Here is a 72,089-nt window from a genome sequence, read left to right as displayed (position 1 = left end):
TGGCTAGATATTATAGGCGCTTTATTGAGAAATTCTCTAGGCTATTGGCCCCTATGACGAAGCTTACCAGGAAGGGAATCAAGTTTGAGTGGAATGAAGCTTGTGAAAAGAGTTTCCAAGAACTCAAGAAGAGGTTGACTAATGCTCCGGTGTTGACAATACCAGATGACTCTGGAGGTTTGACAATGTATACCGATGCCTCTAAATTTGGTTTGGGTTGTGTTCTAATGCAACATGGGAAGATAGTAGCATATGCTTCTAGGCAGTTGAAGAACTACGAGCATAACTATCCTACTCACGATTTGGAATTGGCCGCTGTGGTTTTTGCTCGAAGATCGACGTCACTACTTGTATGGTGAGAAGATAGAATTTTCATCGACCACAAAAGTCTCAAGTATTTCTTTACTCAGATGGAGTTGAATATGAGACAACGAAGATGGCTAGAACTGGTGAAGGACTATGATTGTGATATTCAATATGATCCAGGGAAAGCTAATGTGGTTGTTGATGCTTTGAGTAGAAAGAGCAATTGAGAAAGTGTGGATCTGGCATCTCTTAGTAAGCCTTTATTGTTCTCTATTATCAGATTTGGGCTTGAGATTGTGTTAGAAGATTCTGTTTTGTCGGCTATATCGGTTAGACCAAGTTTGAGAGACGGAATTGTTGCTTTGCAATCGATCGATCCGGAATTGAAGAAGAAGATTGATTTGATTACCACGAAGACTAAGGAAGTGGCAGATTTCTCCCTAGCCTTTGACGGTGCTCTTGTTTTTAGAGATAGAATTTGTGTTCCAGCGGTGGGAGACCTCAAAAATGAAATTTTAACTGATGCCCATCAGTCCATCTTCACCATTCATCCTGGAACTGTAAAGATGTATCGAGAATATTATGGGATATTTCCGGTGGCTTGTCATGAATAATGATGTGGAAGACTTCATTGCTAAGTGTGGAACTTGTCAACGGGTGAAAGCTGTTCAACAGCCTTTGTCTGGTCTTTTGCAACCTCTTCCTGTACCTAGTTGGAAGTGGGAGGATATTGCTATCGATTTTGTCATAGGTCTACCCCGAACTAGCAAAGGGAATGACTCAGTGTGGGTGGTAGTGGACTGACTGACCAAATTGGCTCACTTCATTTCGATGAAGATCACCTATACTATGGACAAATTGGCCCGACTGTATGTGGATAATGTGGTGAGACTGTATGTTGTGCCTGTTAGTATTGTGTCAGATAAAGATCCGAGGTTCACCTTCCATTTTTGGAATAGTCTAGAGAAAGCCTTGGGTACTCAGTTGAATTTGAGTATTGCTCATCATCCGCAAACCGATGAACAATTGGAAAGAACCATACAAATTTTGGAAGATATGCTTCGAGCGTGTGTCATTGATATGAGTGGTAATTGGGATGACCACCTAGCCTTGGTGGAGTTTTCATATAATAACAGTTATCAATCGACTATTGGAATGGCCCCGTTTAAGGCTTTGTATGGAAAGATTGCAGAACTCCTCTGTATTGGGATGAAGTTGGGGAAAGGCGTGTTCTTGGCCCTGATCTAATCGAAAACACAGATACTATGGTGGATATGATTAGAGAAAGGATCAAAACTTCTCAGTCTCGACAGAAGTCTTATACAGATAAAAGAAGGTCAAATCTGGAATTTCAAGTTGGTGAGCATGCGTTCTTGAAGGTTTCACCGATGAAGGGAGTCATGCGTTTCAATATTAAAGGAAAGCTCAACCCTAGGTATATTGGTCCCTTTGAGATTACTAAGAAGGTAGGACCAGTAGCTTATAGGTTGGCTCTGCCTCTGTCTCTTGCTGGTGTGCATGATGTATTCCATGTATCTATGCTAAGGCAATGCTTAGCAAGAACAGAACAGTTGCTCCAGCATGAACCGAAAGGTATGATTGTGGATTTGATGTATGATGAAGAACCGGCCGAAATCTTAGACCGAAAGGATAAGCAGTTGAGGAATCGGACCATACCTTTGGTAAAGATTAGATGGAAGAACCATTCATTTGAGGAAGCATCTTGGGAAAAAGAAGATGAGATGCAGACCAAGTACCCCCATCTTTTCGGACTTACAGGTACGTTGTAATTTCGGGGACAAAATTTCTTTAAGGGGGGAGGGATGTAACAACCCCCGTAATTCTAACCCAGAATCCGTATTGCAGGTTCGATAACCCAAAGGTCTAGCCAAGTTAATTTGTGGAGTGTCTGGATAGAAGTCCATGATCCCTACCCTAAACCCATGGATCTGGATTCTCTTGATGATGAACCTACCTTACTTGGAAGTTAGACCTCTGGTAGAAGGCAAGTAGTGTCTGGAGATGTTCGAAATGAAGGTAAGACCTCCCCCATGTGTTGATTAGGGTTAGGTTGTGTTTGGGTTTCAATCCCTTGAGCAAAGCACCCTTGTATAGAAATGTATTAAGGGGCAGTTGCTTGAGGCGGTTGATTGAACCAGCAACCGCCCCAAGCAGCTACCAGGTTCTGCTTGCGGGAAAATACCCTAATTTGCTCCCTGTTCATTATAAATAGCAACCCTCTCATTATTATATTCAGGATTGCTATTTTGGGCGATTAGGCGGCAATGGAGACATGCTAGAAGGTGGGCAAAGTGTTGTTAGTGATCTGGAACCTTTTCCCTCCTATTCTTGCTGATCTGGTTGAGGTATGTGAATCTCCATTCACTCAGTCTATTTCTTCAGCTATTGAATAGTGTAGTTTTGTTCCCTTTTTGGTTGTTTGTGATCCTTCTTGTTATGGTATTCCCTTTTTAACGTTCTTGATGGGATCCTGTCCGAAAATGAATCCCTTCATTCGTGGAAAGGATGGATCTATTAAAGGGGAGGATTTTGGGTGACAAATCTATGTTAATTTTAGGGTTTCATTTTACCCCTTGGTTAGGACTTGTTTGGTTTGAAATTTGGATTGAGAACATCCCAAAACCGGATTGAAATCAGATGATCAAAAGCCTGAGTTTCGGATTTGAGCATCTCCGTTTTTGGGACGGTTGCTCAAGACTGTTGCTTGAGCCAAGCGACCGACTGGGTTACAGTGAGTATGTGGCTATTGGCTTTTATTCAATTTGACTCATTTCTCTTGTATGATCTTGTAATGCTATATTTAGGAGGACTCTATCTTTGTTGAAAGTCTTATAATGATTTTTGGGCTACGTTCTAAAGGATTTCTACTTATTTATAGGTAAGGATATACATTCTTATCTTTATGCAATGACTTGAACATGCTAGATCAGTGTCTTTTCTTACTATACTTTAATTGTATTTCTTGTTGTAACTGTATAAAGCATGTTGATCTTATTGTATACTTGTTGTTTGTAATGTTTCTTGTGTGAATTGTATCAATTATAGTTATTGTATGATGGTGATTGATGGATTGGGGTTCTGATGGAAAGGGTATTCCATTGGGATATCTTGGCTTGAGATATCAGAGGGCTGTGGTATGGGACACATGCTCACTGATGCCTCTAGCACTATCATGACTACTGGAGACATACCTAGGAAGTCTAGAATTGCATGGCTAGGTACCCCACATACTACTACCCTTTCGGTAGGGGAATTGAAGCCGGATGACCCATGACGATGGTGATGTGACTCTGTTTCATCCTACAGTGGTAACCAGTCCGTGCGGAGATTCAATGGTCCACTTTTATTCATGCAATGGTAGGGTTGCATATGTTAGGGTTGGGCTCATGGACGTCCAAGGAGCGAATCGGGTGTCGTGAGGAGTCATGAGAGCATTCCGCCCCAACATATGTGGATGACCATAGGGTTACGGAGTGGAGTCCAATAGCGGTATCCAGTCCGTGAGGGTTATCATTCCTAGGTTGTGAAGGACACAGAATTGAGTTGGTTGGTGCCATTGGGGAAGAATCTCGACTTCATGTAATGTGTTACTAGTATGACTTGCATTGGATTAGAAACCCCGACATGCGCCAGTACTCATGCCAATGGTCGTGGTAAGAGAGTGTTGGCTTAAACCCCCAGCCATGGATTGTGCCAGGTCTGGACTTACCCCTTTACCCAGGATCCCAACAGAGGTAGACAGTCTATGAGGGATCAGAGTGACTAGACCTATCACATCCCCCCAGCCAGTACCCTAACTGGCATACCCGGGTGTGTGATCCACAACCCCGAAGATCAAGTATCGAGGAAATCATCCTCCTACATATGCAATAACATAATCATGAACAGAAAAATAAGCAAGTTTTAATATTATAAACAAAATATCTAAATCAGGAAATGAATATCACTATAATCAGAGTGCGAAAAATGATACCAGATGTAAGCACATCAAAAAGAAATAGAGTGAGGTAGAAACTCACTCCACAGTTACAGCGGAATGTAGCACGTAAGTCCAAAAAGAATTACAAGCGATTCTAAAGGAAAGCAAAGAAAGAAAGTCAAACTGAACTACGAGTTTTATATCCTATAGATAACATCTTTAAAATAGTGGACTTCATCAATCCAACATAGGTGTTCCAATTCTACTTTACATCTAATAGTAGTATGCAACTTGATCGCTCGAGGGATCATCAGTGTGATCTTCATTGTTGCCAGTACCTTGCGTGTAGTATGCTTCATCGGCTTGCGCTTCATCGTATTGTCCTTCATAATAGTTAATACCTATAGAATAATCTAACAAAAAGATTGCACAAAAGGAGTGAGTTCGAATGAACTCAGCAAGGCAAGTTAACTCATAACAACATAAATAACATACAACGAACATAACAAATGCAATGCAATATGAAACGAGATAATGTATGTATGCATCTAAACTCTATGTATGCTGGTCTCTATTGGCAGACATGCTTTAAGTCATAGCACCATACTTCTCTGGGTAAGTCTCAGTCACTCGGCTCTGGGTGGTAATGGGTCCGTCATCCCTCAGGACATTCCAAGGTTGGGGGTTAGGTCACCGCTCTCTCACATCACCATTGGTCTAAGTATTGGCGCATGTCAAGGTTAAGACTAGCAAAATGCAAGTCATCTACTTAGTCATATCAAGTCAGTTCCAGATACGTCCATTCCTCCCCTCTCGGGATCCTTTATGGTATCCTTCACACTGGAGTCCTCATAGTCCCGGACTACAGACTCATCAACCCTATTGGTTATCTACATATGGTAAACGGGAAGCTCTCATGTCCCCTCATGGGTTGGTTACCGATCTTGAGCGCCCATGAGCCCAAGTCTATCCATATGCAGCCCTCCCAATAAATGGCCCCCACAATGTGATTCCTGTCCTCTCACGGGTTGGTTACCGGTCTTGAGCACCCATGAATCCCCATTTCTACCACGAGTCTTTCGGTCTCAATACCCTTCCGACTAGGGTATGATATAACGGGGACGTCCTAGCCAAACACTGCTAGACAGCCCTAGGTATGACAACCAATGGTTCAGGAAGGTGTCAATGGGCAACCCCGGAAACATCCCATACTATTTCCGTTGATGTCCAAGGACAAAAGTGTCAAAAGGACACCTCTCAATCCCAAACCATACCTAATCAATCACATTCTCAGACCAGTCATGACATACAAAATCAACACTTCTTCATACAAAAGAGAATATAAAAGCATAATCTAATCATTAAACAATATATAGCAATAAGCATTTCATATAAACTTGAATAATGAAAAAGAATACATAAATGAAGTACTACTATACTTACAGTATTACATCAGAAGTATAAAATACAATAACAGTAGTTAAACTCAGAGTTTCTTAAAGTATAAACCAAAGAGTACGCGATCTATGTTATTATGAAATAACTGTCCTTACCTTAATTGTCGTTGAAGATAATCCAAAGATCAAAGAGAGAGGTTCCAAACTTAGCAATTAAACCCCTAACAATCATAGATACAACATTAGGAAAGAAGCCTAAAAGATTAGAGAGCAAACAAATCAAACAGAGCAAAAAATAGAACTTCTGACTTCATTGGTCGATTGATTGGTCTACTGACCCAGTCAACCAATCAATGGACCAACAGAGTCAGTAAGAAATAAATACGAAAATTCTGATCCAAAACTCAATCTACAGGGTTAACTTCATGAAACTTGGAGGAAAACTTTAGGATAGTATTCTAACACTAAGGGGGTAAAGATCGGGCACTAATAATGATTAAAAACATTACCTTCAAATTTAAAATCGTGGTTTCCCCAATTGGGTGAAAACCCTAGAATTTGATGAAAAATATACTATGGAAATCACAGGAAAGACAAGGGATGATTTAGATCTCATCCAAGAAAAAGGTAATCAGAATCAAATACAAGTGTGTTATGAAAATTAGATTCAGTCGGCTAAGAAATCAAATCCATAAGAAGAACTAGGGTTTCAAAGGATCTTACAAGAATTAGGGTTTAGTTCTCTATGCTGATCACAAACCCTAAAGAAAAGAGTGAGATTATGAAAGAGATGGTTGCAAGAATGTAGCATCTTCTTCCCAATCTCAAACAGAACAAGATCGAAGAATGATAAATCACCACACCGAAAGATTACTAACCTTGAATTTCCAGATTGGAGATGAGTGACTTCAGATCTTACGGAGAATTCTTCGAAATCATCGAAGAGAGTTTCAAACGAGTCTTCCCACGTTCTCAGAGTGTTTTGGAGGCAAAGGACACTAAGAAACACGAAGTGTGTTTAAATAGAGAGTGAAAAACCCTAAATTTGGAGTTTCTCGGATTTAACACACTATTGGTCGAATGCTTGGTCGACGGCCCGATCGACCAATCAGCTCAAACAAAGTTCAAATAGGGAATTGGAGGATCAAATGAACAAACCTAAAGGCTTTCACACACACATCAAGTGACATACCTAGGGTGTAGAAATGCCTTCAAACCAAGTCAGATAATACTCCAAGTCCTTCAACTAATCTCATCTTCAGTTAGGTACAGCTTTCTTTCCAGATCTGCACAAACTTCCCAGTATGGAACTCCATCATCAATCTCCATGGGTTCTAGGTCAAACACCATTTCTTCTACTGAGATGGCCCATAGTTGGCTTCTTCCTTTACTCTAGGTCTTTGGACCTATAAACAACCGGGTTTTTGGGTCAGGGTTAGGGCTAGGATAGGGCTGGATTTCACAAGACCTACCTAGAGGAGGGCTGGTGTATATCTTAAAGCATGTCAACTGTTAGAGACTTGCATAGTTAGATCTTAGTAGCATTCATACTTGTGAAATCCAGCCCTAACCTTGACCCGAAAACCCTGTTGTTTGTAGGTCCAAAGACCCGAAGTAAAGGAACATGTCAACTATGGGCCGTCTTAATGGAAGACATGGTGTTTGACCCAGAACCCATGGAAGTTGATGATGGTGTTCCATACTTGGAAGCTTTGACAGATTTGGAAATGAAACTGCACCTTGATGAAGATGAGATTAGTTGATGGACTTAAAACCTAGTTGGGCATGATTTGAAGGCATTCCTCTATACTAGGTAAGCCATATGTTGAGTTGGGAGAAGCCCATTGGATTTGGAATAAGTTTAGGCCCTCATTTCCCTGTTTAGGCCTTACTAACATGCTTGGTCGATTGGGTGGTCGATGGCAATTGACCAATAGGGACAGAATCTTCCAAGATCCTCTATTAGGTCTTTTGGTGCTCTATATAATAGAAGTACGTGTTTCTTAGCCTCCTTTGGTTCTAAAACCCTTAGAGAACGTGGAGAACCCCTCTTAAAGCCTCTTTTGTGATTGAAGAAGATCTACTTACAAGTTTTCAAGTTTTCATCGATTGTTCCTCAATCAAGGTTAGTAATCTCTCATACTTGTTGTTGATTTACTCTTGCATGATCTAATCTCCGTACTATGATTATGAAGAATGTATTGCATACTTGCAAACATGTCTTTTACAGTACTCAAGGTTTGGAATGAATCTCCATTCATTCCAATGATCTTCATACTTGATCATAGCTATGATTCTTATGATTTCTTTGAAGTCATGATCATTCTTTCGATTTGATTTCTCTAGCATGTTAGATCTGTTTTCATGTTAGACTCATGGATGATTGTTTGTGAAATAAAAATAACTGCAAGTGCACGGTATCGTGTACCTAACGGGTCGATCTCAAGGAGATATGTCACTTTAGAATTTAACCTCTTAATGATAATGCAAGAGTGCAATGATTCAAATTTGTTGACTAATTAATTAAACTAAACGAGCGGTCCTAATCCATATATCTAATGCGATTAAATTGAAACTAAAGATAATACAAATATAACCAACGCATAAAGAAAAGGCAGAAAGGAAATAATCAAAGCAATAAAAGGAAAAGGGAAACCTTAACCAAAGAGAGGCACAACTGTAGGCATCTCTAATAAAGGACTCAGGGGAAAGGGAGAACAATAAATAAATGCTGAAAGTAAATAACAAAGCAATAAAAGGAAAAGGGAAACCTTAACCAAAGAGAGGCACGACTGTAGGCATCTCTAATCAAGGACCCAGGGGAAGGGAGAACAAAAAATAAATGCTGAAAGTAAATAATAGAACAATAAAAGTGATGCGTCTCAGTTACAGATTTGGTTCCGACTAAGCCCCTTCCCACGATCGAGACGATGAGTCCTGCAAGAAAGGTCAGATACGGGTCGGCTCGTATACCGGGCAACCACCTCTGATGGCTAAGTCCGACGGTGAAAAAATTAAGATCTCGTACAAGAGCTACACAAGACTATGTTCCAAAAGTATTGGATGCTTACCGGAGCGGTGTATCCTTGTTTTTATATTGTATGTATTACCTTTTCCAGATTTGGTACGTTTTCTCAATGAGGGCTGTTGTTTCTCTTGAGATTGTGCTTCCCTATCGTTGGTCCCGCACAATCGTCCTCCTAGTTGACCTTCCATGTTGAGTATCACGTTCAAGCCCAGCCCGAGCTTAAGTTAGTCGGGTATAAACCTCCCGTATCACAGGCCCCCTATCCCGAATTATGTTTACACCATGTGGGATAGCCTTCGGGAGACTCTTTGCCGGGAGCATTTATTACCCTCGTATGAAGTGACTAGCCGTTATGCTAATGGTTTCCTCAAAGGTCACGTCCATCCTCGTATTGCCACGTCAAATGGCAGGTTTAATTGTCATAATTGCAACCTCAAGAAGATGAATCCTCCTCTCTTTTGGGCCGTCGATCTTGTAATCGTTGCAACCGTTCGATCAACACCAGTAACGCCTCTTCCGGTAGTATAAATAACCCCTTCCTTCTTTGTTTTGATCCATCGTTTTCGTTGCTCTTGACCAAGATTTGCTCCCGATTAAGTTTCGTGATTCTCTAATCTTTCAATAGTAAGTTCTTTCTCCCAACTTGGCTCCAAAGAAACCCAGGCCAAGTTTGAGAGGTTTTAGGCTTCAACCTCGTGTTCCTGTCCTGATCCATCATGAAAGAAAACATCGTCTGGATGAGGGTTACCTAAGTGAGGGTGATAGTGACCAAACAAGGGGTGTTAACTTAGTCGGCAATCATCTGAAGGACTTGCACGAGCAATCCTCAGATGATGAGTGTACTCATGATTCGAGTGAAAGTTCCCCTGATGACGACCTTAGAGTTTATGAGGAAATAGTGGAGATGGCCCACAAAGATCGAGCCAGTCGAGCCTAGCTAAAATGGTCCTGGATGTGGAGCCTCAGGATGCTTCTGACTCTACTGTCGCATCTGAATCCACTACTCCTTCTACGCAAAGCGTTCTGAGGCCAGAATCTACAGCTACTTCTCGTGATCCTCTTGCTTCGTCTTCCCGAGTCTTCCTGAGGCCGGAATCTACGGCAGCTTCTTATGATCCTCCCGCTTCATCTTCCTGGGTCATTCTTCCTTACAAGCCGAATAGAAGAACCTTAGATGAAGATGCCTTAGCCTTGGCAAAATCGCAGCCCCTAACTCCTTGGCATGTTGATTTTGTCCAGTCTTCCTCGGGACCTGAGTTTTACCCTTCTTCTCTTTCTTCTTGTCACATCCACCCAGCTGGTACCCTACTTGGCATACCCGGGTGTGTGATCCACAGCCCCGAGGATCAAGTATCAAGGAACCAACCTCCCACATATACAATAACATTATCATGAACAAGATAAAATCAATATAATATCATGTAAACAATGAGATCAAGATATGAATAAGAGAGACAATATAATCAGAGTGCGGAATTTAAATGATACCAGTTATGAAAATCACAAGTATGGAGTATATGGAGAAATCACTCCCCAAATTGCAACGGAAAAGTAGTTCGAATATCAATAAGATTACAAATCCAATCCTCAAAAGAGGGAAATAAAGGGATAAACATCTAAACTAATGTTTCTTCAGTCTTATACAAAATATCCTCGTAAACATAAACGAAAGACACGATACATGGCCGACTACGCTCCAGGGTGGGACTAATCCTGGTATGCAGCATAATCCATCGAGGGATCTTCAGAGTAATCTTCGTGATCGCTAGCACCTTGATGGTAGTATGCTTCATCAACGATTGTCTCATAGTAGGGGCCATCAAGCTCTTCTGTTCCTGTGGGATAGTCTAACAAAGCAATTGCACAAAAGGGAGTGAGTTCAAAAGAACTTAGCAAGGCAGTTATTCCACAATAACATACATAACATGATACAAGACATAGCATGATGCAATATGATATGAAACAGACGACGCATGTATGAATCTAACTCTAAGAATGCTAGTCTCTATAGGCAGACATGCTTTAAGTCATAGCACCATACTTCTTTGGGAAAAGTCCAATCACTCATCATTGGTTGGTAATGGGTTCTGCATCCCTCTCGGACAATCCATGGCTGGGGTTCCGGTCACCGCTCTCTCACATCACCATTTGGTCTAAGTATTAACGCATGTCAAGGTAAAGCCTAACCCAATGCAAGTCATCTACTCAGTCGTATCAAGTCAAATCCAGATACTTCCCCTATGGCACCAACCAACTCGATTCAATATCCTTCACACTAGAGTCATGTATCCTATGGCTACAACCAACTTGGAATACGGACTCATCAACCCTATTGGTCATCCACAAATAATAGACGGGAAACTCTCACGTCCTCTCACGGATATAACTCACCGGTCTCAAGCGCCCATGAACCCAAGTCTATTATTTGCAACCCTACCGATAAATGGCCTCTCACGAGTAACCACAATGTGATATATGACCTCTCACGGATATAACACACCGGTCTCGAGTGCCTTCAAATCCACATTGTCGGTTTTAGTTTCCATGTATGGCATTATCGTGCATTCCGAATTTGATGGGAGCACGTTCCCTTTTATAACCGTTGGGTTTCTTTGAGCTTACGCTACTTTCTGGTTTGACCCTTGAACAGGTCCCAACCGAGATCCTTAACCTAACAGTGATTGAATCCGTTCCCGAGCAGGATTACTGACTCGTCCGTGGTCGAACCTGGTTCAGTGTAATTTTATCCTTATCACTATTATACTAAGAGAAACACTATAAAATTACAAGAAATGATGAACGATTTAAGAATTATGAAATTATCTAACCATGACTTAATATGATTTTCTAACTAAATGTACTTGTATGTAAATTGATGAAACATTTTAACAGATAGTTATTAATTTGGTATAGTTTTGAGATGCTTGAGTTTTTCACTAATTTTCTAAGGATGTCCTTGAAATTTCTCTAATCTAATATTATTTTTTCGACCTTAAAAGATGGAAGCATGTGGACAGCGCCTAGCACTCAAACAAAACAAAACTATATATATATAACAGTTATTTTATTTTGAGAGTCGTTAGCTACGTGGTCTTTAACGTTATTCACATTTTTTTTAATTTATTGATATAAAGACTTATTCAACGAACTTAAAATCAACAAAATAGCAAAATTAATTAATGCCCATATGTAGATTGGACCTTCCTTTTTTTTTTTTTTATATGACTTCAAGTCTTCATTTTGTTGTATTTAGTGATCTTCTCTCGCAATAAGACCCCTCGACATTAATTTTTTAATTAACTATTATAATTATGAATAAGTTGAAAAGACGTAACTAATGGGAATACCACCTATTTAATGAAAGATTGCCAAGTCTACGTAAAGAGAAGTGAAAAATATTTAGCTTATATTATTGAGATCTAGATATAACCCCTATAATTAGCCTTTAGCCTAAATTTTATCTAAGTGCAAATTGTCATCAGTTTTTTTTTAATTAAATAAAATTTATTTTTATTATTTAATTGAGACTTCAGTTTTAGATCATGTTACACCCTTCCGGATTGGTTAATTAATATTTACCTTATGTAACAAAGTTTCTGTTTAAATTTTTTTGACTAAATATTCATTGAATAATCAAAGTAGGGGAACTATATGTTATTTGCCATATTTCTATCTAAAAATATAAATAGAACAACTCTAAAGAAATGTATGCAAATTATCCCTAATAACTTAATTAGCTTTAAGCTAAAGACTAAATATGAGGGTGTACCTAGATCTCAATGATATAAGCTAGGTGTTTTTCTCTTCTGATTAAGTAGACTTGGTAGTCTTTTGCTCAAATAGACCATATTCACAAGAAGTAACTATTTTCAATTTGTTAATAAAAAAATATTTTAATTAAAAAATAAGTGCCAACTTGCCCTTGTTTTAAGCTTAAGACAAAATGTGGAGGGTGTATCCCAGTGTTCTTCTCTTCTGTGTATGTAGACTTGGCAGTCTTTTATTGAAATAGGCCATATTCACTAGAGCTAACTCTTTTGAATTTATTAATAATAGCAATAATTAGTTCAAAATTAATTACAACTTGAGATTTATAGCTTAGTTTTAAGTAGGGGTGTTAATGGATAACTGAAATCCGCTCCCGAATTCGAATCCGCATCCGTTTAGTGGTATCCAAATCTATCAAATTACTAATAGGATGCGGATGTGGTATACCCATTTCTCACCGATTATTATTCATCTGATAGAATTATCCAATTAAGTTACTTATTTGGATTTATTTTTCTTGATTTTATAAACTTTTACTTGAGATATGTGAATAATTTTATAGACTTTCTACAAAAATAACTACTAAAGTTGTTAAATTCTTAAATTTCTAACCTAGCCTCACAAATAAATTGATAAAGATGTCAACAGGTAGTCAAAAACTTATATTTAATCTGTATATATACCCATTTAGAAGAATCTATTTAAGAAAATAATTATCCAATTATCATTCGAATTCGACTGAATTCGTCCAAAAACCGATAGGATATTATCCAAATCCGTCCGAATATAATAGGATGCGGATATGGTATACCACTATTCGATTCGAATCCGATCCGTTTACACCCCTAGTTTTAAGCTAAAGACAAAATATGGAGCGGGTAATTCTTAATTATATAAGCTAAGTGTTTTCCTTTTCTGTTAAGTAGACTTGGTAGTCTTTTAATAAAATAGAATATCGTATTCACATGAACTACAGTACCGAGGGATACCCATCCATCTATAAGAAGGAAACTAACTTAACTCCGAACCAGTCTCCTCTGGTGTATGGCCTTCTGGTTTACAAGACTCCAGGAGATACATTGATATTTCGAACTTTGACTCTCCTCTCTCTTTTTTTTCTTCTTCTTTCGGTAATGAACTCTCCTCTCTCTTATGGAAGGTCTTTTCTTCTATCGGTATCGTAAACTCTCAGCAAAATTGGATTGAAGCAGGATTTGGATGATGAATGATCATGTCAATTTGAGGTACATAGAGTGTTTTATCTTATCTTTCATTCATGCTAACTTAGTCTCATTGTTAGTCAATATCAATCTAATATCTTAGTATTTCACTTCAACAATATTTGCTTGATGTATTAGATTTCTCCTTGTTTGTTTCTGCTGATTTTATCTCTGCAACATATGGCTGATTTATTAGATTTCTCTTTGTTTCTTTCTGTTGATTTAATCTCAACAATAGATGGCTGATTTATTAGATTTCTCCACGTTTCTATTTGAATACTTTTTTCAATTTAAACATACTAGAAATATTTTCTTCTGATCTACTTCGTCTTCTCTTCCTGCACATACCCTTGACCACTGTTCTTTTATGCCCTTTCTCCGCGATACTCGAAATCATCTTAGACGGTTTCCTGTTGCCATGCCTCTGGAACTCTAAAATTCATTTGTCTGCTTTCCTTCCAATTAAGAACCCTATTCATGGCTTATTTTCTTCTGTTTTCTTCCTCTCTTCACAGCAGTATTACAATCAATGAGATCCCAAACCGAACACTGTATTGGCTTCCCTTCTGGTGTATATTTGTGATTCGTGAGGATCCATTTCAACATCTGAATTCGCAAGAACAGATTGAGACCCCCATCTTTGATACATAGTTGTGAGTTATTTTACCAAGCAACCTCTGGATGAAACCCCTATTAATTGCACATATATTTGTTGAACTTTGTATCATTTCTATACTTTGGGAGATCAAAGGGTGACAAAGGGCGAATTTTGCGAACACTTCGACCAATATTTCCCTTGTAATTTCGCCCGTTTCGCTCCTTTGTTTTACTAGTTCTATAGTCTTTCAAACATGGGTTTTCATGCATGGCCATGTTCGTGTACGACTTAAAATGGATTGGTACATTAACATTAATGAATCAAAGGATTCATCAAAGCCTCCATTACCCAATCCGTCAAATCACAATGCATTTTTATATAAAATTTGAAATGGAGTTTCAAACTACAAGAAGTCAAAAGCAAGGTTGCACTTTCAAAAAGTATTAATAATTAAAATTGAAAATTGAAACTGACAATGACCGCCATCACCTAAACCGGCATGGCGCACACCCCTCACTTGGGGTGTCCCCTACAACTCATCGCCACTGCATGACATGATATAGCTCCACCTCTCCAACTGTCATTGCCGACTCCGAGAGATCACCACCACTCACCAAAACTAAAGTGAAAGTCACTTGCTTATTTCTAAATTTGCCCTTGTTCAGTGCTTGAACAACGTACAAATTCTACCTACATGTAATCCTTACCCGAATGTCAACTAGAGCTCCAACTGTTTCAACATTCCTTGCAAGCCTATACAACTTACAAATCATCTTTCCTTGCATCACAAACATGGATCCTTTTGAAACCTTAAGAACTCCACCTTCAGATGACCATCTAAAACCTTCAGAATCTAGAGTACTCAATGAAATCAAATTCTTCCCTAAATCTGGCACATGTCTAACCCCAGTCAAAGTTTGCAAATCCCATCAAACATGTGAATCCATATAGTCCTAACTCTGATAACCCTTCTTTCTGCATTATTTGTCATCTGGAAAATACCACCCTCACATGCATGATATGTAGCAAACTCATCCTTGACTAAACACATGTGAAACGAACACCCATAGTCTAAAATCCAATCTGAAGTATCTAAACCTAGTGACGTAATTAGGAGATACTGTCTATCATCATACCAAGACCCATCGAAACTGCAATAGGTGATTCATCACTCTCCTTCTCCTTCTTTTTTTTATCCTCCTTATGCCTTAGACAATATCTCTTTATATGACGTTCCTCTTTGCAATAGTAAGAGACTACTTTGCAACCAACAGACTTTTAGTTACCCCTTGAATTGCCAGACCCTTCCATTCTCCCACTTGATCTTCTTTTACTATGACCACCCCATACAACTAAGACATTATTTTCATCTGACTCCCTATTACTGCTATTTGTTTGTTGTGTTTCATGCATCAGCAATACAATACTAATATTGTCAAGATTCAAGTATCTTTACCAAAAAGTAATGTGGTCACGATGTGATCAAATGACTGAGGTGGTAATGCCAACAGGAGTAATGCCTTGTCCTCCTCTTTGATCTCTTCATCAAGAGCCGACAACTCCGTAGCCGACAACTCCGTCAAAATCTTATTGAACTCATCTAGGTGCTTGTCAAAATTTGCTTCCTTTGACAAACGAAGGCCTTATAACTATTTATTTAAAAACAACCGATTTGTCAACGATTTGGACTTATACATGGTCTACAACTTTTCCCAGACTTCCTTTGGATCTACCAACCAAATAACTTCACAAAGAACATTATTTGCAAGATATTTGGATCGTACTATTTGCTAGATCCCTCGACTCTTGCCACTCATCTTCTTTTCTTGCCCTCGGCCTTTCTTATTTTTTTTTCAGAGAGCCTTAATAGTCCCTTCTCACATAAGGATTTATTCATCTATTGTTGCCACAAAGTGAAATCATTATGCCCATTAAAAAGTTCTTGGAGAAATTAGAACTCTTCATTGCCATCTGATTTGTGCCCTTCATACCTGTCATCAACCTAATAATCTTGTTGATTGATCTCCGAACGAACCCACAAAATCAGTGCCAACGGAGTGAAATCTCCTCGATCAGTCACTTCCACTGAGTTGAAAAGCCCAAAAGCCTTAGGAACACTTAATCCCATATAAAAAACCTTGAAACAAACTTCCAACCAAACTTTTTTTTTTTTTTTGAATCAACTGTAATGATTAACTTCACCTCTGTTTAAAGTTTAAAAAAAAAATCATCATAAAAGAACTTCAAACAAAAATGGTTGAATTTCAAAACCCACAGCCATTGTTCCAACGGTCAAAACCAACCATCCCTTTTTTTTTCCTTTAATCCATGATTTGTACCTGATCAAACAGTCACAAGAGAGGGGGGGGGAGATAAAAAATATTCACGATCTTCAAATCAGAGAATCGCACCTTCAATCAATTTGTCGAAGCGTTCTCCGTTCTCCATTGACTAATCCTCTCTTTCATGGATCTTTGCACAACTTTGGTGAAGATCCACCAAACCTCACTCTAATACCACTTGTTGGGGAATATAAATACACAACTATGAACGAAGAAGAAACACAAGTAAAACACACAACAAGATTTTAATGTGGTTCGGCAAAAAGAAATTTCGAATTTCGCATAGAAGATCAGTTTAATACGCTGCATGAAACACAAGAATCCCACAAACAATGCCTAATAAAACACCTAACCTATTACGCATTAGATGTAATTTATCATTTGTCAACGCTAGGTCTGGCATTCATTCTCCATTGTTACATGTATGAAAACATGCCACGAATTAATGAATCTTGATTAGGCATCTAGACATTAAGAACAAAATTGAAGAAAACAAAGGAGAGGATTCAATTGTATAAAGGGAAAAGAATCATTAATTTAATTTATGTAAGGATCCATCTACACTCTAGCACAACAGAAATTTAGAATATCATGAAAGACGTAGAAAAAGAAAAAGTTAAGGGACACATCACTCTAGATTAAGAAGAACTCCAGCCTGAATAGCAACTACTCCACGAACTAGCAACTCTCTCTCCCTAAAATGCCTTCAGCAGCTCTTCCTCCTATGAAATTTGTTTTTTTTTTTTGTTAATCCTCCTTCTCTCAAAAACGTCCTCTAAAGGTACTGAAGTTTCCCTTTTTATGGAGTGGTTGGTTCCCAAATTAAATAGGAAAAGGATCTTAAATCTAATTGGAAGTAAAATCGAACTTTCCTACAATACAAGCTAACTCAAATAAGGAAACTAAATAAATCCTATAGCACATGTATTCCCCAAAAGAATATCCCCAAAAGTAATCCAAATCAATCTAGGAATCAAACACTAGTCACATGCAAAGTTCAATATCACACTTGTGGGCCCCACTTAGACAAAAACTTGATCTGGCCCAAACGTACTTGGCCCAAACATACATGGATGCTCCTGCATTTGACCTTTGGGTAGTTCCTAATTGGAGTAAGACTCCATCTCTTCCATATTTAACTATCAAGGAGCATAAACAATCAGTCCAAATCAAAATAGGATAGGAAAATATAAAATTACCATACTTAAATCCAAAGTGGGAGTATCTAATTTTCTTTTATATGCATTGTTAGGGTAAAAATGACACAAAATGGATATGAAATGCATAACAATGTGGCCAATAATTATTCAAAATAATATTCATAAAATTACTACCTTCAACTTAAAAGTTTGCTAGTCCTTGAGCAAATATCAGGATCAGACAGACCCTTATCTAAAATCCAATGTTCAACCTCAGTCAGGTGCAACTATGATTCAAAGATTGTATGAAATAGGCTACATAAGATATGAGTACATAGATCACAAAATCCAGACTTTGACCCGTGAGTGTGTTTAGACGTTAACCAATAAAGTGTATGCTCGTTGAGATTACAATTTCAACCTACAACTCTCTAATCCAATGTCAATTCACATATGTCCAACCAATAATCCCTCTTTCCACTAATGAAGAGTAGCCACTTATCCGAGGTCAAGAGGACTTTGTGAAGGTGGAAATAATGTAGGAAGTGGTAGATGGATGAAGAACATACATGAGATGATAAAATTGAAGCACCATTTTTTTCTTTTTCTTTCTTTCTTTGCTTTATTTATTTATTTATTTTGTATTTTGCAAAACATATAACAATTCCCAACACAATTTTTTCCTTTTGATTCTCAAGGCGATAATGCCTCTCCCAAGAAGTCTCCCAAACATATCGTACACCCGTAACATGGCTCTTTAATACTTATCTATTGAAGATTTATGGTGGCCTTTGTCCCTAAGCCCCAATTATTCAATGTTAACCAAGTGAGAAACCAAAAGGCTCACTCAGTGGCATTAGATATGAGGACCCACAAATCCAAGGGAGATCTATTCATATGCTTTTAATTCTTAACATGCTTTTAACAATCCAAGTTACCTTTGGACTATTCAAGGGATCATACAATTTGGGAGAGTCGTTTATGAGATACAAACAAATACACCATTTATATCTCCATGAAATAGTAAATAAAATGAAATATGGAATTAAATCAATGAGAATATACTTTTCAACATTTTATCTCAAGAAAAACTACCTCTATCATATCCCTAAACAAGTGGTAAGGGATTAAGGTGGATTCTAATATGTTGGCTAAAATAGTAAGGTTTTGTGCTCAAAAAAAGGGCCACATAGTCAAGGTTAAAGTAGTTAACATACTCATCTGATGTTTAGTGAAGTTCATACTATCCAAAGAATTATAAGAGCCCACAACTAAAACATGAAACACTAAACAGGACTAGATGTTTGAATGCCATCCCTTCCTTCTATTTTACTTTACTAACTAGACAAGTAAGCTCCAACAATAGAAAGGTTTTTGAAAAATCTGAAAAGTTTTCCTTTTGAACCAAAAAATTCTAGTTTTGAAAAAAAATCTAGAATTTTTTTTTTACCATAGTGAGTATAATTCCAAAAATACAGTCTCAAAAATCAAACCCCCCCCCCCCTCAACTTTTATATGAGCATTGTCGTAAATGCAACTAGAAAACAACATATTGAAGGTGCATAAATGGGACAAGCAAGCAATAAGATATCAAGTAGGGTTAGGATACTCTCCTGATTCATAGCTTCAAATTCGCTCTCTTCTCTTCATTCGCTTATAAAAAATATTTGTGAAAAATAAATACAGTTAGAAACAAATAGTAACTTAAAGAAATGAAAAATAACAAAAGGGGGAAAAATGCAAAGGATAAAAGATAGAAATTTGGGTTGCCTCCCAAACAATGCTTGCATTATAGTTCTTAGCCGAACTGCCCCAACTTTTAGGTCAAATATAGGAATGACTTCTAGGGGTTGAAGCCATTCCCAAGTAGTGCTTAAGACTCTACCACGGTCCTCAATAGAAGGTTTAGCTCTAGGCCCTTCCTTCATTAATCAAATAGGCAACGGTGCAAGCTACCTAGTAAAGGATTTAATTGAATTCAGCTCATGCAACTTTTTATGTACCTCTTCTAATCCATACTCCTCACATGCCATCTCTAGGGAGTCGTGGTATATCAGTGCTTGGGGTAGGGATTTAATAACATTCACTCTAAAATAGAGTCCATATGCACATCAGGGTGTGGCATTGGCTTGAAGATAGTGAATGTAACATTTTCATCTCCTACTTTAAGTGTCAATTTCCCCGTTGTACATCAATTAAAGCTCTTCCAATGTCTAAAATAATGGGAACCTCATTGTCTTTTTCCATCTCAAGTACTACAAAATCAATGGGAAAGATAAACTTATCAACCTTGACTAGCACAACCTCTAAGATTCCCTATAGGTACTTAATGGATCGGTTCGCCAACAAGAGTGATATTGTAGTTAGTGTATCCTCCCCAGTCCATAGTTTGTCATACACAGAATATGACATTAAATTAATTGAAGCTCCTAAGTCACATAAAGTCTTCTTGAATGAAAGATTACCATTTTGACAAGTCATAGTAAAACTCCATATCTTTCATTTTTTGTGGAAGTTTATGTTGAAGAATCACAGAGAACTCCTTGTTCAATTTGATAGTTTCATAATCTTCAAGCTTCCTCTTCTTCGCAATGATCTTCTTCAAGAATTTTATCTAACTTAGCATTTGGGAGATTACATTTGCAAAAAGAATGATAATTTTTAGTTTCTTAAAGACATCTAAAAATTTGAGGAACTACTGGTCATCTTTATTTTAAACAAGCCTATTAAGAAAAGGGATAGTAATAATATTTGATGCTGGGAAGGGTTGGGAGTAGAAGCATCTAAATAAATATATTTAGAATTATCATTAGCTGGTTCTTTTTCCCCCTCCTCTAGTGTTATATTAGGGGTATTCAATTATCTACCACTTCTCAATGTGATGGTTTGTGCTCTCTTTTATTGGATTCAGTTTAATATTGCTCAGAAGACCTCTGTCTGGGGGTTTAGAAATTTGTTTAGAGAGTTAGCCTATTTGCTTCTCTAAATTATGTGTAGAGGCCTCTTGATTTTGAAAACGCACATCCACACTTTTCATAAACTTAGTAGAAGTATTGGCCATTTGTATCATCATCTCTTCCAAACAATTATTAGAGGGTGGAAACTTTGGTTCTTGTCTTTGCTGCCCTTGATATTTCCAAGCAAATTTGAGTGTTCCTCCACTCTGGAGTGTAAGTATTATTATAGGGGTTGCTTTGAGGATTCCTACCAAAATTATTAAAAATTTTTTTGGCATTTTTTGAAAAAAAATATTAAGGCATTTATTAATGCTATGGCCTACCATTACAGAACTCACAAGAAACTCCTAGATTTTAAAAACAATCAAACTTTTAAGGGTTTCAAGTTTAGTATCAAGCTTTGCTTCTATTGCAATCATAGCCTCAACCTCATACACCCTTGCAACTCTACCCCTTGGTTGTCTATCAGATGGCCATTGGTAGGAGTGAGTTCCCATCTCATCCATCAACTCATAGATTTGATATAATTTTCTATTATGGATCGATTCTCCTGCAACCACATCTAAGATGAACTTGAATTGCACAAATCCATTGTAGAAAGTTTATATCATCATCCATTAGGAAAGACCATGGTGTGGCATCGCTGCAAATATTTCTTCAAGCACTCCCATACCTCATGTAGAGACTCTCCCACTCCCTGCACAAAAGTAGCAATGTCATTATGCAATTTAGTATATTCAACTAGAGGAAAGAACTTACGTAAAAGGTTTTGAACTAAAGACTTCCAAGTTCTAATTGAATCTAAGGTAATGATTGTAGCCGTGTCTCAACCTTATGGCATCTTCGCTAACTCCATTGTACGTGATAGTATCAAAATTTTCTAAAATGCCTCTAAGTGTGCATTAGGCTCTTCACTAGCTAGCCATAAATTTGTACTGCATGTTGAAACATCTAATAAAAAAGCAGGTTTTAATTCAAAATTGTTTGCTTCAATCCATGGGCTTTCTGATGCTTGAAATTGGGTCTTTGATAGGAGGATGGTTAGTGTAATCTCATAGAGTCCTTATGGGAGCTACTAGTGTTAGCTTCTGCAATCCATTATTTTGCAAGTCTAGTAGATTATCTTGGGAGATTTAGATCTCCCATCTCTGCCTCTTCTTCAAGAATGACTTTAAGAATAAATTCAGGTTGCTGATTTCTCTTCCTTCTTTAGAAAGTTATATCAATCTTTGGATCAAAATTTGTTGTTGGATTCCCAGAGCTTCAACTCATGCACTAGGGAAAGCTGAAAAAGAGAGAAAAATATGAGTAAAACAAACCAAAGAGGAACAAATCAGAACTAAGCAAGATTTGGAATATTCAATCGAACAAACAAGAATTACTTCTTATTGCACCACACAACCAACCTATCAGAAAAATTATGTTTGAACAAAAGAGTGGAATGAAAACAAAAACAAATGGATAGATTCAGATCTAACAAAATTTGAACTAAAAAAAAAACAAAAAACAAACAAACTAAACTTAACAGAAGTTTGACTAAGCTATGACTCACATGAAATAAATAAAAATACATAAATAAAAACAGAAAAGAAGCAAGACACTAGAAAAACATTCAGAACCAACAACACATCACACTAGATTGACTAAAATGAAACAAATCAGAAAAGTAACGAAACTGAATAATCCTAAGCAGAATCTAAAATGAAATTAAAAAAATAATAATCCAGAACTAAAAACTTAGACCCAAACAGCAGCAGAAATATGCCAAGCAAAAATAAGAATTTTAACAAATTAAGAATAGAAATAGAAAATAAAAACTAGATTAACAAAGTGTAATTTCAGTTAGTAGCCATTGTAATGCTAGTTGATCCACAATAACAATGCTAAAAACTTGTTGCGTTTATACTTGCAAGTACACCAACTACTAAAACACTTATAATTATCTAATGATCAAATTGTAAGAATTAATTAGTTTTAAACTACTAATTCTGCTAACGAACACTAAACAAATCAATTAACGGGAAAACCACTAGAGCTTTGATTTCACCAAACATGTCATAACTTATCAATCCCCCGCCCTTCATACAATCAATTTAATCTCCACCCTTGTGATGGAATTCTCTAAATTATATTACATCACATGTTACGCATGACGATCCCATATCGAACCCCACTACCAGTTACACATAGAAGATAAATTTAATATGCTGCATGAAACACAAGAATCTCACAAACAATGTCAAATAAATTGCCTAACCTATCACACATTAAATGTAATTTATCACTCATCAACCCTAGGTCTTGCATGCATTGTTATATGTATGAAAACATGCCAAGAACACATAAATGTTGATAAAAGCATTTAAACATTAAGAACAAAATTAAAGAAAACAAAGGAGATAATTGAATTGCATGAAGGGGAACAAATCAATAACTTATTTTATGTAAGGATTCATCTACACTCCAACAGCACCACCATAGCAATCTAGAACATTATGAGAGAAGAAGAAGAGGTTGAGGAACACATCACTCTAGAGGAAGAAGAAGACTAGCCTAGGCAGCAGCTCCTCTACGAACTAGCAACTCTCTCTGCCCAAACGTCTCTAGCAAGTCCTCCTCTGAAATTTGTTTCTAGTTAGGCCTCCTTCTCTAAAAAATGTCGTTTAAAGGTGTTGGACCCCTTTATAATGATTGTTGGTTCCCAAATTAAATCGAAAAGTAATCTTAAATTTAATTGGAATTACAATCAAACTTTCCTAAAATGCAATCTAGCTCAAACCCTGCTTGGGTGCTTCATAGGTTTGGCCTTTGGGCAATTCCTAACTGGAGTAGCATTCATATAATTTCATATATGACCTATCAAAGAGCATAAACAAATTGTCAAATCTTTTGTAATGGAAAAATAAGAATTACCATAATTATTTAAATCCAAAGAGGGAGTTCATATATATAGTTAAAGACATTTACACATATAGTTAGGCAGTTCATTATAGTTTATATATCCCATCATAACATTTACTGCTAGGTAGGTCATCCTAGAATGAAGCAGAGGGATTCGGAATTCTTCAAAAAACGTTTCAACATTCGTACTCGCTATCTGCATCAGCTTTTCTATTACAAAAAAGGGTCAGGTTAGCTGATAAGGTCTGGATAATAGTTTCCATAGCTCCGGCTGATTTCTCCAAACATATTTTACTTCAAGTCTCAAAATCTACGCAGCTTTGAATCCTTCTTGCAATCCAACTAGTGCTGCTTCCAACGCATCATTTTTATTAAACATACCAAAATTGATAGATTGTATATGTCCATCTACCGCAATCCCCATGCTCCATCCAACCGCATTTACGTGTTTGTTATAAATCCCTACACACATTAAAATAACATTAGTATTTAGTGGAATAAGATGTCATATTTGGGTTTGTGTTTCATTGTGATGTATCTCATTACAAAAATCATCACTTTGCCATTCCCTCTGAATCCTGTTGAGATTTGGTTTAGGTTGAATCAGCCCCACCCAATAATTGATTCTATTAAAAATCGAAGTTGGATCAAGTTTTTTGTTTAGAAAGACAACACCATTTCGTTCCTGCCATACTAAATAGCAAGAGATGACAAAGACAACCAGAATCCATGTAGCAATTCCCCCCCCCCCCCCCCCCCATTTGAGAGAAAATTTGTTGACACATCCCTAAGACTGATGTATCAACCCAATATTCAGTTCTTAAACCTGCAAGACTCTTTTTGTCCAATCACACGAAAGCATGCCAAATAGTTTCCCTTTCCCTTCCACAGAGCACACAGTCTGATTGAATGTTTGTCCATTGAGCAATTGTAGCTCGGACAGGTAATCCATGATTTAATGTACGCCAAAAGAAAACAAGGAATTTAAGATGGATGAGTAATTTTCACATAAATTTCCACCACCTAGATTCCATTTCAATCAATAAAGGTAATCTTCTTTTTTCTATTTCAGCCATTGTTAATTTGACCGTAAAATCTTCCCTTGCATTTAATCTAGATACCCACCAATCATCCTCATCAACTAGAACATGTAGATGTGGAAAAATTGGTTTAGATTAGAAACATTAATCAAATTATTAATGTTAGAAAATACTTCCCTTTTGGTCATTTGCGCATTGCTGACGATGTCTGCCACCGTGCTTTGTCTCGGCCAGAGTGAGAAATCTTGGTTTGAGAAGAGCCTATCTTGTTGGCTTGGTAACCATGGATCAAACCAAAACGAAGTTAGTGTTCCCCTCCCAACCTTCTGCTTAATCATTGATCTTAATTGTGGTAGTATACTGGCAATACTATTCCACGTCCACGATCCTCTTTTTCTTCGAACCTTTGGATAAAAAATGGAGGAATTCTTGATATATCTTGCTTTTAAAACTTTGACCCATAGTGCTTGAGGTTGAGTAATCATCTTTTATCTTTGTTTGAGTAAAAGTGTAATATTATAATCCTCCATCTTCTTAAAACCTAGTCCACCTTATTCTTTCCTTTGGCAATTTTCTTATCAGACTATTGGAGTGGTGCAAATAAAATTTTCAATTTTGTTTGCATTGGAAAGATGGATTACGCACGTGAACCTCTGCTGACACTGAATAGATTAAATGCAAAAATAAGATTTTTTTTTTCTTTCTTTTTTCCCTTTTAATGAAATGCAAGTATAAGTATACTTTTTGGAATAACTGGCAAAAACTGTTATTTAGTCATTGAATGAAATTTGAAAACTGGTGATTCATTCATCTCACGACACTATTCATTGATACTGTCATACGGCTGGCTTTTAGGATCTTCACTTGAAATCTGGAGAAGTTTGAGAACATCAAATGGCGGAAATCAACGTCATGGTTCTCTTGAATAAACTAACGTACCTACTTGGAAAACCAGATAACCTTCTCATCTTTGAAGCTGATCAAGTTCGACAGATTCATTCCCAGTTAGAATACGTGCTTACTTTCCTTGTAAAATTTGAAGGAACAAAGGAAAAGGCGATTCGCAAGGAGCTGGTTGATGAAATAGGGAATTTAACGCATGAAGCAGAGGGCCTTTTGAGCACTATAGAGCCACCTGCACCAGACATTAATCATCTTCTGATACATTTAGAAGAAATTAGAAACCGTATACGCGTTAACTTTGGCGAAAGATATGAGCACAAGAGCAACCTCAAGTTGAATGAGCCAATACAAGCACCGTCCCAAGATGATGAACCCGTAGGCCTTAGTGGTAAGTGTGAGCTCCTCCTGCATGACTTGACTCTTGGATACGGACGGAATCTGGAGGTTATTCCAATCAGTGGAGAAGGTGGAAGCGGTAAGACTACTCTAGCAAAAAAAGTCTACAATCATGTTCAAGTTACCCGTCATTTTACATGTCGTGTTTGGATAACCGTCTCGAGAGAGTACCGGTTGAGGAATTTACTGCTGGAGATTCTGCACCAGTTCATGATCATTTCTCAAGACATCTATAACATGGACGAATGGGAATTGAGACGGCAAATTCTGAAACAATTGGAAAATCGTAGGTTTCTTGTAGTGGTGGATGATGTATGGACTGCTGAAGCATGGGATGAATTAAAAAATGTATTTCCTAAGGCTAAGATGAGAAGTCGAGTACTGTTGACCACCCGATCAATTAATGTGGCAAAGAGGTTTGGTACAAGGGTTTTGAGCGGTTGTGGACCATTAAACCGGAGTGACAGTTATCATCTATTCAGTAAGTTTACATTTGGGGACGAGATATGCCCTGACAACTTAACACTGAGCTTCAGTAAACTATTAGATTACTGTCAGGGGCTGCCCATTGTAATAGTGGTGGTGGCTTCTATTCTAAGAGCTAGCGAGAAGACAAGAAGCAGATGGGACCTATTGGTCAGTCGACTTGGTCGTCAGCCGAAGTTCCGCCATCCTGTGTTACGGGCCTTGTCCGTCTTTTACGGAGAGATGCCACAACACCTGAAAACATGCTTTCTGTATCTAGGTGTTTTCCCAGAAGACATGGAGATATCTGTGAAGCAATTGATTCAGTTATGGATAGCTGAAGGACTGTTACCATGGGTGGAGAATGCAAGATCATCTGGCAGCAGCATGGAAGATTTGGCAGAAGGTTATTTGAAGGAACTCGTCACTTTAAAGTTGGTTCAAGTAACGAAAAGGAAGTCAAATGGTGATCCCAAATCAATCCGTATTCATGATTTCATACGAGAATTGTGTATCACTTTGTCAAGGTATGAAAAATTTGTTGAGGTTTATGGTCATTTAGGTAAAACGTCTCCTAGTGATTATTCAAGTCAGAACAAACCCTGGGTAGTTTCTATCGTAAGCAATTTGGAAAAGTATATGGTTAGTTCAACAACCTGCAGCAACAACTCCTCCCATGTTCGCTCCTTCTCTTGCTTTAGCCATGATGCTGGAAACGTTTCCAAAGAAGACTGGGCATCACTTCTCCAAAAGTTTCCACTGCTTAGGGTGTTGAATCTTGGCCTGGAAGAAGTTCGTAAACTCCCAAATGAAGCCACCCGACATTTATCTCATTTGAAATACATCAAGGTAAGAGCTGGAGTTACCAAATCTGTATTCAAGCTTTGGAATCTCCAAACCATTGATTTGCGAACAAGTCAGTTTGGTGATCTACCAAAGGATATATGGAAGATGCAACAGTTGAGACATCTTTATACAGATGGGTCAACTAGATTACCTAAAGCTGATGAAAGTGATGATCAAGATGGCTGCTGTCTACCAAACCTCCAGACTCTGTCATCCATATCAATTGATCCTGAAGACGAAATCTCCAAGAAGGCTCCCAACTTGAAAAAATTAGGATTATACAGCTACCAGAGTTCCTCCGGAGACGAGACCACTTTTAACCTTCCACAACTTCAATCCCTCAAGTTTGCGGAAGAATGCACCTTTGAAGTGCCAATCAAATTCCCAACCACTATCACGAAGGTAACACTGAAAAAAGCACCTATCAAGCCCGAAGTAATCAAAATCTTTGGAGACCTACCTTGTCTTCAGATTCTAAAGCTGGTACAAACAACTTTTGGCGATGATAAATTAGTGTTTGGAGAAGATTCATTTCCTCAACTGCAGTTGCTGAAATTTGAAGAGTCAAATCTCGTTTCGTGGAAGCTGGAGAAAGGGGCACTTCAGAAGCTTCGTCGCCTGGTCTTCATTAAATGTCCTTTACTGAGTGAGCCTCAGCCTGGACTCCTCCAAGAACTGACTTCACTCGAAGAACTGGAATTCATTTGGACTTCCTTGACATTCGTTGAAGAGCTCAATAAAGAGGCTGAAAGGCAGAACAAAAAAGGATTGAAGATCGAGATCTATCCTCCGCTGCCTCATACTATGTTCATGTAATATGCAACACTATCCATGTTATAACAGGTCTACCTTTCACCCTTTTTTTTTTCTTCCTCGAATCTTCTCCTGGTTTAGAATTTCCATAGTCGATATTGCATCTTTATTGTTGTGGTTTTCATCGTGTTTTCGTTGGGTAAGTTACAATTTCTATTCATAATTTATCATTAATATCTTTCTTTATTTAACAGTACAATGAGTTTCCTGTCAATGTTTCGGTACAGCCTCTGAAAATTTTCTCTTTTATGAAGTGCGGAAGTGAGTGAATCTCAAGAGTACAAAGAAGACACATTATTGATCCAGGATAGCAGAGAAAGAGAGAGTTCGATGTTGATTTCTTCTACAGGTTATTTGAGGTGCCGCTGGCATGCACAACAACCGTTAGTTCATCCATTCAAGGACTTGGTAGAAAACTGATCGAGGCAGTTCTATCTTTCTGTGTCAATGTTTTGGATTATTCTCTTTCTAATAATTTCTGGAAAACATCAGTTAAGACTTCCTCCGTGGCTCCGTGTGATATTGTCTGGTATTATGTGTGATTGACTGTTCCTATCTTGCTGACGTTTCATTCATAATGTGTGTTATGCTGTCACTTTTGTTTTCTATGAATAAATGGTTGGATTTAATTTGTTTTTGTGCTAATGCTTGGATTATGGCATTTTGTGTTCAGAAACCGAAAAGACCTTGCCGGTTGTGACCGTCTCACACGATCTTCTTATACATTGTATCCCATTTGTATTTCTGTACTTTGCTATACTAGTATATATACCTCCGTAATCACTTTGGTACATTTAATGAAACTCTGAGTTACTACACGGTATCAGGTTCTTTCTTAGGGCCTCCGCCCGTTCTTCAATCATATGGTCATGACATCTCTGCCATCTCTGTCTTCTAAATCTTCAGCAACCTCCAATCCTTCTATTAAAAGATCAATGTATGATATTGAAATTTCTTTTTAAAACCTTGCGTGAAGCTTTGGACAAGCTTAACCGTGTTTATGCATCAAGTTCTAAATCACGAATTCTAGATCTTAAAGATAGCTTGTTCAGAGTTCAAAAAGGTTCCTATTCTGTCACTAACTATGTTCTTGAGATAAGATCGTTATCAGATACTTTCTCTCTTATTGATTCATTTGTATTGGACGACAATCTTGTCCTTTCTACATTACGAGGATTAGGAGAGATTATCGTGATTTTAGCACTTTTGTGCATCTGAGAGATGGTCCGGTTACATTTGACAATCTTTTTAGAATTCTTTGTCCCATGAAGTGTTAGGAATATGGATGTACAATCACAAACAGAGAAAAACACAAGCAAAACACACAAGAGGAATTTAATGTGGTTTGACAAAATCCTATTTAGGTCCATCAGAGAGAAAAGAGATTTCATTATTTAAAAAAACTTTACATCACTCTCACACCCACAAAGAGCTATCATTTGCTTGCCTTCTTACCTAGGTTATCCCACATAGACTATTTACAGAGAAAGGTAAAACTTTAATCTCAATATAATTATAATGTTAACCCAATAATAACAATTCACCTAAACTCTGTTTAAATTACAAATACAATCCAAACTATAATTACATAGACCTACAGAATACAAGACACCCAAACCAAACAATCTCCACCTTGGCTTGAATTTTGCAAACAACCTTGAAAAAAACCGTTGATGATGTCTCTCTACAATCAGCCATCTTTATGTATCTACCACACCTTACTGCATGGCCCACAACCCCTCCAGGGATGCTTTCCTGACCGTCATCATTAAACCAACATGGCACACCCCCCCCAATCTGGGATGTCCCATACAACTCATTGCCATTGTATGATGTGACATGCCCCCACCTCTCCTTCTATCATTGCCGGCTCCAAGAGATCATTGCCACTCACCAAATCAGAAGCAAAAGTCACCCGTTTCTTGCCATATTTGCCCTTGTTTTGTGCTTGAACAACCTACAGATTCTACCTACATGTACCCCTTGCCTGAATGTTAACTAGAGCTCCACCTGTTTCAACATTTCCTACAAGCCTGTACAATTTACTAACCATCTTTCGCCGTATCACAACCATGGATCATCTTAAAACCTTGAGAACTCCAACTTCAAATGACCATCTAAAACCTTTAGAATCCAGAGTACTCAATGAAATCGGATTCTTCCTTAGCCCTGACATATGTCTAACCCCAACCAAAGTTCACACAATCCCATCAAACATGCAAATCTGCATAGTCCTAACTCCGACAACCTTGCTTTCCGCATTATTTGCCATCTTGACATTACCACCCTCACATGCATGATGTGTAACAAACTAATCCTTGACTGAACACATGTGAAACAAACACTCAGAGTCTAAAATCCAATATGAAGTATCCAAACCTGATGATGAAGTCAGAAGGACATCATCTCCCCATCATCGCTCCATAAGACGATAGTAGATGATTCATCACTCTCCTCGTCCTACCTTTTCCTATCTTCCTTACACTTTGGACAATCCTTTTCTATATGACTTTCCTCTTTGCAATAGTAACAAGCTACTTTGCGACCAACAGACTTTTAGTTATCCCTTTACTTGCTAGACCCCTTAATTCTCCCACTTGAACTTCTTCTACTTGACCACCTCTTACAACCAAGGCACTACTTTCATCTGACTCCCTATCACTGCAATTTTTCCGCTGTGTTTCATTCATCAGTAATGCAATAATAATATCATCAAATTTAAAAGTATCTGTTGGAAAATGACATGTCAGCATTTGCCACATCAGCTTCTATTGGTTTTGACGATAACAAACAAACATAAATTACTAATGACTATATTAAGTCGTGTTGTTTTAGTTCAAGATGAGAACAAGTGGACCAACTCCAAGTCAAGGCCATATGTTCATGCTTAAGTCAAGCCCAAGCCAAGATGGACATGAAGATGGGCAAGAAGTCTAAGTCAAGATGACCATGCCAAGATGGACATGAAGACCATGCCAATATGGACATGAAGATGATCATGAAGAATGCAGTACAAGAAGACTCAAGAACTTCAATGATCAAAACTTAGATGAAGTTAGGAGTTAGGACACCTCCATATGCACTCTCATGTAATTGTATGTAATCATGTGCATATCATGTCACTAGACTGACCTAGGACATAGTAGGAAGGTGTATGAGGCTTAGGGTTGACCAAAACGACCAAAAACCCAAGGCAAATCCAAGTCCCGTACTTGACTTGCTACAGACGTACGACCGTTTGACCAGACGGTCGTCCGTCTAGTTTCTGTCAGGTAACAAAAAGTCAGATGGAATTCCATCTGGCTTGCTAAAGCCAGACGAACGTCCGTTTGGTTTCAACTTAGCCTCCAACGGTTAGTTTTTAACGGCTACCGCAGATGGACAGGACAAAAAATGTGTCACACCTCTTGTCGAACGAACGTCCGTTTGGTGCATGCATTTCATACATTGAGCATACAACTCTCATTGCATCACATTCACACAAGGAGTAAAGTGTCACACCTCTTGTAAGGTAACATCTTTCCTTTGTAACTGTTTCAATTCTAGTCTAGGTATATTAGAATTGGTTTTTGGGTGCTCTTGCCCGTTAACAAAGATTGATTGGGTGCTCTTGCCTGTGAACAAAGATTGTAAAGGGTGCTGTTGCCCTACTTGGTAAACAAATATTGTAAAGGTTACTCTTGCCCCGTAACAAAGATTGTTGTAAGGGTTTGATCTCTACCCACTATATTGAAAGAGAATCATTAGTGGAATACTCTATTTAGGCCAAGAGATGAGTGGACGTAGAATTGTATAGTCGAACCACTATAAATCCTATATGGTGGTTGTTTGCTATTGTTTAAATTCATTTGAATTTTCAATTTACCTTGCATTTCTGCACAAACCAAAAAATTGGGACAATCCACTAGTTGCAACTGATTTACCCCCCTCTAGGTTGCACCAACAGTTGGTATCAGAGCAGGAGCTCACTTTGAGATTTAAATCAATCTCTAAGAGGGTAAAAGATCATGGTTTTTCCTTTTGACCAAGTTCCTTCAATAACTGAAGGACTTAACACTTCTAGACTACCATACTTTGATGGAGAAGGTTTTGCCTATTGGAAAAATAGGTTTGAAGATTTTCTTTGTGCACATGATTTTGAAGTTTGGAACATCATGTCATGTGGACCAAATGAAGTTCTCAAAATAGATGAACAAGGCAATAAAGTACCCAAACCCAAAGCCGAGTGGATTCCAATCGATAAGGTTAAAATTCAATTAAACCACAAAGCAAAAATGTTTTTTGCAATGTACTTTAAGTGAAAGAATCTATAATAGATGTGGCATTTGCAAAAGTGCCAAGGAAATATTTGATAAGTTGGTCAATACATATGAAGGGACTGACCACATCAAAAAGATGAACTTAGATGTCTATATGTTTCAATGTGAAGAATTTAAAATGTTAAATGATGAGAATATTACTTCCTTATTTAGTAGATTCACTGACATTGTTAACACATTGCATAGCCTTGGAAAGGAGTTAGAAAATGAGAATGTGACAAGAAGAATTCTAAGAGCCCTTCTACCCTCATGGAGACCCAACAAGACCCCAATTCAAAAAGCGGGAAATTTGTCAAAAATCACCATTGATGACCTTATAGGATCTTTGGTTGCTCATGAAGTGGAGCTTGAAGAAGACAAGCAAGTTCTATCAAGTGTGCAACATGATCAAAAGAAGAAGTCCATAGCTTTAAAAAGTGCCACCAAGAAAGAAGAAGAAAGTGAAAGTGAAGAGAAGACTTGGACATTGAGGAGAAGATATACTCAATTGCCAAAGAATTCAAGAAAATTCTCAAAAAGAAAAGAGGAAAGCATCCTCACAAAGGAGAATCCTCAAAGGAACTCAAAGGTAATGATACGGAAGTTTCCTACCCGACCGGGTCAGACCCGGTTGGGGCTCCACATCCAGTCGGATCTCTCATGATATGAGTTTCCTACCCGATCTAGTCATACCCGGTTGGAGCTCCATATTCAGTCGGGAGAGGAGCCGATTGGCTTGATCAAGGCGCGATGAACACTCGACTAATATGGCAACCATTCTCAATGAGAAAAGTCAACTCCTTTGCTGATCGAGTGGGATCGACGATAGGAAGGCATGATCTCAGGAGAAACGGCAGCCACCGTCGTGTAGACTTACCATATACATAAAAGGTAACATGAACGCTATAAGAGGAGGGACCTACCCCTCTAGTAAGTATCCAATACATTTTGAACTTCGTCTTGTGTTCTCTTGGCACGAGACCTTTGATTGTTCACTGCTTGACTTAGCCATCGGAGGCGGTTGCCCGATATTCTAGCCGGCCCACATCTAACTCTTTTTGCAGGACTCATAGTCATCGGCTTAAAAGGGGCTTAGTCGGGTACTGCATCAACATAACTGATACACATCAGTTTGGCGCCATCTGTGGGAACGACAAAGTTTCTAAGTCATGGTGAGACGAGTAAACAACAGTCGTACTCGGCAGGAAACTGCTAGGGATGACAATCACCAAGATGATTGAACACATCAGGAAGAAGGGGTCGACCGCTCGATCCGAATGGAACAAGACCCTCCTGAGGACAACCTGGTTCCAGAAGACCTGAATGGGGAAGGTACATCCAAAGGTCCCCAAGGGCACGCCACTGCGGCGGATGTAGATGAACTTAGAAAGAGCATGCTCGAGATGCAGGGAGTATTGCGTAACTTGGTCCATCAAATTGGAGTCGAGCAAGGAGCAAGGTGTAACACTCAGGCAGGAAGATTGCTAAAAGCTTTTCAAACCTTTAGGGGATCCCGACAAAGAAGGGGTATCCCGAGAGGTAGGAAAATCGAGAGACGGATACTAATCCATCTCGATCGGGACAATCGTCAACAAACTCCAAACGGGACTAGGGTCAGTGCCCTAGATCGTATTTTGGTACCATCTAGGACAGGGTCCTTACCTCAAAGGAACCATCGGGAGGAGATTGAGGACCAAGGAGAAAGTCTTGCCCAGCCTTCCCGGTCGAGGATATCAGTAGCATGAACGCACTCCCAAAGGGAGGATGCCGCTGAATCTGATAGGACGGTGTAAGACAAAATCGTCTCCGAAGGAGGATGGCTGAGGTCGAGCAAAAGTTAGAAGATCAGGATCATGACGAGGATCTGGATGTGGTTGATCGGGAGCCTTTCTCAGATGAAATCATGAATATGCCACTTCCACAGAACTTCATCATGCCAACTTTCACCCCTTTCTAAGGAAAAACCAATCCAAAAGAGCACATAAGTTACTTCAAGTCGGTAATGACTTGTCCTCGGTGAGAGGACGAATTACTTTGTAGAACATTCCTGGCTTCACTTAAAGGACCAGCCATCAAGTGGTTCAACAGCTTGAAACCGGAATCCATCAATAACTTCCGAGAACTTGCTTGGAAATTCATAGCCCGATTCAGGAGTGCCACCGGGAGTAAAAAGACGTCTGATAGTCTATTCATCGTACGGCAAGGGAGAAATGAATCCATTCGGGATTTTCTGAAGCGCTTCGATGAAGTAGCCATCGAGATAGAAGATCTGGACGACCAGGTCGCCTACAGTGCACTCTGGAGCGGTATCACACACCAAAGGCTTCTGGAGGTTCTTTTGACAGACAAACCTAAGATGTACGGGACGCTGTTGCACAAGTGCTAGAAGCAGGCCAGTGTGTATGAGGTGATCAATGCACGGGTGAAAGTTGATCGGGACCGAAGAACTGATCGAGACACAGAGAAGAGTTCCCCGAATGACCGAAATCAGGGATCTAAGAATAAATGGAAACGAGATCAAAGACGGGAAAGTTACACTCCCCTCAACGCAAAGCTATCAACGATTCTGATGAACATTCGGGATAAGAAATCTCTAAAGTGGTCTAGGAAGTTGCATTCACTTACAGAGGATAGGGACATGACAAAATACTGTCGTTTCCACAAAGATTATGGGCACCACACGGATGCTTGTCGAATCCTAAAGTAGAAAATTAAGAAATTGATCCAAGAAGGCAAACTTGGACAATATGTAAGGAGACCTGGGAAGCCCGTGACAGTTCACCCGAACCGAAAAAGAGAGCCCGATCACCTAGCTCTAGAGAGGCCTCCAAAAAGGCTGATAAAGGAAAAGAAAAAGAAGATCGGGAGGAGACATTCGTCTATGTGATCATGGGAGGCCCGACCATGGAGTCAATTAGGAAAGCAAAGCAGAAGGCACGGTTTGGGGGAGCTGTGCATCTAACTAAAAAGAGGCCAAATCCAGCGTGTTCGGAGCCAATAACGTTCATAGATGCAGACCTGAGCGGAGTTGTAGCACCGCATGATGATGCAATCATCATCAAAGTCAAAATTGCAAACTGGGAGGTTCATCGGGTCCTGGTTGATATGGGATCATCAGTCGATTTAATATCATACGAGGCTTTCAAAAGACTCAAGTTAGCTGATGACCTACTGACTCCCTTATATGGTTTTGCAGGATCCTCGGCAATAGCTGAAGGAACAATCCATTTGGATTTAAAGATCGGGAAATCACCCCGAGACACCCTAGTTCGGGTCAATTTCCTGGTCGTGAGAGATCTATCAGCATACAATGAGATTCTGGGACGACCAACACTCAATGCACTTGAGGCAGTTGTGTCTCCCCAACACATGAAACTTAAATTCCCGACCGATGTAGGGGTCGCGGAATGCTATTCCGATCAATCCACTTCCTGGCAATGTAATATCCATTACTTGAAAGAAAAACGGAGGTCAGAGAGCTCGGGAAGCGCATTAACCATTGAAGTTTGAGATGATCGGGACAAGGAGAATATGCAGAGGGTAGAACCAGTAGAGAAACTTGAGAGAATTCAACTCAACCATTCACTACCCGATCGAGGGACATTCATTGGATCAGAGCAACCAGATGAATTCAAGAAGGAACTCACAGAATTCTTATGTGATAACGCGGACATCTTTGCGTGGTCCGCAAATGACATGCCCGGGATAGACAGACGGGTAGCAGAGCACAAACTCTGGATACATAAGGATGCTACCCTGGTCATCCAAAGAAGAAGAAATTTTGCGATCGAAAAGCATGAAGCAATCAGAATCGAAGTTGAAAAACTCGAAAAATCAAGTTTCATTGGACCAATTGAATGTCCCACTTGGTTGGCCAACGTGGTAATGGTCAAAAAGGCGAACGGGAAGTGGAGAATGTGTACTGATTACACAGATTTGAATAAAGCTTGCCCGAAGGACTGTTACCCTCTCCCGAGGATCGATCTCCTGATTGACGCAACCGCAGGACATGAAGTCCTTAGCTTTATGAACACTTACTCAGGGTATAACCAGATCCTAATGAGTCTGGAAGATGAGAAGCATACATCATTCATGACCGATCGGGAAATTTTTACTACCAAGTAATGCCTTTCGGGTTAAAAAACCGGGGGGGGGGCAACCTATCAAAGGGCTGTCAACAAAACTTTTCAATACCAGATCGGGAGAAACATGGAGGTTTATGTTGATGACATGCTCATGAAAAGTCTAGTTCGGGCAAAACACTTGGCAGACCTCAAAGAAACCTTTGATGTGTTGAGAACATATCAAATGCGTCTGAATCCCGAGAAGTGTGCCTTCGGAGTTTCCTACGGGAAGTTCCTCAGTTTCATGGTTTCTCAAAGGGGAATCGAAGCTAACCCGGAGAAGATCCAGGTGCTGATTGGGATGAAACCGCCCGTTTCTGTAAAGGAAATCCAATGTTTAACTGGAAGAGTTGCGGCACTAAACCGGTTCATTTCTCGAGCAGGGGAAAAGTGCAACTCTTTTCTCAAAGCGTTAAAGGCTACACCAAACTCAGGAGAAATCACCTGGACAGAAGAATGCCAGCAGGCATTTGAGCAATTGAAAACATCTCTCTGGACAACACCTGTCTTGGCCCGACCAGTAACTGGGGAACATTTTACAGTTTATCTTGCCACGTCACCGACTGCATTCAGTGCTGTACTGGTAAAAGGAGAGACAGTCCAAAACCCGATCTACTATGTGAGTCATGTACTCATTGATGCTGAGACAAGGTACCCGGATGTGGACAAGTAAGCTCTAGCTCTCTTGGTGGCATCGGGGAAGATAAAGCCCTATTTTCAAGCACACCCAATTGTAGTCCCAACCAACTTCCCACTCAAGAAAATACTCCAAAGACCCGATGTAGCTTGAAGGATGGTCGGGTGGGTAGTGGAGCTTAGTGAGTATCAGATCAAATTCAAACCGAGGACAGCCATAAAAGCACAAGTTTTGGCTGATTTTATAGTGGAGAGCAACCTATTGCAAAATGCAGATCAAGCAACAACTCTCGAATCATCAGACTTATGGATTCTACATGTTGATGGCTCGAGTAGCATTTGGATAGGGAGCCGGGTTGACACTCAGAAGTCCCAAGAACTTTACAGTCAGCTATGCATTGAGATTCAACTTCTCGGCTTCAAAAAACGAGGCTGAGTATGAAGCTGTTATAGCAGGTTTGAGAGTTGCCTGAGCCCTCAGAGTATGAGAATTAGAAGTGAGAAGTGATTCCCAACTTATTGTGAATCAAATAAAGGGGGAGTACAATGCAAAAGATGAAAGAATGGCCAAATACTTGGCCAAGGTTGAGCAACTCCAAACACTCTTCGATCGGGTATCATTCCTCCAAATACCCAGGAAAGAGAATGAACGGGCAGATGAATTATCTCGGCTATCTTTAGCCAACTACATAAACCTGGACTCGGCAGTTTATGTCAAAGAGGTAGAATTCCCGAGTACGCAGGAAACAGAAGTCTTGGAAATCACTAGCAATCCCAACTGGACCACACCTTTGGTGGCATACCTAAAGAAAAATAAGCTCCCGGCTGACTTAAAGGAGGCAAAGAGGGTAAAAAATCAAGCTGCTCGATTCACCATTGTAGATGATCTGCTATACAGAAGATCCTTCACTGAGCCACTTTTGAGATGTGTTGGACCTTCCCGAGCCAGCTATGCTCTAGCAGAAATCCATGAAGGAATTTGTAGCGCGCACATGGGTGGAAAAGCTTTGGCACAGAAGGTATTACATTCGGGTATATACTGGCCACTGTACAAAAAGATGCTATTGAATATGTTCGCAAATGTGAACAATGCCAAAAACATGCCAACGTTTCAAAAGTACCTGCAGTACCCATGATGCCCGTCTCCAGCCTGACACCATTCGCAATGTGGGGAATGGACCTTGTCAGGAAGTTACCGAAGGCTTCAAGAAACTGGGAGTATCTTGTGGTTACCATAGACTACTTTACGAAGTGGGTCGAGGCTGAACCGTTGACTTTCATTACAGAGAAGCAAATGGAAAAGTTTTTTGAAGAAAAAGTTATTTACAGGTTCGGGATACCCCGAATCCTCATAACAGACAATGGAAAACAATTTGAGAGAGCGGGATTCAAATCTTTTTGCAAAAGATATCACATTGAGCATCGATTTGCCTCAGTTGCTTACCCCCAGAGCAATGGACAGGTAGAGGTCACCAACAGGACACTATTGGATGGGACTAAGAAGAGATTGGAAGACAGTCGTGCACAATGGGTCGAGGAACTCCCGAGTGTGTTGTGGTCATACAGGACAATAGCGCGAATCCCAACTGGAGAAACTCCATTCTGCTTTGCATACAGAACCAAAGCCCCGGCTCCCGTGGAAGTGCTGGCTGGTTCATTCCGTTACAACACCTTTGATGAGAAGCAAAACGACCAAGGCCTAAGGGAAAACTTGGACCTCTTGCAAGAAACCTGGGCGAAGGCCTAGCAAAAAAATCAGTTGTACCAAAAAAGAATAGCACAACACTACAACTCTCGGGTCAAGAGCCGAAGGTACAGATCAAGAGATTTGGTGCTGAGGAGAACAGGGGCTTCTGACCCAAAGAATCAAGGAAAACTAACTCCAACATGGGAAGGGCCTTACTTGGTGGACAAAGAAACGAAATCGGGAGCATACCGACCGGAAAGACTCGAGACTGGAAAGCCAATTGATCGGTCATGGAACTCCACCAACCTAAGAAAGTTCTATCAGTAGTTCTGTATCGGCCGGGTCTTTCCCGGTCATCCTGCACCTTAGGGTTAAACTGTTTAGGGTCCTTCCCAGTTTATTATGCGCCTTTTAAGAACTTGCACTTTTTAAGGCAATAAAACTGATTCGGGTACGCCCCGGTTTACTTGCACCTTCAATAAGGACTTGCATCTTTTTCAAAGGATAAAACTGATTCGGGTACATCCCGGTCTACTTGCACCTTCAATAAGGACTTGCATCTTTTTCAAAGGACAAAACTGATTCGGGTACGTCCCGGTCTACTTACGCCTTTTAAGGACTTGCACTTTTTAAGGCAATAAAACTGATTCGGTTTCTTCCCGATCTACTCCTACCTTTATTAAGGACTTGCACCCTTTCTAGGGACTTGCATCCTTTTTTAAGGATAATAAAATGATCTGGGTACATCCCGGTCTACTTGTACCTTTGTTTAGGGCTTGCACCTTTTTTTGAGGTTAAACTATTTCGGGTCCTCCCCGATTTATTTTGCATCTTTACGAAAGATTTAAATCTCTTTTGTCCCGAACAAGTCAAAAAGAATATAGTTGAAAAACACTTGATTCAATTTCATTCAAGAGAAGAGATTACATGACTCGGGAACAAGGATAAAAATTGTCACATCCACCCAGCCGGTACCCTACTTGGCATTCCTGAGTGTGTGATCCACAGCCCCAAAGATCAAGTATCGAGGAAATCATCCTCCCACATAAGCAATAACATAATCAATAACATAAATAATCCATGTACAAAGTATAAATGAGAGAACCAAATACGAGAGGAATAAGATCAAATATCATCAGAGTACGAAAGATAATAATAATGTCAAGTCATAAAGTAAAGTGAGGCGGAAAACTGACAATACTAAAATAGTGGAAAGAAAGTGGTAAAAAGGAAAAGGGGAGGACAACTAATCCCAAAAGGATGTAACATCAGTAACTAGATTGTTTTCAATCTTATAGAGAACATCTCTATAAGTGTAAAGCTCAAAAATAGCACAGGGACGCTTCCATTCTATCGATGGACTAAGCATTGTACGCAGCATGACCACCTGAGGAATCTTCAAGGTAATCGTCGTAACCGCAATCACCTTCTTGGAAGTATGTCTCCTCTCCCTGCGCTTCTTCGTATGTGCAGTCATAATACTCTGAGCCTGTAGAGAAATATAACAAGACATAGTACAAAAGGAGTGAGTTTCAAAAGAAACCCAGTAAGGTAGTTAAATCCATAATAACATAAGTGGCAGGATTTCAAAGCAGAACATAATGCAATATGATATGAAACAGACAATGTATGTATGAATCTAACTCTATGTATGCTGGTCTCTATTGGCAGACATGCTTTAAGTCATAGCACCATACTTCTTTGGGAAGGTCTCATTACACAACGCCATTTGGTAGTGGGTCCGGCATCCCTCGGGACATTCCATGGCTGGGGTTTAGGTCACCTCTCTCTCACATCACCATTGGTCTAAGTATTGGCGCATGTCAAGGTAAAGCCTAGCCAAATGCAAGTCTTCTACTTAGTTATGTCAACTCAGTTCCAGATATGTCCATTCCTCGCCCCTGGCGATCCTTTCCGGTATCCTTCACACTAGAGTCCTCATAGTCCCTGACTACGGACTCATCAACCATATTGGTTATCCACATATGGTAAACAGGAAGCTCTCATGTCCCCTCACGGGTTGGTTACTGGTCTTGAGCGCCCATGAGCCCAAGACTATCCATATGCAACCCTACCAATGAATGGCCCCTACAATGTGATTCATGTCCTCTCACGGGTTGGTTACCGGTCTTGAGCACCCCCAAATCCCCATTGCTACTACGGGTCGTTCGGTCTCAATACCCCTCCGACTAGGGTCTGATATAACGGGGACATCCTAGCCAAACACTGCTAGACAGTCCTAGGTATGACAACCAACAGTTCAGGAAGGTGTCAAAGGGCATCTCCGGAAACATCCCATAATATTCCCGTTGATGTCCAAGGACAGAAGTGTAAAATCCAGCTTTTACCTAACCTTGACCTGACCCGGTCATTGTTATGTTTGTAGGTCCAAAGACCCGAAGTGGTGGTAGGAGGGACTTATGGGCCCTACTGGTTGATGACGTAATGTCGGGATTCCAGTTTATGGACATTGATGATGCTGCTCCTTCCTTGAGCACATTACCAGTGCTAAGTTAGAATCTGCACACTGATGAAGAGCGAGACAGTTGAAATAGCAAACGGACTCCTGTGCATAATCCGAAGGTACTCCCTGAAACTAGACCTCTTGAGTGAACTGTAGGAGAAAACCCCATGTAATTTGACCTTGTATAGCCCTCCAAGTCCGCACCTAAAGTTGCTGAACTATTCTGTAAAATTTCTGTAGAGATTGTTTTGGTCGATACTATTGGTCGATACCATCGACCAAAGGTATCGACCAACAAGTCTCATTTGAGCCCGGATTTAAAGATTCTTGGAATATTCTTTTCTATTTATTTATTCCTCGAGACTGGAGCCCTATTCTCGCGTTTTTAACATCTGGGAACGTGAGAGAGCCTCCCAATAACTCCTCCTTGGTCTTAATCAATCATTGCCAACCACTCATTCCTACTTTCTTGTTCCACTTTAAAGGTATGACTCTCTCTCCTAATCACTTTCTCACTCATCTTTTCTCTATTTTACTGTTGGGACCATGGCCAAGGTGCTGCAACCTTGCATACACCTTGCCATGAACCTTCTAAACCCCATACAATGATGTTTTCACCGATATGACTATGATTGATTCACCTCATGATCATTGACTACACATTTCCATGATTTATTGCTTACCAACTTGCTTTATTTACCAAAACTGAGATGAAGCTCGTGATTAACCTAATCTATACCTTGCATATGTGCTCCATGTTACTTCTAAACGATTCCCTACCTAATCCCCCATATTTTCCCCTAATTTGCATTGAGATATAGCCAATGCCATGATCTACAACTCTTAACCTTAATATGTCAATTTGGGGATTTCCAAATGGACCATTGGATTATGAAAGTTTCTTGATAATTAGTGTCCCCATGTTGTGCTTAGACTATCCTCCAAGTTTCATGTCAATCCGAGACCCGGAAGACCAAATCGGGCAAGAATCCGAAAAGCCCGACTTTGCTGTCCTGGAATTGATTTGGTCGATACTATTGGTCGATACTATCGACCAAATGTATCGACCAATAGAGTTCTTTGTCAACAACTTTTGCCCGATTCTGATTCGTTTGATCTTCGATTGTTCTGATTTCTTCTCTAACCTTTCATATATGCTTGTTTAGGACTTTAAGACTATTTGGGCCATTGCTTTTGATCTTGGACCATTCTCTTCTCCGATTCAAGGTAAGGATAGTTATCGATGTAATTACCTAGGATATGGAAATCTTGACTTGGTATTCCTAACCTAGTAAATATAGTTTCTATTTCATATTCTTATCGTGTTAGACTTGCTACATATGTCTTTTAACAGTAGCTTTGTGTTTACATTATATTACTTCAATGTTTTATCATGTTTATCAATTTCAATATATGATGACTTATGTCAATGTCATGAATTGAATGTTTATTATGACGTTGTATCTTGTGAACTGATATGATGAACTTGGGCATGTGATTGCTTAAGTATAACTTGGGATTGAGGGGTACCCTACTGGTGCTTCTGTCCTTGAGCATCGGAGGGAATAGTATGGGATGTTCTCCGAAGGTGTCCATTGACGCTTTCCCGGGTTATTGAATGACATGCACAGGATTTGTCTAGATGTATGGCTAGGATGTCCCTATCATATCAGACCCGATTCGGAAGGGCATTGAGACCGAATAACCCGTGGTAGTAGTGTGGATTTGTGGGGGCTCAAGACCGGTATCCACTCCGTGAGAGGACATAAATTGCATTACGGTTACCCGAAAGGGGCCATTTATTGGTAGGGTTACAAATGGCTAGACTTGGGCTCACGGGCACTCAAGACCGGTGAAATGATCCGTGAGAGGGACGTGAGAGCTTCCCGTTTATCATTTATGGATGACCAATAGGGTTGATGAGTCCGGTGAGTAATATCCGTGACTCTAGTGTGAAGGATACCGGAAAGGATCCCGAGAGGGGAGGAATGGAAGTATCTGGAACTGGCATGATATGATTAAGTAGATGACTTGCATTGGGCTAGGCTATACCCTGACATGCGCCAATACTTAGACCAAACGGTGATGTGAGAGAGCGGTGACCGAAACCCCAACCATGGATTTGTCCGAGAGGGATGCGGGACCCAATTCCCCCGGTGATGAGTGACTCGAGACTACCTAAAGAAGTATGGTGCTATGACTTAAAGCATGTCTACCATAGATGACCAACATACTTAGAATAAAGTCATATTGCATTATATGCCTCATATCATCTGCATCATTTTATGATTATCTTGTGGTTTATGTGTGGTGGGATAACTTCCTCCTTGCTGAGTTCTTTTGAACTCATTCCTTTTCTCATTGCAATATTTTGTTAGGCTTTTCTACAGGTGATTACTCGATGGCACCCTCCCCGAGGCGGACCCGGATACCTCATACTACCATCCGAGGAGGCTGGCTACGTTGAAGACTTCGGTGACCATACCGAAGAAGATTACAAGGCGTACGGGGGTTAGCCCCGGAGTTGTATGGGAGCAGTCATGTTGGGTCTCCATGGTCCTCAACTTTGAAGAAGATATATTTATTATGGAGGAGACTTATGAGTAGTTACCCCTTCTTTTGTGACAGTATACTTAGAAGAATTGTAATAACTTTAACTTACCTTTATAACTTGAGACTTGTACTTAACTAAATTTTGACCTCACTTCCGTTTGGTGAAGGAGTGGATTCCGCCCATTGCCTTCTTAATTTATCTGATTTGATATTTATTTCCGCACTCTGATTATGTCTGACACCTTATTTCTGAATTCCATGATCATTCATTGTTAGTTTATGATTATTATCTGTTCATGATTGTATTATCGTCGATGTGGATTATGTGGTCCTTGAACTATGGATCTTCGGGGCTGTGGATCACATCCCGGGTATGCCAGATAGGGTACCGGCTGGGTGGATGTGACAAGAAGTGTCAAGAGGACACCTCTCCTTCCCAAACCATACCTAATCAGTCACAATCATTAATCAATCATATCACAAGTATAGTAACTCCCCATATGGAAAGTAATCAATAACATGATCCAACTCATATATAATTGGCAAGTAAAGTCATACATAAACTAAATAAAGTAAACAAGTAATGCTACTGTAATTAGAGTAGTTGCATCAGTAGTACATCAATATAAGAATCTATTTATGGAAATAACTAAATCATGCAACCTATGTAATTAAAGAAATAACTATCCTTACCTTAAATAATTCACAAAGAATCCCGAGAATCAAGGAAGATCTTTCCTAATCTTGGAAAGAGGATCCTAGACAATATATATACCTTATTAGGAAGGAACTCCAGAAGGTAGGAATCAAAACAATCAAAAATAAACCAAAATAGAGGCTACTATCCTCATTGGTCGATTGATTGGTCTACTGACCCAGTCAACCAATCAGTCGACCAACAGAGTCAGTGACAGACAAAATCAGAGATTTCTGATCCGAAATCCGAATTTTGTGATTCGAATTGCCACCAAACAAGAAGGGAATGCTACGATAGTGTATTGGTCTAAAGAGAAATTCAAAACCCTAACAACATCAAGTCCTAAAGTCACAGTTTAGGAAATAAAACTTACCATAAATAGGCCAGTCAGGGTTCTTGGAGAAATCATAGCAAATTCATGGAGGGGAAACTAAAGAATGATAGATTACTAATCTAATAGAGAAATCATGGAAAGCATGTACAAAACTTCTAGAAAAACAAATCTAAGATTGAAGAACTTTGAATAAAAAATGAGAAAGAAGATAAAGACATGGTTTCCTTCAAAAGCAAGTGATGATCTTGATTAAGATCATCCATCAAGCCTTAAATCCTTAGGAAAAATAGAGAAAAGAGTGGAGTGATGGTTGCAACAGAAATGCAACATCAACCCCACTATTTTCAGTCAGAAAAGAAAAGAAAAACAAAAGAAAACTAAAGATGGAGAAGAGGAGGAGGGTGATCACATACCTTGTGATGCAAAAGCAAGAGAAATGATGAAGATCCAACAAGAAAACCACCAAAGATGTAAAGGAGAGGACTTGGGGAGAGCTCTGGTTCGTTCTAGAAGGTTTGGAGGCACAAAAGATGAATTAGACTCGAGATTGGACTTAAATAGAGCAGCCAATACCTAATTCAGCAAAACAGATCTCATTGGTCGATTGATTGGTCTACTGGTCCAGTCGACCAATCAGTCGACCAATCAGGACAGCAAGGCCAAGGTAGGGAATTGAAGGTCCAGATCAAATCCAAACTAAGAGGGCTTTTACACACACACCAAGTGGCTTACCTAGCATGTAGAAGTGCCTTCGAACCAAGTCAAATAATACTCCAAGTCCATCAACTAATCCCATCTTCATCAAGGTGTAGTTTCCTTTTCAGTCCTGAACAAGTTTCCATAAATGGAACTCTGTCATCAACTTCCATGGATTCTAAGCCAAACACCAAGTCTTCCACTGAGATGGCCCATAGTTGACTTCTTCCTTTACTTTGGGTTGTCGGACCTACAAACAACAGGGTTTCCGGGTCAAGGTCAGGGCGGAATTTCACAAAAATAATGCATGCTAGTTACAGATTAAACTTGAACTCTGGGTTACATAACTCGGGAGCAGAAAGATACAGGACAGGGGACACAAAAAATACCAAAATCACACCGGCAAAGAGATGCTTCATACTGAAGCATCTTTGAACTTTTCGCTGTCGCCGAGAGCTAGATTCATGTGCCGATCAAAAGCCATAAATTTACCAACGAGTTGACGCTCGTCTTGGATTGTCACACGCATCTTGTCTCGGACACCTCAGTCGATCTTCAAGGAGGGGCTTGCGGGAACGTTCTCTTCAACAGAAGGGCTGACCAAACCATCATTGGACACATTAGTGTCAACAATGGTGTCGGTTGGGGATCCCTTGGCTTCTTCTTTGGGAAGTGATTTCTCCGGGCCATCATCCTCAGCCTCTTCCTCGGACTCTCCCTCGACCTCGTCTTCGCGTTCTGCTTCTTCTTCATCTTCCTCAGCTTCTACCTCGGGTTGAGTCCGAGGTCGGGGGTCAATATATTCTATAGCATCAGGGAACGAGGTATCAAGAAGTTTGGGAAGATCTTCTGGCAGAGGAAGCTGGAGTTCATCGTATAACTTGGGATCCAGAAGCTTTTGTAGTCTCTCAAGATGGGGAAGTTGCATCTGCTGAAGGGTCAACTTGAAGGCTTGACGTACACCTCTCTTGAAGGAGGGAGTAGAGATGGCAATTGCCAAATCTTTGAATTCCTGGGATTCAAAGTAATCCTCCAACACCACCCGCCTGAAAGTTTGTGCTCCCGAGGCCTTCAACTCCCCCATCTCTTTCCTCAGTTGATCATTGTTCTCTCTTTCGTCAGCCAAGAGAGCCTCAGAAGTCTTCAGGTCTACAACAGTCTTCCAGAGCTTTTGGTCAAGATCACTGACCTTCCCTTTGTATTTGCCTTTGCTTTTGGAAAGGTCATCTCTCTCCTTCTTCAACTTGGCCAGTCTCCCTTCGGCCTCCTCCAACTTTTTCTCCACTTGACCAGCCCGAATGTTCGCTTTTTGATGAAGTTGTTTGGCTAGTGCCAACTAGTTAGCCTAGTCCCGAGCTCTACCCAGAGACTCGACAAAGATGTGGACCGCCCCGGCCACGTACCTGAAGAAGAAACATTAGACAACTGGCAACAAAAAGAGAAAGAAGAACGGGATAGAACCGGAGGAACTTTACCTGTATCCTTCAGCAAAAAATTCTCTATTGGGAAGATTCTTCAAATACTCCTGATCAATATCTTCAGTGGCATTGTTCAGCCACTGCTCGGCATGAACCGAGTCAACAAAAACCAAGCTAAGCTCGAGATTGTCAGCGGAAGTCGAAGGCCCGACTTCCTATTCGGGTTTGTAGATACGAACCTTCTTTGGGGGAGGACGAGGAGCCACCTCCGCTTTTCTTTTCACACCTCCCGAGGAAGGTGCCTTCTTCTTTGGACTCTTTTCAGTCCCGATCGAGGCAGCCACTGCAGAAGATTGGCCTTTGGCCACAGTGGTCTTAACTGGGACAGAACCCGAGGCAGGGGTCTTTGTTTTCAGAACCCCGGAAGTTGAAGCCTTAGTATTCGTCACAGGCCTTCTCTTCTGGGCCTCGTCCATTCCCCCGAGCACTACAGCCATCAATTCCTCATCAGAGATGTTCTTGGCCACTGCAAGATAGAGATATATAATTAGGTCAGAACAGGGAATACAAAGTAAAGGCATAAAGAAACAAAAGCTTACCCGGGGAGAAGCCCCACAGTTGAAGCACTGTATTATATTCCATGGAATAACCATGGACTGCAAAATCATCCCCTTCCACTTGCTTGATGATCCCGACCCTTTCTTCTTCGTCGGGATCCAAGTCGACAGGGGTGTTCAGGAGATCAATGTCATCCTTGGATACCTCTTGGAATTGTGTAAGAAAAGGCTCGGGAGCAGGAGGTCTGAAGAAAAGAAAAAATTCCCTCCACTTCTTGGTTGTGGACGGGAGGGAATCCTTCAAGATGAAATTCCCTTGGAAAGAGGAAGATATCCTCTTTGATAGAAAAAACTAGCCATGCTGGGTATGAGGATGCAAAGAATAAAAATGATGAAACATACCAATGGTCGGGAAAACTCCTAAGGCATGGCAGAAACCAACGAACCCGATCATGATGCCCCAACTGTTCGGGCTCAAGTTGGATGGGCTAAGCCCGTAGTGTCCTATGAAATCTACAAAAAGATAATGCAAAGGAAGACGCAAGCCCCCGATGAAAGCATCATAATATAGGGGATAGAAGCTCGTCGGGGGACTATTCGCCCTTTGATTATCAGTCGGGAGGATAACCTGGTACCCCTCAGGTATACTAAAGCTTGACTTAAACCTATCTAAGTCTTCTGAAGAAAGGGAACAAAGATAAAATTCAGGTCCCAAAGAGGTTTGAACAAAATCGATGTGCCAGGGGGTTAAAGGCTGGGATTTCGCCAACGCCAGGGCATCCCGGTCAAAGGATTTCTTATCGAGCTAATGAGGAATAGTTCCCCGAAAACAACTAGGACGTTGGAATGGCAGACGCGGTGGGGCTTTCCTAGAAGGAAAAGAAACTCAGGACGAGGTCGAAGCTTCAGGAACTAAGAAGGCTTGGGGAGAAGAGGCTGAGGGATCACAAGAGGTGGCTGTAGATTCAGGTCTCAAAGCACTCTGGGCAGAAGGTGTTGCAGAATCAGAAGCTGCAGAAGACTCGGGATCATCCCGATGTCCCTCATCTCGGGATTCAACGCTAGGAGCTTCATGCACTTGAGCCTGAGCAGCTTGAGCCCGAGCGGCTTGATATTCCCTATCCTTACGGTTCATCTCCCGAATCTCCTCAAGAATCCTAGGGTCATCATCAAGAGGGCCATCACTAGAAGTACGGGAGCTTTCATCGTCTGAAGACTACTCATGAAGGTCCTTCAGGCGATCCTCGGTCAAGTTAAATCTCCTTGTTTGATTGCTGTCACCTTCACTCGCATATCCTTCAATCCGACGACGCTTCTTTTCCCGATAGATTGGGACGGGAGCCTTAGGCTGATGCCTAAAACCTCTTAAACTCACTTTAGGTCTCTTTGGGGCCATGGAAAGAAAGAAAGAACTTATTGCTTAAAGACTTGAAAGATCTCGGGAGCTTAGTCGGGAGCTTTTCTTAGTCAAGAGCAAAGAAAACTTTAAATCAAAACGAAGATGAAAAGGTTCTATTTATACTGCCGGAAGAAGTGTTACACTTCCTGATCAAACGGTTACGACATTTAATGATCGACGGTTCAGGAAGGGAGACGATGTAACTCCCCGAGGCAGTCATTATGACTCTATGCATAGCTCTTTGACGTGGCAAGCCTAGACTGGACGAGGACTTCGAGGAAAATCGTTACGAAAATGGCTAGTCACTTCATTGTTCAGGCATTTAATGCTCCCGAAGCCAACACTCCCTCATTCTCCCAAATAAAGTAGAACAATATTTGGGACAAGAGGTTTATACTCTCTCCTTGGTCAGGACGAACGATGAGACTACATATGATGGAAAAACTCCCTTATCCTACCGAACAAAGTAGAATAACATGCGGGATAAGATGGTCTTGACCTGACAATTGGGATTGTCTTCAACTCATACAAGCACAAACAGATACATCTCTCACTCCTAACCTAACTTTCTCTACATTACATACATCAATCCTCAGGACAATCCCCGATACCCCCCTGGATCATGGATAACCAGTATTCTCTCGGAGACTTGGTAGCTCTTGAAGGGGGATTGTATGAGAAGGATCTTTTAAGATCAAGAACCAAGAAAGACAAATACACTCGATAGCTTAACTTCCTTGCTATCCCACACATTGTAAACAACGATCGGGATAGGGGGCTTATGATACTGAAGTTTCCTACTCGACCGGGTCAGCCCGACTGGGGCTCCATATCTAGTCAGATCTCTCATGATACGAGTTTCCTACCCGATCTAGTCATACCCGGTTGGGGCTCCATATTCAGTCGGGAGAGGAGCCGACTGGCTTGATCAAGGCGAGATGAACACTCGACTAATATGGCAACCATTCTCACTGAGAAAAGTCAACTCCTTTGCTGATTGAGCGGGATCGACGATAGGAAGGCGTGATCTCAGGAGAAACAGCAGCCACCGTCGGGTAGACTTACCATATACATAAAAGGTAACATGAACGCTATAAGAGGAGGGACCTACCCCTCCGGTAAGTATCCAATACATTTTTAACTTCGTCTTGTGTTCTCTTGGGACGAGACCTTAGATTGTTCACTGCCTGACTTAGCCATCGGAGGCGATTGCTCGGTATTCTAGCTGGCCCGCATCTAACTCTTTTTGTAGGACTCATAGTCTTCGTCTTATAAGGGGCTCAGTCGGGTACTGCATCAACATAACTGATACGCATCAGGTAAAAATCTTTCGAAGGGAAAGAACTTGTGTCTCTAATGTCACTTGTTGTAAGTGTAGGAAACCGGGTCACATCAAATCCGAGTGCTCGAATGAAGAAAAGAAGAAAGCCTAAGTGGTTGAAATATCCTACATCACAAGTGATGATGAAGAAGAAAAGGAGAGACTGATGAAAAAAGAATCAACTAGGCTCTAATGGAAAAGTCCAAGGAAGGACAAGAAGACCTTGAGTAAAATCTTCCTATAGTCTTAATTCCATTAGCAATGATGATAGGAGCTTAGATGAAACAAATGACATGGATAGGGACAACTTAATTGGAGTATTGTCCAAAATAATTAAGGACCCTGAAAAAGGCTATTAAGGGAGAGTGTGGTGTTCTCTTTCCTTTTATGCATTCATGTAGGGGGAGAATGCATACGTGAGGAAGAGAAATTGTTGTCTTATGCATTAATTTAGGGGGAGCATAAGTTAAGAAGGGAGAGTTAGTTTAGGGGGAGCATTCCATTCTTTTCTCATTTTTGTTAATGTGAAATCTAGCCCAAACCCTAGCCTGGACACCCTATTTGTTTTGGATGAAGAAGTGACTTAGTGGTGTTTGACCTTGAAATGGGACCCTGAGTTCAGTGTGGATATGTTTAGAAGGTCCTAGGAAGTCAAGTCAAACCTCTCCCTCAGGGTAGATCTGAAGACCCGAACTGAAGGAAGAAGTCTTTGTGGGCCATCTCAATAGAAGACATGGTGTTTGACCCAAAACCCATGGAGATTGATGATGGAGTTCCTTTTTGGAAACCTTGTCTGATTTAGAGATGAAACTGCACCTTGATGAAGAAGAGTCTAGTTGATGGACCTAAAGCCTAGTTGGACATGATTTGAAGGCATTCCTCTATGCTAGGTAAGTCATATGTTGAGTTGGGAGAAGCCCATTTGAATTGGAAGAAGTTTGGGCCTTGAAGTCCCTGACTAAGGCTTTGCTGACACCTTGGTCTACTGGGCCAGTCAACCAATAGGACAGCAAGATTTGGTAAGATCTTCTTTTCGGGTTTTGATGCTCTATTTAATGGGACTTCGTGTTTCTTAGCCTCCTTTGTCTCTAAAACCCCTAAAGAACATGGGAAGTCTCTCTCAAAGCCTCTCTTGGTGTTGTGGAATATCCCCAAGCATTCTACCAAGTTTCTATTTTGGTTTTTCTCATTCAAGGTTGGTATTCTACCTCTTTCTTCTCTAATCTCTTCTCTCTACTGTTCCAGCTTATTGTGCTAATTGTGAGGAAGGTATTACACTACTATAATTGCCTATTCTCTGATCTCCTTGTGTTTTAGAGTGAAACCCTATTCACTCTATGCATTCTTTGAAGCCATATGGTTATTCTCCTTGTTTCTAATTTGGTTTGATAGCATGATCCTTTCTTATTGTAGTTTTCCATTCTAATTAGTGTTAGACATGTTTATTCTTAGTTTTTATTGTTGATCTACTGTATTCTATCTCTTTGAATGAATCTCCATTCATTCCAATGATGCTATGATCTCCATATTTGATTTTTCTAGAAGAGATCATTGACATCTTCATGAATGCATGCTTAATCTTAATTATCTAGCATGATAGATCCATTCTCATGATAGTTCTTATCTCTGATCTGTTGCTAATTTTCCTTTAGAGTGAAATCTTGTTCTCTCTAAATTCTCCTTTGAATCCATGGTGTGTTTTTGTTGAAAATCATGTTTTTGACCAGTTTAGAAAGTCATGTTTCCAAATTAGTAAGTATTGTTTTTTTTTTTTATCATAGATGGTGTCCAATCCATGCTAGATAGTCTTAGTATGTTTATGTGGAGTTTCCCTTTGAATTTTGGAGCAATCAGACTTCAGACGAAGAATTTATGACCGATTTAAGGTTTGCTGTCGCGTACTGTTCACCTAGTTGACTGGGCTAGTAAATCAACCAATCGACCAAGGTTGACAACAACTCCATTTTTGCTCTGTTTCGACTCCTATCTCTTGGAATTACTTCTTATGACCTATACATGTTTTCACAAGCTTGTCTAGGTGATTTTGGAATTGTTCTCTGATTTCTTACTTGAAGGTTATAAGTTCGGATTTCAAGGTGAGTATTCCAGCTCACAATATGCCTATTTACATGCCTTGTTGTAATATGACATGAATACATGATCTAGCTACTGTTGTTTTGTTTTCTTTACATCATGATACTTCTGTAATGACAGTAGCATGTTTATAATGCGATTTATATATGGAATTGACTATGAATTGATGTGGGTGTGATTTGGATTATGATGTGATATGTATGGAATCATGCTATATTGTGGATGCCTAGGTTGTAGTTGTGGAATGGGGAATGCCCTTTTGGCGTTTTTGTCTTTGGACACCAGTGGAGGTGGTATGGGACGCTCTCCTATGGTGCCCCTTGACTCTTTCCCTGACTACTGGTTGACATACCTAGGTTTGGTCTAGCAGTGTTTGGCTAGGAATACTCCATTATATCAAGCCTGATTTGGCAGGGTATTGAGACCAAGTGACCCGTGGTAGCAATGGGGATTCATGGGCGCTCAAGACCGGTGAGTTATATCCGTGAGAGGACATGATTCACATTGTGGGGGCCATTCATTGGTAGGGTCGCAAGTAGTAGAGTTGGGCTCATGGGCGCTCAAGACCGGTGAGTTATATCTGTGAGAGGACATGAGAGCTTCCCGTTTGCTATTTGTGGATGACCAATAGGGTTAATGAGTCCATAGTCCAAGTTGGTTGTAGCCATAGGATACAATGACTCTAGTGGGAAGGATACCGAAAAGGATCGTTGGGGGTGAGGAATGAAAGTATCCAACTCAAAGTTGATATAACTAAGTAGATGACTTGCATTGGGCTAAGATTTACCCTGTAGACGCGCTAATACTCAGACCAATGGTGATGTGAGAGAGCGGTGACCTAAACCCCAGCCATGGAATGTCCAAAAGGGATGCAGGACTCAATTACTACCAGAGAACCCAAGATACCGAAATGGTTGAGGGAAGAGTGATTTGAGACCCAACCAAAGGAGTATGGTGCTATGACTTAAAGCGTGTCTACCAATAGAGACTAGCATACATATATAGAGTTAGAAGCATACTTGCATATATTGTTTCATATCATTGCATTTATGTTTGCCTTGATTGTGTGTGAAGATGCTTATTGTGATTGAATATATTTGCTAAGTTCTTTTGAGCTTACCCTTCGGGGGACTTGCTTTTAGATGACTTTGCAGGTCCGAAAGAGAACCCGTACCACAGTACAGAGGACCCTTCCTTATATGGTATAGCTCTGGAAGTCTCTAGAGAAGGTTATGACTGGTGGGGCAGCCAACACTCAGGTTTGGACTACATTGATGGTTCCTATTGACGGCAGCCGGCATCGTCTTGTTCACAGGGATCGTGAGCTAGATGCTGACCTAAAGCTACAAGAGCACAGCCCAAAGGTGAAGAAGATGATGATTGAAGAATAAGAAGAGCCGATGGAAGATGTTGATTAGATTGTCTCTTTTCTTCTAGACTTTTTCCTTTTATTTGTAATAGCTTAGCTTTACTTTAGTTTTCGATCTACCTTCCGCATATGTTTGTGGGGTATATTTCCGCTATACTCTACAGTTTCTTCTGATTAGTATCTTGTTATTTCCACACTCTGATATTCTTTTGTGATCCTTCTGAGATCATTTCTTGACTTTGTTTATTAAAATACTTGAATACTATGATTCGTTCTTGCTTTTGATTATGTTATTGTGCTAAATGGATATGATCGTTCATAAACTTGATCTTCAGGCCTGTGGACCACACCTCTGGGTATTCCAGATAGGGTACCAGCTGGAGGGATGTGACAGTTAATGACAAAGGGGGAGTGCTATTTGAGGAGAAGCAACTCCTATTTTGTTTGTTGATGACAAAAGGGGGAGAGAATTGTATAAATTAGATAATTCATTGGGAAAAAATGTGATAACATGCATATGAATAAGTATTTATTAATATTAATGATCATTCATATTTTCCATCATTCATGTGTTTGTAATCATCAAAAAGGGGGTGATTGTTAGAAAATGCCATGTCAGCATTTGCCACATTAGCCTCCATTGGTTTTGATGATAACAAACATGAATTACTAATGACTATATTAGGTTGTGTTGTTTTAGTTCAAGATGACAAAGTGGACCAACTCCAAGTCAAAGCCATATGCTCATTGTTTGTGAAATTAAAAGTAATCGCAAGTGCCGATATCGTGTAGCTAACGGGTCGATCTCAAGGAGATATGCCACTTTAGAATTAACTTCTTAATGATAATGCGAGAGTGCAATGATTCAAATTTGTTAATTACTTAATTAAACTAAACGAACGGTCCTAATCTATACATCTAATGCTATCGAATTGAAACGAAAATAAAGCAAACATAATCAACGCATAATTAATAAAGGCAGAAAAAATGCGAATAATAAAAAAATAAAAAAAAGGGAAGTGATCCGAGTGTCAACTCTGGATCTCAGGAAGGGGAATATAATTATAATGACTTTGACCGTGGACCCTTTTCCATAGCTTATAGTCCACCGATCGAGGGAACGGATATTAGAGAAAAAGAAATTGTAGAAAAGAAATAATTAAAGCAATAAAAGGAAAGGGAAACCTTAACCAAAGAGTGGCACGACTATAGGCATCTCTGATCAAGGACCCAGGGGAAGGGAGAACAATAAATAAATGTTGAACGTAAATTGCAGAAAGTAAGTAATAGAGTACTAAAAGGAAAGGGAAACCTTAACCAAAGAGAGGCACCACTATAGGCATCTCTAATCAAGGACCCAGGGGAAGGGAGAACAATTCCTAAATGCTGAAAGTAAATTGTAGAAAGTAAATAACAGAGTAATAAAAGGAAAGGGAAACCTTAACCAAAGAGAGGCACGACTGTAGGCATTTCTAATCAAGGACCTAGGGGAAGGGAGACCAATAAATAAATGCTGAAAGTAAATCCTAAATTAAGAATATTGAGGGGTAGATAGAATCGGGAATGGAGGGGGGAGAGTAGATTATTGAAGAATGTTACTTACTTGCATATTTGAACTTCAAACAATAAGAAAAGAATTGAATAAACGATTTGAATCTCAACCAACCCTAACAACCAGATCTAGATCTGGAATTGCTAGACCAAGAAAAAAACGAATCTTGAAACTTGAAATTTGATCTTGAAATTGCATTACATAGAAAAATTAAACCTAAACATTCATTCTAGAAATTAAAATCTCACGAAAGCAATCAAAGAAAACTAAAGAAAGCCTAAAATAAACTGAAGAGAAAAGAAAAAGTACTTCTACTAGCTCTAAAACCACGTTCTCCCTTGATGGAGTATTCTCTCTTTTTATAGAGTTTACATGAGATATGAATCTTGACAGAATTTGAATCAAACTCGGAGTTCCTACCTGACTTAACCGATTATGGTTTTGGCATACTAATTGGACTGACTTAGAGAGATCAAATGAACAATTACACCATTGGATTTGAGGATCAAGAAGTCGTGAAGCTCTCCTCCAAAAATCAGCTTGATCGGACACCAGATGACCATTCGATGAAGGGCTTGATCGAAATTGAACAGAGACATTCAAAAACGAGATTTTTCCTTCTTCCTTATCTGAATATAATTCGTTTTCCTCTTTTTCTTTCTTTAATCAAATCCCAAATAGGAAATAAGATATTGAAGTATACAAGGACTCTTTTCTCCATTTGGACTCTCTCAATAATATCTCTATAGATTTGATTGATAATTTATAATCTCAGCCATAGATCAAATTTGCCTTCTTTATCTCTTAAATATTTTGGAGTTGGCCCATAATCACATCTCTAGCCCATCATGCTCTAGATCAGGCCTTTTCGCATTTAAGAATTTGAACAGACCTCTTGACGTGTAAAATTGCATGATTCATACTCAAAACTCCAAATATTTGTTTAAATCTTGAAAAGTCCTAAAATCTGCAAAAACAACATAAAATCCAAGGTAGCTCCACTCTAAGTGTGTAAAATGCATGCTTTATGCCCTAAGATTTCACACATAAATGTGCTCATTAGATTCCCCCACACTTAGACTAAGCTTGTCCTCAAGCAAGAATAAAAGGAAAAAAAAAAAACAAATACAAATGCAGGTAAGAAACTAATGCAACATAATAAAATCCTAACTCACTTTCGTAGGAATCACGGTTACACTTAGCATGTGCAACAAGCCTTTAAACCACTAGGTTACCCCTAGAGGACGAGTTTTGTCTCGTGGATGTTTGCAGAGAATATAAATCCAAAATTCCAATTTAGCTCAAAATAAAACATTGCAAATTCCAACTCTAACAATTGGTAAGTACTCATACAAGATCAATAGCTATGACAATTTTCCTACCATTGATTTAAGATCCCCCATACTTGAACTTTATTACCCCATATTGATTCTTGAGACTAAGCATATATCTCAATCAAAGACTCACTTTATATCTTTCAAGTACACCTCTCCTTTAAGCAAAACCACTCATAAAGTAAGGGGACCAAGGACTAAGGTTTTGAAGTATTTTTGACCAAATATTTTTACCAAGGCATTGATGACACTTGTATTTATCTCTCTCTTATTTTTTGAGTAGTGAACTCTACTTTACTCCACTACGGTTGGCTTGAATAACATGGTGGAGCAAACACCAGAAACCCGAGTTACTTTGTAGCGTTACTTTGCATATGCCCACATAGACAGTGATGCGAGAGTTCTTTTCAATAATCTCATTCCTAAGAGTTTCAATCAAGTCACCTCAATTCCTGAGTCGGAGTGCCTTGTCTAGTTTTAAGGAATTCAACTTTTACTTTTTACTCTTTTTTTTCTTCATGCCATAGAAAAAATTGATCTCAAATCCTAGCCAAAGGAACAGGGACCCACAAAACTCATAGATGGTCCAACGCCTTATGTTAAGGACCTTTTATTTTTCTAAAGAAAGTCTCATCTAAACATATATACAAGTTACCTTCCTCTCAACAGGTTTTTTATGTGTTCATGATGGGTACCAAAATCACTCTCATTTCACACATCATAACAATTGAAAGAGTATGTACACTATCCAAAAGTCAAAGTTAAAATCTACATAGAAGCTATACCTCCCCACACTTAAGTAATGCAATGTCCTCAATGCATGCATGAAAATATAAACAAGGAAGACAAATGAGGGGTATACCTTTCAGTCAAGATGTGCTTAATATGGGAAGCTTTAGTCTTATCTTCAATATCAATGTATGATGGGGAATGCACTCCAAATAAGAAAAATCATGAATAGAAAAGTCATCTCTAAAGATCTCAAGAAAAACATTCACAATGTTAAAGAAAATTCTCATCATACGTTGAGGTTCTCTAGAAGGTTTAGTATCCTTCAAAAGATGAATATGATGTTGTTCAATAGAAGAGCTTAGACCTTTGACCTTAGTGATAGACCAGCTCAATGCTTCTCTATTATCATTCAACAGTGTGATCAACTCTTCTGCTTTGTTAGAAGTTAAAGTAGAGACAACAATGACAAGAAGAGAATTATCTTGTCCCAATAAAATATATTTTAAATTAGAAGGCAACTCTTTCAATTCTAGCTTGGAAGGTTCAATTATTGAGGGCTTAGGAATGGAGATGGAGATGGATAGGGGTTTAATAGGCTCCAAAGGTATGTGAAAACTTGAGACTTTAGAAAAGAAGGTTTCACTATCATCTTCCAACATATCCATACATTCTTGAAATTGATGATCAAAATCAATCTCAAAGTCAGTAATCAAATCATTAGGAAAATCCAAAGACTCCTCAATCATATTGATTTCTTCCTTAATTTGTGGTTGTTTCCCTATCCTGAACATATTAAACTCTATAGTTTAATTTCCAAAAGACAACCGTAAAGGCCATTTCGACAATTGATTAATGCATTACTAGTAGCCAAAATGGTCTTCCTAGAATTATTGGGATTTCATCCTTGATTGAAAAAGGTTTAGTTTCTAGCACAATGAAATCAACTGGAAAAATAAATTCTCCCACCTTCAGTAAAACATCTTCAACCATCCCTTTAGAAATCTTAATTGACTTATCTGCCAACTGAGAGTAGTTTTAGTTGCTTTCCATTCTCCCAATCCTAATTGCTTATAAACATGGTAAGGCAAAAGATTCACACTTGCACCAAGATCAAGTAAAGTATGTTCAATTTGTGTATTGCCTATGACATAAGCTATGGTAGGGCTCCCTGGATCCTTATACTTGGCTGCTACAGGTTGAGTAATAATGGAACTGATGTTACCTGCCAAGAACGCCTTTTTGGGAACACTAGTGATTCTTTTATGAATGTATAAATCTTTCAACACTTATGCATATGCGGGGATCTGGGATATAGCATCTAAAAGAGGGATATTCACTTCTACCTTTTTGAAGACATCAAAAATTTTCTCCATAGTTGCAGTTTTCTTCTTATTAACTAGATGTCTAGGATAAGGGGCCTTAAGAACATAAGAATTCTCATTTGAAATTCGCTCTTTTCTCATAGTTTCAGCTAATGGTTTAGCAAACTTAGGTACTGCTACAGTAGTTGGCTTCTCATCAGCTTCTATGGGTTTCTCAGACAAACCTTCTTTAGGAGATACTTGAACATTCTCCTCATCACAGTGGTCACTAATCTTGTTCTTTTCATTAATATGTGACTCACCTATTAAATACCCTTTCCCACTTCGCAATGCAGACACATAATTTATTGAAGCTAAAAGAAGGGGAGGATTCAACTTGGTTGACTTGATTTGGTAAATTTGGCTATCTTTGTTGAATTTGAGTCCTAGGATTTAACTCAGGTTAGCTAGGCATTTTACCTTTTTCTCACTCAGACAAAGAATTTGCAAGAGTGAAAATTTGATTTTCCATATTATGCTTAGAAGTCATGAAGGTACTGGAAAGCACTTCCATATTTTTCTCTAAGGTAGAAAAACGAGAAAAATCCAGATTATTACCTCTGTTGAAACCAAGTGATGATTGATTTTATACAATGAGAGGAATATGAGGCACAATAGGTGGATTGACAGGCCTAGCTAAATTGGGATTCTGAAAATTAGGGGCTTGAGGGAACTGGAAATTTTGACTATGAGAAAATTGTGCACTTTGTTTTTGAGGGGCACCAAAGTGATTTTGTGTGGAATAATTGCTTAATACATTTTGGTTTTGCCCTTGAGACCATGAAAAGTTAGGATGATTCTTCCACCTAGGATTGTACATGTTACTGTACGGGTTTGGAAACATCGCACTAACATTTTCATGTTGGCCTCCAGAATAACTAGGGCATTCCTCAACTACATGTGTAGGAGGCTGACACCATGCACACATAGCAATAGATTTGTCAATAAAATGTGCTTGACTTGGTGGTGGCGGTGCAGCTTTTACTACCAGTCTCTAACTTTTTCAAAAAATTATCTATTCGTGCTTCCTTATGAACTTGGCTATCAACAAAATATCCCCTACTAATCCTTTAAGATTCTTGGTTTGACTCCCATTCTCTAGTTCTATCTGCTAGGTCTAAAATAAATTCCCAAGCTTCGGAATCATCAATGAACGATATAAATCATGTGGGGCACATAGATTCTAAAAGTTGCTTTGTTTGATAATCGATACCCTCATAAATTATTTGGCATAAATGCCATAATTCTATACCATGGAGAGGGCATTCTTGGAGAAGGCTTTGGAACCTCTCCATTACCTTAGCAAAGGATCATTGGGTTTCTAACGAAATTGAAGAATGTCATTTCTTATTTTATTCGTCTTGGAAAAAGGAAAGAATTTCTTTAAGAATTTCTTTAAAAATAGGACAGTGAATTGTTCCCATGTGGTAATGCTATCTCGAGGTAAGCTATAAAGCTACTTTTTGGCTTGGTCCTTTAATGCAAATGTAATAAACCGTAGTTTTACAGCATCATCAGTGAATTGTAGCACTTTCATAAGGACACAAACCTCCTCAAACTCCCTAAGGAACAAATATGCATCTTGATCAAATAACCCATTAAATTGGGGTAACATAGACAGATAATGAGATTTAAGTTCAAAATTATTACCCAAATGTATACAGGAGGGTTGTGCAGATCGAGTTGGATAAAATCTATCTCTAAGACTCTTAGGTGGAGGTAGGTCTTCCATGGTCTAGGTAGACACTCAGACAATTCTATTTGTGGAATCACGAGTCCAAACACACATGCACTAACCACCTAAGGCAATTAAAGGCTCTTGTGAGAGAATGAGGTTATTATTTTTTTATTTTTTATTTTTTAATTCTTATAATAAAGTAACTAAAGAATAAGAGAAAAGAAAATAACAAAAACAAAAGGGAAAGTAATGAATTCCCCACCACAAAGATTGAAACAATGATTCCAAAGTAGTAAGGTTGCCGTATAGCTGAGTGCTGTATAGGTTTGACAGCAAGGGAATCTGTATAGTCTTTGGAGCCACCTACAATCGAATCCTAAGGATTCTACAGTAGAGTGGGGACTACTATACGTTTTTGTTTCTACTTTAGTTAAGAGTAATATCTTTGAATTATATATTTTTTAAACACTTCGACTTACCTAAGAATGAGAAAAGTAAAATGGACTAATACCTCCCCGGCAACGGCGCCAAAAACTTGTTTGTGAAATTAAAAGTAACCGCAAGTGCACGGTATCGTGTAGCTAACGGGTCGATCTCAAGGAAATATGCCACTTCTTAATGATAATGCGAGAGTGCAATGATTCAAATTTGTTAATTACCTAATTAAACTAAATAAATGGTCCAAATCCATACATCTAATGCGATCGAATTGAAAAGAAAAATAAAGCAAACATAATCAATGCATAATTAATAAAGGCAGGAAAAAAATGCGAATAATAAATAAATAAAAATATAAGGGAAGTGATTCAAGTGTCAGCTCTGGATCTAGGGAAGGGGAGTATAATTATAATGACTTTGACCATGGACCCTTTGCCGTAGCTTACAGTCCATTGATCGGGGGAACGGATATTAGAGAAAAAGAAATTGCAGAAAAGAAATAATCAAAGCAATAAAAGGAAAGGGAAACCTTAACCAAAGAGAGGCATGACTGTAGGCATCTCTAATCAAGGACCCAAGGGAAGGGAGAACAATAAATAAATGCTGAAAGTAAATTGCAGAAAGTAAATAACAGAGTAATAAAAGGAAAGGGAAACCTTAACCAAAGAGAGGCACGACTGTAGGCATCTCTGATCAAGGACCCAGGGGAAGGGAGAATAATTCCTAAATGCTGAAAGTAAATTGCAGAAAGTAAATAACAGAGTAATAAAAGGAAAGGGAAGCCTTAACCAATGAGAGGCACGACTGTAGGCATCTCTGATCAAGGACCCAAGGGAAGGGAGAAAAATAAATAAATGCTGAAAGTAAATCCTAAATTAAGAATATTGAGGGGTAGATAGAATCGGGAATGGAGGGGTAGATAGAATCCCAAATCGAGATCATGCCAAGATGGACAAGAAGTCTAAGTCAAGATGACCATGCCAAGATGGACATGAAGATGATCATGAAGAATGGAGTACAAGAAGACTCAAGAACTTCAATGATCAAGACTTAGATGAAGTTAGGACTTAGGACACCTCCATATGCACTCTCATGTAATTGTATGTAATCATGTGCATATCATGTCACTAGACTGACCTAGGACATAGTAGGAAGGTGTATGAGGCTTAGGGTTGATCGAAAAGACCAAAAACCCAAGCCAATTCCAAGTCCTATACTTGACTTGCTGCAGACGAACGTCTCCGTCTAGTTTCTGTCAGGGTCACGAAAGTAAGATGGAATTCCGTCTGGCTTGCTAAAGCTAGATGGAGGTCCATCTGGTTTCAACTTAGCCTCCAACGGCTACCGCAGACGGACGTCTATTTGGGCTAAAAACAAGACATGGGTCTCTTCTCCTGGCCTCATTGTCTCTATCGATCTCACAAGTCTCTCTGGTATATATAGGGAAGGGCACATCTGTGAATGAATCCATTTACTATACTCCTCTCCTCCTCCCCTAGTCTGGTCTCGTTCTTTGAATCAGTCTTTGTTGCACTGTTAAAGACTTATCGATGAACTAGCATCTCGCATCTCGATGAACTAGCACAGCCCTTCTTCCGCCAACTTCATTGCCTTGAGGAGACTGGCTAGGAAAGAAAGACTATCATTAGAGGAGGGGCAGATCTTCCTATACTAAAAAAGAATGCCCTTTTACGTCAAAATGAAAAATAACATCTCTCTTCTCATAAATAGGGGGGGGGGTTCGGGGGGGGGGGGTGTCCCCCTGAAACCAAGCACCCCTGAGAGCAAGGGTCCCTGAAAGCAAGCGTATGCTTTGGTTCGGTTTTGTTTCGGTGTTGTTGTTGTTTAGCCGACCCCTCTACCAGGATCTGGAAGACCTGTAGCCAACCGTACGTTTGCCTCTTGGTAACGTGATCAGTTCCCAAGTGTCGTTCTTCTTCTTTAGAGCCTCCATTTCTTCTATCATAGCTTTCTTCCACTGAGGTCCATTTCTATCCGTTGGGGATTGGGATAAGGCACTCAAAGGCCATCTATTTAAGCCCAATTCACCCCTTTTGAGAGGGTTGAACCTCATACTTGATCAACTACTCCCCAAGTGAACTTAAGCTCTTAAATCACAAGCAAGCAATTGTGCTTTGCCTCTCACCCTCTCCCAACCTTGAAGAAACATACCAAGGTGTTTACTAAGCTTGTGGAAGCCAAGCTTGAGGTGATTGAAGGCGTCGGTGCTGCATGCATTTCATACATTGAGCATAAAACTCTAATTGCATCACATTCAAACAAGAGGTAAAGTGTCACACCTCTTGTAAGGTAACAGCGTTCCTTTGTAGCTGTTTCAATTCTAGTCTAGGTAGATTAGAATTGGTTTTTGGGTGCTCTTGCCCGTTAACAAAGATTGATTGGGTGCTCTTTCCCATGACCAAAGATTGTAAAGGGTGCTCTTGCCCTACTTGGTAAACAAAGATTGTAAAGGGTACTCTTGCCCCATAACAAAGATTATTGTAAGGGTTTGATCTCTACCCACTGTATTGAAAGAGATTCATTAGTGGAATACTCTCTTGAGGCCAAGAGAGGAGTGGACGTAGACTTGTATAGTCGAACCACTATAAATCCTATGTGGTGGTTGTTTGCTATTATTTAAATTCATTTGAATTTTCAATTTACCTTGCATTTCCGCACAAACCGAAAAATTGAGACAATCCACTAGTTGCAATCTATTCACTCCCCCCCCCTCTAGGTTGCACCAACAGTATCCTTATCAAAAAGTAATGTTGTCAAAATGTGATCAAATGACTGAGGCAATGACGCCAACAAGATTAACGCGTTGTCTTCCTCCTTGATCTCCTCATCAAGAGCCGACAACTCCGTCAAAATCCTGTTAAACTCATCTAGGTGCTTATCAAAATTTGCTCCCTTTGACAACGAAAGGCCATATAACTATTTCTTTAAAAACAACCAATTTGTCAACAACTTGGACTTGTACCTGCTCTCCAGCTTTGCCCAGAATTCCTCTGGATCTGCCAATCAGATGACTTCACTAAGAACATTATCTACAAGATACTACTAGATTGTACTATTTGCTAGATCCCTCAACTCTTGCCATTAGTCTTCTTTCATTGCCTTTGGCCTTCCTTATTTTTTTTCTTCTGAGAACCTTAATAGTTGTAATACCCCGCATCTTTTACTATTATTATTTTATTATTGTGGGTGAACGTGTCATTGTGGTCAAGGTCAGACATCGCTTGTGGGTCCCACAACAGTGGAATTAGACTGAACTGAAAACGAGGAAATGATCAGCGTAAATTTCTGAACCCAGAGGTACTAATATTAGCACCTTAGAGTGGGCCCTGCATAAGATATTACAGCGGGCCCACAAGCCCATAATAAAGTCCATTAATTAAATATATATTATATAATTAACCGACTTAAGAGAGTTAAAAGGGGAAGATTGTTTGCTGCGTAGTGGAGAAGACACACAGAAGAGAAGAAGATTAGAGGAGGAGGTGGCATTTAGAAAGTGTTAACGTGGGATAAGATTGAGAAATAAGATGAAGGAATGGAGAGGCAGCATGGGAGGAAATAGAGGAAGGTTAGTTGAGAGAGACGGAGTGGAGAGAAGAGTGGAGTGAAGAATAAAGAAGTTGAAGAAGAGGAGAAAGAATTTTACCTATACGTGGAAGTGAAGTGAAGGCAAAAATCAGAGAGAATAACGTAGAGAAGAGAGAGGAAGTAGAGGAGGAAAGAGAAAAGAAAGAGAAAGGAAAGTACTTGCAGTTGCAGTTGCAGAATGCATACAGGAAGAGAGAGAAGAAGAATAGAAGAATGAATAATAAAAGAGAAAGAGAAAGTGGGGTGAGGTCATTGAAAGAAAAAGAGGGTAGAGTTGGAAGATTAATGGGATTTGTTACTCGTGCGTGAGGTGAGTTGAGAGAACAGAGAAGAAGAGTTAAGGAGAGAGAAAATAAGTGGAGTGTTTAAGAAATTGAAGAAGAAAGAAGCCATTAAAGAATATTAAGAAGAGAAGAGAAGAGAGAGAACAAGTGGAGAGAGAAGATAGGTGAGAGAAAAGTAAAGAAAGTGGAGAGAAACCATTAAAGGCCTAGAGGAGAGAGAAAGAGTGGGGAGGAGAAGAGAGAAAAGGAGTGGAGAGAGAAGAGGAAGACAAGAGAGCAGAGAGAGGAAGACCGTAGGGAGGAGAGAGGAAAGGAAGAGGAGAGAGAAAGGAGGAGAGAGGAAATAATATAAAAAGGGGAAAAATTCCCTGTTGGCTCCTGTGTTTTCGTAATTGCCGTTGATCGATCGAGATGTAGGGAGAGCGGATTATGATGGAACCAAGGTTAGGACACACACGGAACAGGTAAGTAATATTGACCAACCTATGTATGATAAGTGGGTGTTTTCCTTTAATAGATATGTAGCATGCACATGGTAACATAAAGTCTATGTTATTTATTCGGTGATGCAATTTATGGAAAGTGTACGATATATGCCTTTGTGTGTTGAACAAAATACATGGAATTGGATGATAGCTCAATGACTAGATTGACTTGGTTGAAATGGAATGTGGATAGTGTGCTTGAACTGTTAATCATGAATTTGCAAGAATGTTTATGCATGTTAAATGTAAATTATCATGCTTTCATATGTAAATGATGGAATGTCATGAACTGTGTTCAGAGGAGATTGAATGATATCATGCTCTCATGTTTAAGTGATTGAATTGTATGGAATTGTGTCCAGCTTTACTCATATGAGACTGAATGATGATTGAAATGAAAAAATGTATATTGAAATGGGCAGAGCATGGTAATGCAATACTGAAATTGAAGATGAAAAGAGTAAAAAAAAAAGGAATAAAATGTAATGGCTTCAGTAAGTCCTGGTACTTATGTACCCAAATAAAAAGACTGAAAAGTGAAAAGATTGAGTCTATGCCGATGGCAATCCACGAGGTGTACAAGGCCTTGTGCCTAGAAGCCACTTCGGTGGTGAAGAGATATGTGCATTGTGAAACCCGGCCCTAACCTTAACCCGGATACTCTTTGATTGTAGGTCCGAAGACCCGAAGTAGAAGTGAAAGTCAACTATGGGCCATATTGGTAGATGATATAGTGTTCGACTCCGAACCTATGGAGATTGAAGATGATGCCCCATACTTGAAGTCAGTGTTGGATATAGAGAAGAGACTGCACCTTGATGAAGAGAAGATTAGTTGATGACCTTAGAGCTTGGTGGGATATGATTTAAAGCCATTTTTCCATGCTAGGTATGTTATAGAATATGTGTTTAAAGTTTCGTTTGATTCCGAGTAGTGGAAGACCCTCAAATCCCTATTTTTGGCTTTGTTGTCAGCCTGGGTCGAGTGCTTGGGTCGAGTGCTCAATGCTACCCACCCAATCGACCCAGTGTTGTTGAACTCGAACAGAATCTTCTGTTTTGAGAATCTTGCTATATATACCCCATGACTTCGTGATTTTAGTATCCCTAGCCTCCATAACACCTAGAGAACGAAGGGAAACCATCTCCAAGCCTCCAAGAGTGAAGAAGAAGACCTAATCTTGCAATCTTGCAACCTCTCTCTCTTGTTCTTCAATTAAAGGTTAGTAATCTATCTTTTATGTTAATGATTTATTCTTTCTATGATCACTCTCATCTCTGAACTGAGATTATGATGAAGATGCTGCAACCATGTAGTCATATCTTTACAATCTCTTTTCATTCTCTTGTACTATGATCATCTCATTCATTCTTAACATGATTCTTATGATTTCTTCTTAAACTATGATAATATTTCCTATTTTGATTCATTCTAGCATTATTGATGCTTCTCTATGATTATTCATACCTTTGATCTACTGTGTTCTTGTACTAGAATGAGATCTAATCATCTCTAGTTCATCTCTTTCATTCATAGCATGTTTCCAATGAAAACTATGATTTTTACCAAAATAGAAACTGTAAAACCCAGCCCTAACCCTGACCCGGAAACCTTGTTATTTGTAGGTCCGATGACCCAAAGTAAAGTAAGAAGTCAGCTTTGGGCCATCCCAGTAGAGGACTTGGTGTCTGGCTTTGAATCCATGAAAGTTGATGATGAGGTTCTATTTATGGAAACTGAATCCTGATGAAGATCTGATTAGTTGATGGACTTGGAGTGCTCTCTATCTTGGTTTGAAGGCATTTCTACCTATTAGGTAAGTCACTTGACTTGTGTGCAAAACCCCTTTAGGATTGGATTTAATCTGGACCTTCAATTCCCTGTTTTGGTCTTGCTGTCAGCATTGGTCGACTGATTGGTTGACTGGACCAGTCGACCAATCCACTCGACCAATGAGTCTTGTCTTTGGCAATTAGGTTGTTCTTGCTCTATTTAAGTCCAATCTCGAGTCCACTTCGTATTTGCTGCCTCCAAACTCTCTGGAACGAACCAAAGACCTCTGCAAGTCATCTCTCTTGCATCCTTGGTGTTTTCTTGACGGATCTTCGTCGAAACTCTTCTTTTTGCATCAAAAGGTATGTCTACTCTCTCTTCTTCTCCTCCATCTTTGTTTTTCTTTCCTTTTTGATTTGAGACAGTAGAAGAGATGCTGCATTCTCTGTTGCAAACATCTCTGAACATGTTCTCATGAACATCCTAAGGATTTGAGGCTAGAACAATGATCTTAACCATGATCATTGCAAGCTTTTGAAGGAATCATGATCAAACCATGATCTAATCTTTGTTAAACTCCTAATCTGAATTCTGATCTCTTTGGATCTTCTATGTTGATCATGTTAGTAGTTAATTACTGTGTTTTCTTTCCATGATCCATAATCTATAAAGCTCTAGTTGTTCTCTTCTACCTTACTATGTGTTCTTCATGATGCATGGTAGTTACATATATGGTAGGTTTTATTTCCTTATTTAGATTTATGCTTCTAAGCCTTATTCCATGAAGATCTATGTATGTTTTCATGATACCATTACCTGAAGCAAAGATCTATCCTCCTATTGTTCTTGTCTTTGTTTTCTATTTCAAATTCATCAAGATCCATGGTTGATTTAATTATGGTAACTTTTTGTTTCCTAATTTGGATCTTGATATCTTGATTGGATTAGTGTTTTGAAGTCCCCTATATGTTAGAATACTACTGATGTAGTCTACCCCTTGATTAGTACCCTTTTGAACCACCAAATTCGGATTTCATATCTTAAAACTCTGTTTTTTTTTTAGGCTATCGTATCGCATTGGTCGACTGATTGGTCGTTGGACCAGTCGACCAATCCACTCGACCAATGAGTACAGCAACTCCAGAATTGGTCTATGTTGGATGTTTTGGTATCTTTTCTGTTAGGGATCTTTCCTAATATGTTGTATATACTTGTTTAGGACCTTCTTCTCAAGTTTGCCGAGATCTTACTTGATTTCTTAGGATTCCTTTGCGAGTTATAAAAGGTAAGGATGGTTATTTCCTTAATTACATAGATAGCATGAATCTAGTTTCTATATTTGAATATCATAGATATGATTCCTAAATTAGATTCTTACAATGATATACTACTGTTGCATAACTTTGATTACAGTAGCATTACTTAATCATATTAAATTGATTCATGTATGATTTACTTACCAATGTTATAAAAGTGATTGTAATTATTGATTTCTTTCCATATATGAAGTTACCATATATGTGATGATATGAATTGATGCATGTGTATGCTTAAGTATGGTTTGGAAAGGAGAGGTGTCCTTTTGACACTTCTGTTCTTGGACTACTACGGGAATATTATGGGATGTTTCCGGAGATGCCCTCTGGACACCTTCCTAAACTGTTGGATGACATATCTAGGATTGTCTAGTAGTGTTTGGCTAGGATGTCTTGTTATGTCAGACCCTAATCGGAGGGGTATTGAGACCGAACGACCCGTGGTAGCAATGGGGATTCATGGGTGCTCAAGACCGGTAACCAACCCGTGAGAGGACAGGAATCACATTGTGGGGGCCATTTATTGGTAGGGTTGCATATGGTTAGACTTGGGCTCATGGGCGCTTAAGACCGGTAACCAACCCGTGAGAGGACGTGAGAGCTTCCCGTTTACCATATGTGGATGATCAATAGGGTTGATGAGTCCGTAGTCAGGGACTATGAGGACTCTAGTGTGAAGGATACCGGAAAGGATCGTCGGGGGACGAGGAATGGACGTATCTGGATCTCGACTTGATGTAACTAAGTAGAAGACTTGCATTTGGCTAGGTTTTACCCTGACATTCGCCAGTACTTATACCAAATGGTTGTGAGAGAGTGTGTTGACTTAACCCCCTGCCAAGGTTTGTCCTGAGGGATGAAGGACCCATTACCAATCGGCTGCTCAAGACCGGTGAAATGATCCGTGAGAGAATCCAAGATATCTTAAATGGTTGAGGATGTGAGTGGACTTTCCTAAAGAAGTACGGTGCTATGACTTAAAGCATGTCTGCCAATAGAGACCAGCATACATAGAGTTAGAGTCATTCATTCATTGTTTGTCTCATATCATATTGCATTTATGTTTGTTCTGGAATCCTGCCATTTATGTTATTATGGATTTTTAAGCGCCTTGCTTGAGTTTCTTTGAAACTCATTCCTTTATTGTACAATGTTGTTAGACTATCCTGCAGTCAGTCTTGAGTACTATGACGGTCCCTATGAAGAAGCGCAAGGCGAAGAGGCATATCTCCGGGAAGGTGATTGCGGTTACCACAATTACTCACGAAGATTCCGCGAGTGGTTATGCTCCGTACGATGCTTAGTCCGACCATTGAGTGGAAGCGTCCTTGTGCCATTTATGAGATTTACACTTACAAGGATGTTGTCTATAAAGTGGAGAACAATTTAGTTACCCAATGTAGTTGCTACTGGGATTAGGTTTTGTCTAGTTTATTCTTTAGAGCTACTTTTCCGCTGGTTGTAAAGTGGGATTTTTGCCTCACTTTACTTATCCATTTGATACTACGATTATATCTATTATTCGATTCATTTATGATTCATTCTTTCTTTATTGGATCTATGATTTATCTTCCGCACTCTTGTTATGATTGTTCATGATTATGTTATTGTTTATGTGGGAGGTTGATCACTCGATACCCGATCTTCGGGCTGTGGATCACACTCTCGGGTATGCCGGATAGGGTACCGGGCTGGGAGGGCGTGACAGATTGGTATCGGAGCCCAAGGTTCGAGGAGATCCTAACCACAAAAGACAACAACTGAACATTCCTGAGTCATTGATCCGAAATGACTCTTCTACTCTTAGAAGTGAATAATAGAACACTTGAATTAGAAACTTGACCTTTGAAGCGTAACGAGAACATTTCCGAATAACATACCATAATTATACTTGAACAAATGTCACTAATGCAAGGAAAAGAAAGGTGCATAACATACAATAATTAAAGAGAAACAAAATGAACTTCATTAATTTCAAAGGTTTTACAACGATTATATCTGAAATGCATAAATGGAAATCCTAAGGTACGGTCTATCTAGGTGATCTGCTCGATCTCTGTATGCTCGAACTCCTCGCTAGCTGAGTCACCCGATGCTCTATCCTATCTGTCGTGACTCCATCCTCTCGTACATCTGCTCTGTCGACCTCCATTCTCTCTAGCATGGAAGTCATCGATCTCATCTGTGCTCCAAGATCCGAAGTCTCCGGAACTGCATGTGAAGGGCCACCTACCTCGAAGTGTGATGAAGGAAACTCGTGATGCACGAGGCTCAGCCTCGCGCATATCCCGCATCATCTCCGGCCTGATCATCACTATCGGGACCGATATCCTCTCCTCCATCCTCGATCCCCGATCCTCATCCTCACGATTCATCATCATCCTCACCCTCCGGACCGGGAGATCTCTCGGCTCGCTGTAGTCTCATCGACGAATGGTCCGAGTCCCAATAGGGTATCCCTGTGATCTAGTGTCCACTTGGTGTATCCTCGAAACTCACCCCGAAATGCCTGAAGATCAAAGTCGGTAGCCTCCCATAGCAAAGGTTCCGCATGCTAGGCCGCAGAACTAAGTCCAGCATGACCTGCTGAATGATGTAGGAGAGATCGATCTCGAAGCCCATGTAGATGCGGTAGATGACTAAGGCCTCCATCACCGTGACCCGATGGTGATGTCCGGCTTTCGGCATGATGTTTCGGCCGACTATGCGACCGATAATCCGTGCAGAACCCGTCATCCGTCCGCTAGTCCACGGAGTGAAGCATCGACGGCTATCCCATAGCGTAGAGCATATCTCGCGAAGCTCGTACGGCATCGGATGGCTGTCCGGATCTGCTCCTGCGGTATCCACACACACCGCTTGTGGATAGTAAGGAACCCGCAAGATCTCAGCCGGTGTCCGGGTAGAGAAGCGAATCTAAGTCCGGAAGACCCCGCTCCCGAGGACAAGTCTAAGTGGATGTCCTTGGCCTCGAGCCTCCTCTGTGTAGGTAAGGTTGCTGAAGAACAACCTCACTAGTTCCGGGTATACCGGTAGATCCTCGGTGAAGAGATGAGTCCACTGCAATGTGTCGAACCTCTGCCGAATCCTAAAGGCTCTGAGCTGGCGTAAGTGAAGTAGACGTCCCATCTCAATGTTGCGATGGCCTGAAGTAGGCCTCGTACGGGGAACTCGGCCCGAGGGTGTGTCAAACATGTCTGGTCTCCTAACCTCCTGTCTAGGCTCGAAAGGAACCTGACCTCTGCCCCTAAGAGCACCTACGATGCGACCACGACCTCTACCTCGTCCTCGCCCTCCCCTCTGCATAGTGTGTATCTGTGAAAGAGACAAGAGACAATTCCAATTAGTGCTATTTTAAGATTTGAGCCAAAAGGGTATTTTTCGTAATTTTTCGGAAAATTTCAAATTTGGGGGAAATTTGATTTGAACATACTAGCATGTGCGCAATACTTGGAATTTCATGTCTATGAAGTTTGTTTGATGAAAATCGATCGAAAACTTGGATTAAAGCGAAAAATTCAGCAAGAAGGAAATTTGGGGATTTTGCAATTTAGGTCAAAATTGGATTTTTGAAAAGTTGAAATTGGTTAAATCAAATTGGATGGACCTATCTACAATGTCATCTTGAGCATGTAGCATTTGATCTCGTGCGAAAATTTCAAGCGATTTGAGAGAAAACGAAATTTTTCTAAAGATATCGATTTCGGTATAAAACTTTGCGAGATGAGCACCAATGTGTTAAAACTTGTTGTCTATGCATGGCATTGTGTTTAAAACCTAAGGAATATGTTTCTAAGCATTCCTAAGCATGATTTCTAGCA

General features: G+C 39.7%; 2 protein-coding genes across 4 annotated transcripts; both read left to right on the top strand.

The window, feature by feature from the left end:
* The first annotated feature begins 13,489 nt into the window (after positions 1 to 13,489).
* Positions 13,490 to 28,692, top strand: LOC149005594 (putative late blight resistance protein homolog R1A-10). 3 transcript variants are annotated; one of them, XM_089135624.1, is made up of 3 exons: positions 13,490 to 13,683; positions 25,492 to 28,089; positions 28,314 to 28,692. In XM_089135624.1, exon 2 carries the CDS (start codon positions 25,531 to 25,533, stop codon positions 28,060 to 28,062), a length of 2,532 nt encoding a protein of 843 aa, XP_088991750.1. In that variant the 5' UTR covers positions 13,490 to 13,683; positions 25,492 to 25,530; the 3' UTR covers positions 28,063 to 28,089; positions 28,314 to 28,692. The 3 variants fall into 3 exon arrangements, with proteins under 3 accessions (XP_088991750.1, XP_088991751.1, XP_088991749.1); XM_089135625.1 differs by having other exon boundaries at positions 28,287 to 28,692; XM_089135623.1 differs by having other exon boundaries at positions 28,254 to 28,692.
* An 8,988-nt stretch (positions 28,693 to 37,680) lies between these two features.
* LOC149005593 (uncharacterized) lies at positions 37,681 to 38,253 on the top strand. Its single transcript, XM_089135948.1, has one exon. It carries the CDS (start codon positions 37,681 to 37,683, stop codon positions 38,251 to 38,253), a length of 573 nt encoding a protein of 190 aa, XP_088992074.1.
* Positions 38,254 to 72,089: the final 33,836 nt, after the last annotated feature.

This window comes from Hakea prostrata, chromosome 9, assembly GCF_041222555.1.
Source record: "Hakea prostrata isolate BN-2017 chromosome 9, UWA_Hpros_2, whole genome shotgun sequence".
NCBI classification, from domain to species: domain Eukaryota; kingdom Viridiplantae; phylum Streptophyta; class Magnoliopsida; order Proteales; family Proteaceae; genus Hakea; species Hakea prostrata.
The sequence above is the reverse complement of the archived record's forward strand: the minus strand, read 5'-3'. Positions and strand labels throughout refer to the sequence as shown.

What these genes read in the sequence shown, in the direction of transcription:
- LOC149005594 (XM_089135624.1), top strand. Translation starts at nt 25,531, where the DNA reads ATGGCGGAAATCAACGTCATGGTTCTCTTGAATAAACTAACGTACCTA.
- LOC149005593 (XM_089135948.1), top strand. Translation starts at nt 37,681, where the DNA reads ATGGCCAAATACTTGGCCAAGGTTGAGCAACTCCAAACACTCTTCGAT.